Below are 72089 nucleotides of genomic sequence, written 5' to 3' on the forward strand. Positions count from 1 at the left end.
CCTCAAGGTATATGGCTGCTATAGAAACAATATACTCATGACATGTTGCAAAAGTATGGTATAGCTGAATGCAAGCCTATGGAGACATCTATTGATCATAATGTCAAGCTGCAGATTGATATTGGGAATGACATAGAGAATATGACCATGTATCGACAGATGGTGGGCAACTTGATATACTTGACTATTATTCATCCTGACTTATGTTATACAGTGGGGCTGATTAGTCAGTTCATACAGAAGCCTCACAAACCACATTTAGATGCAGTCAGGAGGATCATGAGATATGTAAAGGGTACTACAGATTACGGGTTGTTTTATGCATATGAAAAAACTCTTGACTTGATAGGCTTTACTGATGCTGATTGGGTTGGTTGGGCCTATGACTGGAGGTCAAAAAATGGTTATGCATTTGGATTGGACAGCAGTATGATCAGTTGGCAGAGTAAGAAACAGCCTACTGTTGCATTGTCCAATATAGAAGTTGAGTACAGAGGAGCTGCCTTAGCGGCTTGCGAAGCAGTTTGGTTGATGAAACTACTGAAAGACTTGGGAATATAGTTGGAAAACAGAGTGAGATTGCATTGTGATAACCTCAACAGTGTTATGTTGGCTAGCAATCTTGTCTACCGTGCTAGGTCCAAACATATTGAGGTTCACTACCATTTCATCAGAGAAATGGTTCTTACAGGGCAGATTGACTTGATTCATGTGACGACTGAAGACCAAGTAGCATATATATTTACCAAGTCTCTTGGTAAAGAAAAGTTCAAATATCAGACAGCTACTTGGATTTTATCAGATGGTTTGAGGAGGAGTGTTAGAATATCAAGATCCTGCTACTCTTCAATCAATCTATCTTTATTTATGTATGTGACCGACATTAGCTGGATACAGCTGTACATGTGTGTGACATTCAATAAGTCGGTGTAGTCAGTGACTTAACGACAGTTAGTCTTGGTTAGTCATACCTATGTGTGTAAGTCTCTTTCAGTTTGTATAATGGAAGAAGAACAACAATAAGCTGAGGCTTATCTTTCGCTCCACTCTATCTCTCTCCCTCTCTTTCAACAGCTACGTATACGCTCGTTTGTGAAAAAGTGTGAAGAAAGGCATAGTGTGACAAACATGTCAAACAATGAGACTTTGAAAAGGGCAACCTTGTTCTATTGCACACCATTGAGGGCACAAGAAAAAAATGAAATTTAGAGGTACAGGTTCATTCTGCATACATGCCATTAATAGAACCATCAATGTTGAACTCGAGATGCTTGATGGTGAGGGCTTATGTTTTTTCAATGGTTGGAAAATTTAAAAAATTATCCCTCGACACAACCTCTACACAAAGCCCTAATGGCACTACCACCCATTGCTATACGACAGTTTTGAAGGCTTGGTGATTACAAAAGTGATCCATAGAGAAGGATCCGTCTATAGAAGTTTTGGAAGGGTTTTGGAAAATTGCAAACAACACATCCTCTCCACTAAGACAAGGTATCTGCTAGGCAAACAAAGAGCATGAAAGTATAAGATATCCAACTGTTGAGGATCAATAGTCACATTCACATTCATGCACAGCTTTGGTATCGACTTTTGATCATTATGTAAATGCCTATGCATATACGCCAGATACCAAGCTAAGTAAGAGGTCAATCTCACTAAGGATTTGGAGACTGTGAATGCTACTGAGCAAAATAAAGATAATTATGGAAAGCTTGACTAGTAGTCATCCATTCTCTCGGAATTAATGGCCAATTGATTTCCAGTCCGGTAAATGAATCTCCTGCACTCCATCCTCGTCCTCTAGGAATCTTCTGATCAAAACCTGTATACCCACTAACCTACTGAGGGGGATGAGGGATAGAAGTTGTAGGAGAACAAAGAGGAACCAAGGAAAGAGGATGAAGAGATGGAAAAGCAAAATCATAAAAGGAAGAATGTGCTAAAGAGGGATTAGCTGAGAACTTAGGAGAAACCGTAAGAAAGGATGTTAATAAATAGGCTGGAAAAGTTAAAGAAATATTTATAGATGGGGAATGACAAGATAGAGAGGGGGAAAATACTCAATCCTCAATAAAAGAACACTAAGTGAAAATAGGAATTTGAGGAGCACATTGAGATTGAAAAAGAAGAGGTAAGATAACTGGTGAGTTAGATTTATAAAGGAAAAGATAAACGTCATATCTATGGGCCATCTGCTAATAATAAGATAAGCTAGGAACTGATGGACCTAAAACAGATTGACAATGATAAGCATCAAAGAAAGACGATTTGAAAGGAGATTGTTTTGAAAGGTGGGCTAAGAGGTCCACCCTCAGTTGGTTAGTGTTCTGCACATAAATAGAGGCTTTGTTTTGTCTTTGATTCAAGATCATAAAGTCAATCATTGTATGCCATTAGATTTCATGGCAATCAGCCACTTTAGAAGAATAGGCCTGGAATATCTAATGAATTTGCAACTCCAAATATCTAACATATAAGGTAGCTTGTAGTACCACATTCCCTACATACCAAGCTAAATCTTCATCATATGAAATTAATAAATCACCTCTCAAGTACATATAAGACATCGACATAGTGTTTGTAGTCATAGAGTCTTCAAAAACTATGTTGTATCATCAACAAACATCTTTTTCATATTTGGTATATCTACAACAAGGAAAAGAACACCAAGAACAAGAAATCTTCACGCAGCTTCATAAAAACAATTCTTCCATGACTTTAACTTGAACAAAATTAATTATGCTCTTCATATTCTTCATAGAATTCATCAAGATATCACAAAGACACAAGAGAATACACCACTTTGAATGAAAATCATCACATAATATTCTTCTTTAAAGCTTCCATAGCTTTCTTTCACAATCTCTCACTCATACATACTCTCTCTCAATTTTACAATGAGATAATTAAGAATAATCATTCATAACCCCTATTGGGTTGTGGATACCCCTTCCAAGAGGTATGCCTGATATGAAAGGTCACTAGAGCCATTACAATGTCTCTTCATAGCTCATTAGTGTCACTACCACTTCAGTCTTTACTTCAAGTCTTTAGCAGCTACTTCTTCGAGCTAATTTGAACTTATACTCATCTCTTCCCAAGATTGGAAAACTTTCCCAAGCTACATATTCATCCATCATCACACTTACAAAGGTCATAAAAAAGCCTTGAGCTTACTTAAATCACTCCAAACCATCAAGAAACAATCAATAAGCTTCCAAACATTCTAAAACTTTATCAATCATTATTCCAACCCCTCATATAGAAGAAAAGTAGAGCAAGATAGAAGGTCAACATACTCAAACAAAACTAATCAAACATTAATAGGACATCAACAGAACATGTCTGAATATCATATTTCCACCATTAAACATCATGAGCTTCTAAAACCTAATCAACCTTATCCGAAAGACTCTCAAACACTCCAAAACAACTAAACATCATACAAAATCCATCAAAAATCAACCAAAAAATCAAGTCATTTCAATCCTCAACACTATGTTATGGCCTATATGAACTTTTTGATTGAGGGGGAATTGCAAGATAAGGTGTCTAGGCATTGGGTAAGTGGTTGAAAAACCCTTATTATTTAATTATAGCACATTTGTTGACGTGTTAATTTGATTGGTGGTCTTTTTATTGTGTAGCTTTCAAAATCTTGCTTTACTCATTCGGTCGTAGAAGATCTAAAGAGAGGATTATAGGATTGGTGCACTAGTGTGCTGCAGATGGAGTAGTGTAGCAAATACTAGTTATGGTTGCTAGAAGAGTCCAATATCTATAGTGGATTTTCATCCCATTTTGTACGATTGTGCTAATGCTCATGTGCCTTTAAGGACCCCTTTCTATTTTCTCATGTTCATGCTACATACCTTGTACATATGGGCTATTTTGGCTAGTATTAAAATGACAATATCTCTTTTGACTTTGTGTGGGCTAGTTTGATCTAATGTTAGCACACAAGCTGTTTTTGCTAGTATTTAAATGACAATATTTCTTTTGCAATTGCATGGGCTATTTTGATCTAGTTTTAGCATACATGATATTCAATATTAAATTCTTTTGTACTTTAAAGCACTTTTTGTTGTGTGTAGAGTTTGTATAGGTCTTGCAGGTACATTTTGTTCCACGACATTCGGTTAATCTAAATTGAGGGTTGCAACATCTCAAAGAGTTGAGGGTGTTTGCACATTGTTGTTATTATATCCACTAATTGTGGTTGCGTTCATTTTGAAGCTTGACTAGCATTCATATTGTTCATGCATGCTAAATTCCGATTATGGATACTACTGTTTGCAGGTGATTGTGTTGCTTGAATAGGGGCAGGGTATGTCAACAATGCTAGGGGACACGAATGCTCTCATGGGGATTGTTTTCCGATGCTCAACAGGGATATGTTTGCTCTTATGTTTGACAGGGACATGTTTGCTCTTTAGTGATTCAAGAAAGACTCCACCTTTCAAAAGGTATTGATGAAGAGCAACTTTTTGGTGATCACTCTAAATGATACTAAGATAGTCCACTTGGAGAGAGTTGGTCTAGGCCAAAATGTGTGATGTTCTTAGGATTGATGCAACCTCTTCTGCATCTCTTGATGGCAGGAATGAGTGGGTGAAGTCCATGAACATCAGTTATTATGAGAGCAGGATGAATCTCAACTGGCATCCCATCTTGAAGACAATCTTGGATTATGCAAAGAAATTCTTTAAGGATGGTGGTTGGGAATTGTAAAAATTCTAAGGAATTAGATGAAGGATATCAGGCTTCAGCCCTTTGATGTGGAAGAGGCTTCTAAATCTAAATATGAAGATTCAGATATGATAAGTCAATTGTGGAATCGGAGGACAATGCAGAGGGGAAAGGGCGGAAGTTGTCTAGATTATTAGAGGCACACGTAAAATGGGTTTAGATATGCCATTATGAAACCAGATGAGAAGGTTGATATTATGTACAGGAATATCATGCATACCTTCTTTCAGCAGGCTGAAAAGAGAGATGATTACCATCATCCATTTCCACTTGTGTAACTTTATTGTGATTGGAAACAAGAAGACTACTGATCTACAATTATTTGTTGAGGTCAGTTGTTATTGTTCCAATTGTTAACTGCCTGGTTGAACTTATAGAGTAGTCCTTTTTGGTGATCACTCTAGCTGATATTGAGATAGTCCACTTAGAGAGAGTTGGTTTGAGCCAAAAGGCTTGAGGGGAGGAACTTTAGGCAAAAGCAAGAAAGGACGACAAGGAGAAAGGGGATGAATTTGACAGTGAGGAAGACAGGAGAAGATGTTAGGGCAAAAGCTACTCAGGCCCTTGATATCAGAGATTCTAGATAGCCTTTGATCTTTACATTGGCAGCACTCTCGTGGATATATACAACAAATGTGGTCTACTTGCAAAAGCATAGCAGGTGTACTTGAAAGCTTGTGGCACCTTGGGTAATGGACTGCTCTAATTGCAGGATACATGGAATGCAATTCTTAGCAGAAGCACAACAGGTGTACTTGAAAGCTTGTGGCTCCTTGGGTAATGGACTGCTCTAATTGTAGGATACATGGAACACAATTCTTGGTTGAAGCATAGTAGGTGTACTTGAAAGCTTGTGGCACCTTGGGTAATGGACTGCTCTAATTGCAGGATACATGGAATGCAATGCTTTGACACTTTACCGATTTCAAATGGGGTCACATGGAATGCAATGCTTGCTGGGTATGTCAAACATGGGCCTCGTGAGGAAGCGTTGAGATGTTACAAAATGATGCAACTGCAAAGCATACTACAAATGATGTTACCTTTGCCATATACTTGAAAGCTAGTGGCACCTTGGGGCATGTACTGCAAACTTGTATTTGTATGTGGCTTAGCAGACTTGTGGACATATACTGCAAATGTTGATGTCTTGTAGAAGCACAGATGGTATTTGACAGTTTACTGATTTGAAATGTAGTCACATGGAATGCAATGCTTGCTGGGTATGTCGAAATGTGGACCTTGTGAGGAAGCATTGAGATGTTACAAAATGATGTAGCTCAAAGCATACTGCAAATGTTGTTACCTTTGCCATGTACTTGAAAGTTTGTGGCACCTTGGGGGCATTAAGAGTAGACCAAGAAATACATACTAAGATCAGGAACTTGGGCTTAGGAAATGATCCTACAATAGGAAATGTGTTGGTAGACATGGATGGAACAACATGTTGACACAGGATTTTATATCATGGACTACTCTGCTAAAGGCATATTGCGAGAATCATGAGGATGGCAAGGCTTTGCAATGTTTTGAGGAGATGCAAGAGCAAGGTATATTTGTGGATGATTTAACTTTTGTGAATTGTATTTGCACTTTTTGATCAAATGGGACATGAAGAAGTATAGGATATGTTGAACACGGGAGCACATACATTGTATTTGTACTTTTTGATCAAATCGGACAGGAAGAGGCATGCCCAAACAAGGTCGTTTTCTTATGCATGCAGATTTATACGTGTAGGCTGACAAAAGATTCTACAATTAGTAATCCCCTCATAGACGTGTGTCAAATGTGGGAGCATGGAAGAGGCACTCCATGTTTTTGATAAACTAGAATGTCCAGATGATGTTTCATGCTTGTAGAGCTGCAAGAGCCTTGAAAATTGACAAAGAAATACATAGTGATGTCATGTTTTACATTTATGGGCCGAATAGGTACTTCATATTGAGAATACATGTATGATAGGTTTGCTAGCATGGGCTGCTAAAAATGGAGACATCATACTTGGCACATGCTGAAAATGCAAACAATAGATATCATACAAGAAATGGAGACTCCATAGTGAAATGGCAATGATTACACAAATGCAGATTTGTTGTGTGTGTGGCATACCAAGTTTTGAATCCCTGGGCATTATAGTAGTAGACAACATTTATGTATCTTAAAAATGGTGATCTAACAACAATTTGAACAACTAAAAATTACAACGCTGAGATGATTTGCATCAAACCATGAATCATTAATAACATGTTGCATATAGGTTTTGATCATCAAACTCAGAAGAAACGGCCTAGACATTAGGAACATGAATAGATTAAGCACATCAAATCGGTACAAATTTTGTCTTTTTGGTAAGACAATAGTTAGGGATGTACATTAGCTATTAATAGCAGTTGGTAATTGACATCAAATTTTGCCTCTGTAGAAGCACGCATCAAACTCGTCATTGAGCTATATATAACATCTCTCATGCCTTCTGGAACCTATACAAGCATGCCATAATAAATATATCATTGCTTCATTATGAAATAGATAAATTCCATACAGAAAACAAAACTTGCATGATATTAAAATCACAAAGTCATACCCGTGGAAGTAAGTCCTCCACCCATGCTTTTTTGACATGAAACCAACATAAGAGAGCATGGCAAGAAGTTTGCACTTGAGATCCTTATTGATCTTTCTCAAAGCAATGTGGATCTTCACTAAAACGACCTTTGCGATAGCTTCAAGCTTTTGTGAACATTTGTCGATAACAATGGCTTTAGGATGAACACCATTCATTTTAGAGAATACCATCTTTAGTGTTAGTTCCAAAGCCAGTCTCTCTTAACTTGTGCCAAGGTCATTTGTACATAACATAAGCCAAATAGGAATCCCATTACCATGTTGGTTTGGTAAAATTGTGGCATATAATGGAAGGCCAAATACATTAGTTTTGAAAGTGCTACCAAGCACCCATGCATTATGTGGGGAGAAGCGAACTGCCATTTCTAACATCCATTTATCTTGAATGATGAGAATGAATGGCCTATCCCTTTCATTTGATGCATTTGGAGTATAAGGTTGTACATACAACACGTGCACAAATGCATATGCAAGTATCTTATAGCTAGCACATTGAATATTTGTGATAACAATCTTTCTTGCATACAAAGCGTTCATGATAATCCTAAATTGTATACATAAACCTTGTATTGTGCCCTCAAATTTAGAGCCTTTGCATACGTTGCTGTCCAATTATCACTTGAGAGCATTCCTATTCACAAAAAAAGGTTGTGACCATTAATATATTCACATACATAGAAACATTTGTAGACAAATGTGCTATTTGCAATTCACATTGGTTGTGCATTTCATGTGACATCTAAACTTCCTTCTAGCTGATTTATCCATGTCGTTCCAATGAGAAGAAGATGGTCTTGTGCAGCTGAAAATAATATCATTGCTTTCAAAACAATTAGCATTTTGTTTCATTTGCAGAGAGATCATGAAAAATAGAAAGGTTACTTGATCCAGCAGTGTAGAGTTTTTGTATATGAAAATTTTAATTGGAAATCGACATCTTTGCAACATGACGACATGTGCCCACATCAAAGAAGTCGTCTATGCAACATTGAAGGACTCTCACATGCACATGTAAATGCTATAGGTCCACACGTGTGCCAGGAATATGCCTGTCATGAGTTGCCCATAATAGAATGGTCACTTCATCCACACCATCAATGTACTCTACATGTACCTTGAATGGACAGCCACACTTTTTTTATTTCCTCAATCTTCGAATATTATCTCCCTTTCATTTAGTCCTTCCACCTAGATGTTCAGTCCTTCCACCTTGATGGCATACATACTCAACAACTATCTTGAGCATGGCATTGTTGTTTGAGTTGTGGAGCAAAACCAATTTGACTTTATAATTGATGATTATATCAATCAAGCTCTCTTCCACACGGGTTCTATCTATCAAAATTGTTTTGCACGGTTGTTTTTTGTTATCCTTCTTAGCATGATACAAAAGATGAGAGGTGCCACAGGAGATTTTCTTGTCATCATTTTTACAACCACATGCATTCACTATCTCACGCACATAAGGAATAGGAATACCATACTTTCTCATGTCAGTGCACCTTTCTAGCTTGATTGCATCGATTGTGGCAGTAACACCTTGATGATATCCATCTAGGCCATGGCAATGAATCATTTAAACAATATCTTTCCAATCTTTGATGCAAGCAATCTTTGTAAAAGGTGATGATTTCAAGCATAGTTAATTGCTACCATCCTTATTTTGCACCAAGCACATGTCATCCCTCATTCGTCTCCACCTTTTCAAATCAAGCAAGCTTCTTGTATCATGTCCTTTCAAGGTCTCTAGTGTTATCGGCATGATACCTTGAATATCAAGCTCCATGAGCTTGTAGTTTTCCCTATTAAATGTGAAATATTTAGGTGGCACATAGAGAAATGGGCTCAATGAACCATGGGTTGCTACATTGGGCCTTTGACCATTGTGTTGTAAAATCTCTGCAGCATCCTGATCATCGCTCGATAGATTGTTATTATCATGTTCGGAGTATTCTTCTAATTCAAAGTCACTAACAATTCCTCCATTATGGTCCATCATCTAGTAAAGTAGATATGAAACAAGTGCATTGCAATGAGCAAGTATCCCCCATCAATCCAAACTAGTAGCAAAAGCACAAAATACCATGTTGTAAGAAATATAACTTCATCTTTTTTCAATAATAAGCACATAAATTATAATTCATTTAAGCTCCCAACCCATCCAAATTTGCAGAAACTCAAATGAAACCGTTCTGTGAGCCCTTTTGCCTGAAACTATCCCATAGACATCCATCCTAGTTTACCATTTTGTCCTAGTTTACTAAAAGAGTAAACTAGGACCCTGAATTTTTTAGGGGCTAAAAGTGTAGCACCTATAAAACCAATGGAATTAGTTACGCCACGTGTTCCCTCTTCAAAATCTGACTAGTAGACTAAATAAAGCCAATGTTAACCCTCAAATGAACGAAGGTGGAAAATCTGGAAAAGCTAAAGCAGAAGACAAAGGCCAAGGCAAAGTGAAATGGAAGACAAAGACGCACAAGGAGAAAAGTCCTAAATAAGGGAGAAAGGCGCGCAAGGAAAAGCGCAAGTCAATACTTTTGTAAAAGAGCGCAAGTGCATCATGGTTTAATTCAAGGAGCGTCGGGCTCTCACCTGTGCAGTTTGTAAATGTAGACAGGCGGTGGAAAGGAAGCTAGGAAGATAGAAGGACAATGGGAAAAAGGGCCTAGGCCGGCCATGTAAAAAAGGGGATAAGGGGATAACCGCCCAAAAGGGATTTAGGATTTTGTATATAAAGTTGAAAAGTGAATGAGAAGCTCATTCTTGTGTGTGGCCAAAAGTAGCTCTCCTCCTCTTCTTCTTCTTCTTGTTCTTGCTTGCTTGAGCTTGTGCTTGAGAGAGGGAGTGTGAGAGTGTGAGAGAGTGAGTGTGTGAGGGTGAGGGACTGGGAAGGAGAAGCTCTCCGTCTTCTCCTCTCTTCTTCTATTCTCTTCTCTTCTCTTCTCTTGCTCGCGGCAATGGAGCTTGGAGCATGGAGCTTGAGGATGGAGCTTGCTTGAAGCTTGCACTTGGATCATGGAGCTATCGGAGTGTGCGAGAGAGGAGGTAACTCGATCGGCATGGAGGTAAGCTCACTACACCCGTAGATATGGATGGTGCGTCGGCTATGTGAGAGGTAGCCATTAGTGCTCGGCTTGGAACGCTTGAAACAATAAGCGGTCCGAGGGTCTTGGTGGTTGAGCGAAAGCTCCCACATTTTGGTTCCATTTGCCAGGATGAACGGATTCAAGCCTTGAGCGCTTGCGCGCTTCGAATCGAGCATTGAAGTAGGGTTTTCCCCGAACCAGTACTTGAAGTAGATAGGTAGGAAGCGAGGGAGTTTGAAGAGGTATTCGATCTCCTTAGCAAGTAGATTTTTGGTTTTTTGGATTTGGAAAAGCATGTTGGAGTAGTGTAGGTGATTGCTTTGTGATTTGTATGCATTTAGGATAGGAAAAAACAAAGAAAAAGAAGCAAACAATAGGGTTTGACATCCTGCCCTCTGAGAAGAGAGTGAGCTTGAGAGCCAGGGAGAGAGAGAGAGAGAGAGAGAGAGAGCTACGGGGAGATCGTCGACGTACTGATTGATTCGAGCGCCACACTGTTTTCAGGTATGCCAGGCGTTTCCCTTTGTTGCTTTGCATCTAATTAGACGGCATGACACGATTCAATGAAGTAGACGTCAGCTTAGAGGCATCGTGTGCAACTTGCGGGCCGTCGGCCGTGTAGTCGGACCGGTTTGTCCGAGTCCCAGAATAGAATTGCCCTATCTCTAAAGTCCGTCTGACTCCGAAAATTGAACCTCTCCGATCCAATTTGTCCAAGTCCCAGAATAGGATTGCCCTATCTCTGGAGTCGGACCGTCCAACTCCGAAAATCGGACCACCTCTCCGATCCGATTCCCAGAATCGGACCAGTCCTAGAATCAGACCATCCTTGCCTATTTGATCGAACACTCAATCGTCTGATTTTGAAAATCGGACACTCGGACCCTGAAAATCAGACACATGGAATCGGACCACTCACAATCGGACGCATGTTAAAATCGGACGTGACCAAAATCGGACCATTGGGCCGATCGGACCAACCCAAAATTGGACGTCCGATTCTGATAATCGGACTCCTGAAAATTGGACATCTGAGAATCAGATAGAAAACTGTCAAAATCGAACAGGTATATAGAACACAAATTTTGACGCATCTAAACCCCGAAATTGACCCCAAGGGCTACATAGAGCTAAAGGCACATCACAGATCTATCACTGGGCTGGAACTTAGAGCAAGTAGTTCAAAATTTGGCTATAAACGGTCCTCCAAATTGGCATGGTGTTTACCGTAACGGCCCTGCGGGCCGGGGGGGACTGCCCCCCGGATCCCACAGAGGGGGCCCCCTCCGCACTTCCCCCAAGTAGGTTGGAGAGAAAATACGTGCCGTGATAGGTTCTCTAAATTGGACCGTAGTGTCGTTATGGCTCTACACGAGTATGGATTCTCACTCGCAAAAGAGCAACCAAAAGCCCATACCCGAACAGAGAGAAACAGAGACCCTAGAACATCAATGGGCCAATCTAGCCAACAAGGGCAAAAAGGCCACACTGCAAAAACACATACGAGGAGTAGATTTTAATATCTTGACCTATGAATCATGGACCCCACTAGGCCAATCAGGGCTCACACCGACTAATGCAACCCTTAGCCCTTATGGGGACACCAACAAGCACTCATAGGGAAGTGTAAAATCCTTGCGACGATTGAAACTGAAAGCTTGCCTATCCTATTTCATGTTCCTCCAAATAGTACTAATTACGGGAAGGAAACCCTCCTAGGAAGACCCTTCAAAAGGGCGACCAAGTGTGAGGCCGACTATATAGCACAGAGGATACACCTGACACTACCGAGTGTGAGGATAGTCACAACCTTTAGCAAGGGTGACCTCATCGAACCTCGAGGGAAAGGCAAAGAGGGTGCTAACATAACAGTCAAGCCTGCTAACGAGGGCAAGGACTTGTTAGAAAAATTGATACAAGCACAAGTCGAACAACGAGAACCAGTGAGTGAAGCCATGCCTGAAACAAGAAGGTCAAGAGACAAGGCCAAGGACGGGATTTGGACTTACATATATAGTAGAAGACCCCAAAAGAAGCCCAAGCCTTATAAATGTAGGCATCGATGGAGGGTCAGCACAATGCCGCGATGGATATCCAAAGCGTTGCTACGTGCTCAAGGGTATTACGTAGGTAACCGATGGATTTAGGTACCAAAATCCCCTACTAAGCCACCTCTATCAACTGAAGGCCAGAGTGCATCAAAAGCAACGAAGCACAGGAAGAAATCTAAGGAAAAATTTAGGTCTCGAGGCAAGAAACTAGACATAAGTATTCGAAAGAAAGAGCCTCAGCCTACCATGCTTAATAAGCAAATGTCATATGTAGCCATTGAGCGTGCACAAAAGCCATTAGTGCCCAAAGAGCCTTTGATTTGCCAAGAGGATAACATGCATCATAGGCACAACCTTGCTCATGGCAAGGCTGATCGCTCAACAAAGAAAATGACACAATTGTCTAATAGCCTCGAGCAAATCATTCAGCTAGTGCCTAGTCCACCTAAGAGTCCTAGATCTCCTACACCCTCTTTTTCCAAATGGACACACGAAGCACAACAGCGGTCGTCAAGGGCGGCTGCTCACTCCGAATCTCTATCTCCATCTAAGCTTCCAAATGTCCAAAAGGTGGAACATGATACTAGCCGTAGCTCTCGGCCCAAGGATATGCCTGTGCAACCTAATGTGACTAGATCAACTCATGCTGGATCTACACAGATGAATGCTCAAAGGGCAACAAAAGACACGACCACTTCCGATTGCCCTAGGGACCTCACACCGCAATCCACTAAGAGTAGCCAGCCCACTGGACTAGCCGCTACTACTTCCAATCAGGGATCACAGCAGTCACAGCCCTTGGCCGTGACAATGCCCCTTACAGAACGTGTCCTTAGTAGTCTACCTGTGGAGGAGGCATCGCAACCAACTTCCTTGACAACTCCAGCACTTCCAAAGTGCCTAAAGCCTAGGTTGGAGGAGTTAAACACAAGGGAATTGGCTAAAGATCTAGACTCTCCAAAAAGGAAGCCAGTTGTACCCTCACAACCTAGCGAGGCTATGTAGCAGGCCGCGGCTATGTCCCGTGAGGACACACTAGAGAGAGAGAATGCTGAGGCCCAACCAAGCACATCAACGGTTGACCTAGTCTAGGGTCCTGAGCCATTGAGAGATGCACCTTCACTGACCAAGAAAAAGAGGAGAAAACATAAAAAACAACAGCAGTTACAGGTGGTTGTGGACCCCAAGAACATGGATACCAAGAGCGTTGGAGAGCTGAGAAATAAAGCATCGAGTCCATCCACCAATGACCCCATTGATGCCTCTCCTAATAGCGGTGAAACCTCAGACACATCTGTGTGCTCTGGAAAATCAAAGCAATCGTTGCCATCAACGACCACTTGTAACACTCAATCCACCGATAACAAAACTCACATTGACCAATTAAGAGTGGATACAACGCTATCACAACAGGGTGACAAATCTATACCAGTCACATCCAAGAAGAACCATGACGCAATGACAAAGCCTCAGGAGAAACATGAAAACCCCAAGAGCATAAGAAATCCTAGAGTTGGCTAACCTTGCTCGTCTAGGCATGAGCCCCCAGCTATGCTAAAGCCCATGCAAACTCCTAGAACCTTGCATGAGATAGCAACCAAGCAAGCCCTTGTTGAACATAGAAGTGTCATAGAATGCTTAATTAAGTTGGATGCTAAGCTCAAAGTGTTCGCATGTGTCTATGTCCTGGCAGACATGGGCACATTCCCTAAAGAGCAGCTCGAAGAATACTTGCCATTTTCCTTATCCTAGAAAGAGCAAGAACATCTTGACGAGCACTATAACAGGCTCCTATATGAACGCATGCGACTCATCTCTGACGAGGAAGCCGACGAACTGCGCTTAACTGTCACATTCAATTATGTGCTCTGCCAACCAAATCTCTTAGAGATAGAGCAACTAAAGCGACTATTAGAGGGTCGAAGTCAATTTGAACAACGTTGGTGTGAAAACCGTGTTGCAATGGCCGAAGTAGGAGCCTAGATCATGACAGTCTTAAAGGAGCGATTGGCCAAATGGCAGTCTCAACGAGACCCAATCTATGTGGCACCAACTTCCCTTCGAGTGCTGACTGCCATTTGGGGTACGGACTTAGCTGAAACTAGCCAAGAGAACTCTCTGTCTGATAAGGTTCTCACTGAGGAGGAGTTACATGTTGCTAGTAGACTCGGACAAGGTTCCATGCGACTCAATGTTGCAAAATATTTATCGGTATTGAGTAAGCTGCCGCGATTACTAGATACATGTGCCACGCTCCAGTACAATCCGGAGTTTTATAATTGGCTTTTATCCTCGTGAAGTGACATGGATTCATGAATATATATATAAATAAACAATGACTTTTGTGACCCTGTATAGACACTATCAACACACACAAGCAATAATAGTCAAGCGCAGGGAGAAGAGTTGGGTTCAACAGGCTAAGCTCCTCAGGTCCTCCTCTCACCACACATTTAGAAGTTGTGTGACTATTCCCACCTCCAGGTGGAGGGCATGCAACCCTCATTACCACCATAGGAAGCCCTGATCAACATCTCTAATGGTGTAGACAGGGTACCATCCCTTTCTATACACGTTTCCCCTTTCTGGTCTATCCTTCCAAGGATGAGCCCTGCCCCACTCCATGACAACCAGTCCATGTAACTTAGCATGATCCATGATCTGCTAATGGCTGGAGGCCAAATGAACATCATCATAGGGACCATCCCTCTACAACAAACACTGCATGCCTCACCCCTCCCCTTCGCGTCATATGCGCTTGATAACCCACACTATAATTCCTTTCATGTGAATGGTTTCATCTTATATCAAGGCCTAATCCTTGGTTCGCATTTTGTAGGTCCCCCTACGTGGAAGACATGGAGCACCCAGGCAATTGGCTTGCAAAGACAATCTCCCCTGTCGAAGGGAACATGCAACACAAGCTCCTCCACCAGTGCGCTACGTGCCTACCCTCAAAAGGTATGCAAAGAAACGAGGTCCCAAGCGATACCGCCCCGGACGTAGACCGAAGAATCCCAGGCCAGGGGAGTAGAAGCTCAAAGAAGTACACAAGGTGTGGCAACACCAGTTGTGCAAGCCCTCAACAGACGCTCGGGCACCAAATGCTCAAAGGCAGAACGGGCAACTCGAGACAAGGAAGAATTCGATGCATTGTTCAAAAGCATTTTGAAAACGGTTGCGGGCCAGAGACTACACCATTCAGGTCTTGGTTGACATCTTTCCTGCCCAACCTCACAGGAGCCCCTCATCAGTAGAGCCTCAGTCGCCTAACCACTCGGACTCACCTCGCCTCGTGCAAATCGAGTAGCCTCTATGATATACAAGCAACTTAGAAAAGGCCATCCTGCCATAACTTTTTGTCTTTTGATGGTTAAGGGGGCATACTCCCCACTTGTACACACTCTCCTCACCTATTGCTAATATATGTCAAGTCTTTAACAAGCACTGGAATAGGCATTGCAATCAGCATCATAGGATTTTGAAAAAGCAATATCTTGACATGATTACATTTATTCGTTGTACTTGACGCATGCGACTTGCATATACTTTCATGAAGTGACAAGTGGATACAGGATGACACAGGTCTTCGTGCGAACATGTTCAATGTCCAAGTCACCGCAAGACCACCAACCTCACAAAGAACCGTGACAAAACCACACTGCCGTACGCGAAGGATCACCCTTACGAGTGCCCACATCGCATGACCCAAAGCATAGTCATAGGCTACGCTCTCTTTCTGGGTCAAGCTCTACAGTTGGCTCATGACAGCTGTTACCTCAATTATACCAACATCGCATGTCACAAAGAGGTTTGCAAGATCTCAAGTGTATCTCCCCATCTCAACAACTGCTTCTCTAACAACGAGGCTAGGGCACAATCATCACTGTAATATCCATTTCTTGAGCCTTCGAAGCTTGACATTTTCCAACCTATTGAAAGGCTGATAGCCTCAACATATTGTAATGGTTGTACTCAGGCAAGTAAAAAAAAAAAGCAAGCATAAGAAAAAGAAATAAAAAAAGAAAACAGAAAATGAAAAAAGAAAAGAAAAGAAAGAAAGAAATAAAGAAAGAAAAAAAAGAGAACGAAAAGATAACAAGCACCCACGATCACAGCACAGCATCTAGGGGTCCTCAAATTAGGTGGGTCCAGTAACCTTGGTCGGCTGACTTCGTCCCTAGTCCCCTAGCCCCTTAGCATCACCCACAATTGTTCAGGGCACACCAAGGGCAGGACATACCTAGGGAGCTTATCTCGCCTATGTTTAGACTTGTCACCCTGACCCATTCACACGATTCCCTCTTGCACTCTGCCTTAATACCATTGCAATCAATTGTGGTAAGCACCGCATGAATGGCCATGAGAAGTACACTGTCCTCATCACACCGGTCCAATAGCTACCAGCTACCGATCATACAGTGTCCCTGTGTTCTATTATCTTACGTCGTGCAGTCACATTGTAAAGGATATCGCATACACCTTCACATGTACTTCTTCTCAACATGGACAACTTTGCTTTATCCACACATCGTTATGAGAAACCAGTCCACAGTCTTCTACCTATGTAATATCTAAGTATGCACGAGCACTTACATAATATCTGCACCAAAGTATATACACAGTTTGGGTCCTCAAGTGCAAGACAATACTCTCAGCTTGCTTAGAGTTTGACCTGTCTCCTAAACTAATTAAACTATGTCTTGTGCACGATAGAGAAGACTAGCACTACCCCTTGGGAGAGACCACCTATGAGAGGTTTTCAATTGCAGGTATTGAAGACTCCAATGAAGGTGTCGTTCGCTCTTCATCGACACTCAACTCTCAATTTCTATCTTTATCATCCTGCAAGCCCGCCAAAAATCGTCATGTGCAGAATCCCCAACAAACCGCCACTTGTCCTCCATCAGTGCAATTCCCACAAAGAACAATCCTACCACCAACTCCAATAGCCCTACCACTAGCCACCTAAACCCCCAACGTGCCCCCAACGACCTTCCTCCCCACCACCACAAACACTCCTCCATGGCAACCACAGACATCCTTGCCACCCACGTCTTCGGTGCATGCCAAAGCCTGCTACCTATGACGGTGAGTGCCATGGGACTGGCACTCGTCTAGGAGGGGGGTAATGTTAGCCCTCAAACGAACGAAGGTGGAAAATCCGAAAAAGCTAAAGCAGAAGACAAAGGCCAAGGCAAAGTGAAACGGAAGACAAAGACACACAAGGAGAAAAGTCCTAAATAAGGGAGAAAGGCCCGCAAGGAAAAGCGCAAGTCAATACTTTTGTAAAAGAGCGTAAGCGCATCATGGTTTAATTTAAGGAGCGCGGTCTCTCACCTGTGCAATTTGTAAATGTAGACGGGCGGTAAAAAGGAAGCTAGGAAGATAGAAGAACAATGGGAAAAATGACCCAGGCCACGGCCGGCCATGTAAAAAAGGGGATAAGGGGATGACCGCTCAAAAGGGATTTAGGGTTTTGTATATAAAGTTGAAAAGTGAATGAGAAGTTCATTCTTGTGTGTGGCCAAAAGTAGCTCTCCTCCTCTTCTTCTTCTTCTTCTTCTTCTTCTTGTTCTTGCTTGCTTGAGCTTGTGCTTGAGAGAGGGAGTGTGAGGGAGTGAGTGTGTGAGGGCGAGGGACCGGGAAGGAGAAGCTCTCCGTCTTCTCCTCTCTTCTTCTCTTCTCTTCTCTTCTCTTGTCTTGCTCGCGACAATGGAGCTTGGAGCGTGGAGCTTGAGGATGGAGCTTGCTTGAAGCTTGTACTTGGATCGTGGAGCTACCAGAGTGCGCGAGAGAGGAGGTAACTCGATCGGCATGGAGGTAATCTCACTATACCCGTAGATATGGATGGCGCGTCGGCTATGTGAGAGGTAACCATTAGTACTCGGCTTGGAACGCTTGAAATAATAAGCAGTCCGAGGGTCTTGGAGGTTAAGCGAAAGCTTCCACATCCAAATTGCATCAATAGCCCTTAATATAATTCTTGTAATACCACGATCCATCTCAAAAAATAGAAAGGAACAATTGACTTTTTGGTCTAATTTACTTGAATTGTGTCGATAAAGCGCACAAATATCCATTTCAACGTCCCAGATCTCTTCAAGATGCATGATGCCTTTTCAACCGTTGATCCGAACTCTCCCCCTTCATTCAATACCTCTGTGATGTACATTATAGTCTTGAGGTGAGCCGAGCACGCCGACCTACGTTGGGGACAGTCAAGTCCGTCCGGACTAGCTAGTCTGAATCACTCACGGCAAAGGTGAAATCGCAGATACCACAGCTCTCAAACGGACCGCCGAGGGTTTAGTGTAGTCTCTCCAGGCAATGACAATGGAACTACATGACATGGGAGGAGTTGGGCATGCAAAGGCCATCATCGTCTCTCACGAGGCGCACTTGCAAAGCAGCGTTAGAGCCTACCACCGCATGGTCCCTGCAATCTCCACAGCAAGCAAATCAATCAGACGGGCTCCTCGTTTCACGCAGCGGTCGTTCACGACCAATCGAACTACATCTCTAGCAGCAGGCTTCAGCAGTCCGCTCCGCTCGATCGCTGTGTTGGCATCCGATTCCCGACAACCTCATTATGAGTCGGACCACGACGACTCTCCTGGCACCATTCTCTTCGAGATTTTCAAAAACATCTACCTGTACGTGTTGTTTGGTTCGCATCATCACTTGCATTTCTTAATTGCTCCAACGTTCAACACCTACTGGAGCATCTACTATTATCCAGCTGGGAGACATCACAATACGTTAAATTGAAGATAGGGGATGAATGGACGTATGGTCTTTGTCGTACGGCACATTGTAGCTTAAGCCCTTGTAGAGGCGGAATTTCAAATCAATAATCTTCACTAGAATTGTTTACTGTAGTGTATTAATGCATGTAGACAGGTTTTGGTGGCCAAGATTATCATAAAGTCACACAGTCATCCCAGGTCTGGATCAGTATTTTAGATATGTCAACTTTTCACATTGTATAAAGCATCGGTGTTTTAAACTTTTCGTATCATATAGAGTACGAACGTCACTTTAGTAGTTGTTAGTAGTTCAATAAATTGTTTTGATGCACTAGTGCATTTTCCTGCTTGTGACCAAAAAAGCACCTCACCCAAAAGTGAAAGACTTGGACAAGCGATTGGGAGAATGCACAGGTTTGCAAAATAATGCAATTGTATGAACAACCATGTAATTACCAAATGGACTCAGAAATGAAAGGAGAGTGAATAGAATGAGACTGAATGAACAAACTGAGTATATGGAGTTATTTTATACAAGGAATGCTCGAGTGGAGAGCTATGCATAGCCATTGTTACTCAAGGAAGCAGGCTTGAGGGTTGCTGAACAAGTGTGTTGTACTTTGACAGATCTTGAATGTGGCAAACTGCCAAACTTGATACTAAATTATGAATGAGGTGATCCAGGCAGGGGCAGTGAAAGACAGCCAAATGTGACAGTCCCATGAGCAGGGAGTGTTGCGAAAGCTGCTGTCCTCCCACCATGTAACTCCATCTACATGGAATCTACAGCATTCCAGTGAAACATTGTATTAAGAAAAGTTGTATTGATAATCAAAACTTTATATAAATAAGTTATGCTGAGCTGTGGATCAAGCATATGAGCAGCACAATGAAGTGCGAAGTAGTCTTGGTTCCATTGCAAGCTCCTCAATTTCTTATTTCTGGGATGGAGGAAGGTCAAGAGCATGGATGTTCTCAATGAGATGATCCATTGCGTCATACACCTTACCAATGTATGGCACATTGCTATCCACTTTCCACAGAAGATTAACTATAGGCAAGCATAGAAGAAGCAATTGCTTTGCTTCTTCCCAATATGCATATTGGGTCATAGTTGTGTAGCGCAACTGACCAATGTTGTTCTTGAAGTAGGCCAACTTGCCCAAGATGGAGCGGCAACCATTTGCTTCAGAGCTGCCCTCATATTGTATAGGCAATGAAGCATAAGAAAATTGTAAGTAGACCTAGTCTCCGAGTACTTTAACAACTCCTTTTGCTCTTGATCCATGCTAGTGCTCTGATGTCTTAATTCAATATATTATTAAGACAATGGGCCATACATGGACTCCATGTTATGTGGGGATTTTGTTGCTCCAATAAAGCACTTGCAGCCCTACTTGTTGCCTCCCCATCCGAGACAAACTTAATTACATTTTTTGGCCCCACATATTCAATTGCCTCTACCCACATCTTGCATAAGACGAAAGCTGTGCCCTGTGGAGCACACACAGAGAGAGAGAGAGAGAGAGAGAGAGAGAGAGAGAGAGAGAGAGAGAGAATGCAGTGTATGTGTGAAGGGAAATGTTAGAATGTTTGTGGCCTAAGGTGAATTGAAATATGCTTGAGCCTGAAGTTGATTTGGAAGTGTGCTTAAGGCTGAAGTTGAGGGTGACTAAGCGTGCTTGAGGCTTCAGCTTGAAATGCAAGATGTGGAGCAGTATACTTGAGGCTTAAGCTGACTGCTGAATTGGAGTGGCTTGAAATTGGAATTGAAAAGCTTGAGGCTTGAGGTGAGTTGGACAGATGCTTCACGCACATAAATTTAGGATTTAAGGTAAATGTCTGATTTTGTATTTTCCGTTTCAAAATATTCTGTTTTACCAATATATGAGAGAGAGAGAGAGAGAGAGAGAGAGAGAGAGAGAGAGAGAGCATTAAGGTAATCTAATCTAGCTTGTGAAAAGCTGAATAATTTGTGAGAGAAAGTAATTTGGAGTACTCAGTAATATGATGAGTCATTGTCATTGCGAATATTGAGAGAGAGAATAATTGTTAATGTGAGAGAGAGAATAAGACTTGTCATATGCATAACGACTCATCGTTCATAATTAATTTGACGTGTTCACACACACACACACACACACACACACACACACACACACACACAAACACACAGATGTTCTTTGATTTTAAAATTGTCATTATTTGTGAAACAGATTATATAGCAGAGCCATTTTTTTTTTGGCAAGTAAAATGTGGTTGATTATATTACTAAAAAAAAACTGATTACAATGGAGTGCTCATGCTCGACAAACTAGCTGGAGCTCATGAAAGTCACTCATGTATACAAGCCTCTCAAGGCGGTTTTTACAATGTCTTAGACAACTCCTTCTTGAGATCCTACTATGTCTTATCAGGCTTGTTCATCATTGGAGGCCTTGAGGAGGCATTATAGACTTGGTGAGGAAGACAACACTTCACCTTTGCCTTCACTTTGTTCTCCTTTTTCAAGCTTCATGATAGATGAGGAGTTTGAAGAGTTCATTCACATCAAGTATGGTCCCCATTACATCCCTCCTACGAGCTTTTCTACTACATTTGGATTGGTTGGTGACGTTGGTCACCTCTCTGATCACGGAGGACATATGGCATTTGGGATGATTGGAGAACCACTTTCTTCCTCTCAGCCAAGCTGAGTGTCTGGTTTTATAATCCCTTCAAGTCATATGAATCAGAACCCTCCTCCGTTTCCCCTTTCGTATGTAGGATCTTGATAATTTTTAGTATGTCAATTTAATTGAGGAGGTTGTAGACATGGATATCCATCTACAAGTATATCTGGACTATATCTTTTGTTGCTTCTGAGCATGGAGTTAGTACTTTTCTTTCACACTTCCCTCCTGTTTCACCCTCATTTCTAGAATCTCTTTCTCTTACATTCAATAATTTAGGATTGCACTTCCCTTCTGCATTCAATACACTAGGAGTTGGGTCTTTTATCTTAGCTTCTAGTTCCTTCTATTTCTCTACAACCCATGTCACCTATTCTCATGTGAGTGCCACTTTACACCCTGGTACATCGTTAGGGAATGCCACCCTTTAACATTGTGTCTTCGTCATACCCACAAGTAAGCACATTCTTTTACCATGGGATGGTTGTGATAGGTATCCTTCTTACTACCCCCAGACACTCACTTCCATCGACCTCTTTGATGTTGGGATTTCCATCCTTTGGTTATGGTGCATCGTCACACACCCCATGGGTCACTCCCACCTAGGGATTTCTATCCTTTGCCACACGTGTTCCTATCCCGCCTCCAAAGTCTGTGAGCTACTCATGTGGTCAACATGCCCATGTCTAGTCAGTCCATTCCCACTTTTGGATCCACTATGCACACTCCACGCATGCATGGTGGGTAGTCTAGGATTAATTTCTAAGTGTACTCCACTCCCCCACCCTACCCACCCTACCCACCTTACCCACCCTACCCACCTAACCATTCTATAGCCCTACCACTCTTGTTACTATGGCCAAGAATGTCTTCACGTATAAGACTTGTCTTTATGGGTCAAATTTCACCTCTTGGTCAAACTTTATGCAATAAGTGTTTGAATCTCAGGGTCTTTGGGACCTAGTTGTTGGTCTAGACCCAATGCCGGACCCTCGACTAGGTCACCCTAATCGCATCTGTCAATGGAGAGCTCACAATGCCATAGCCAATGTTGAGCTAATGTAGGAGTTGCTTTCTAAGTTCCACTCTCAGTTATAACATTTTTCCCTTACATTTGAGCGTTGGAGTCATCTCATTGATCGCTATGCAGCACGAGATCACATTGGACGTATCAGTCTCGACTTTGAGGTTCAGGAGTTTTCCATTAAGGAAGGGGATGATTTGAAAGTCAAGTTGGCTGAATATAGGCAGTTACTCGCCTAGCTTACCACTATTGGCTCACCGAAGCTAGATGAAGATTAGGTTATATTATTTTTAAACAAGCTTTTTAAAAAGTATTTCCACTTCATTATGCGACCCTGATTGCCAATCTTCTATGAGTTCAAATGTTAGTGTTTGTGCTATGCGAGATTACATGATCATCAAGTCCACAAGAAGTCCTCTCCACATCTTATGTAGAGAGGGCTTTGGTTGCTTCTTCTTTGCAAGGAAAAACTAGAGGTGGTAAACGCTCTCAAGATGTGAAGGCAAATCAAAACATGGATGACATCCCTTCCTCAGACGGAACCAAAGAAACCAAACCCAATTGGTAGTAACTCCCTAAAAAGAATAGGTTTTGCATACATTGCCAAAGATTGGGCCATGTGGACGAGGAGTGCCATACCAAGGCCTAGGTTCTCCCACCTAAGAAGCCACATTAGATCATTGCGATTGCCTTCACTCCTACTCTATAGTCCACCAGGGCTATGCCTCGTGCTGTTGCTATATCTACTCCTTTTGGCACTGTTGTTGCTGGACATGTGGTACACGGACAATCCGAATAGTCTATATCTTTCACTACCCTTGAAGGATCAGCTGATTGGTCTATTGGCTCCTCTCCCATAGCACTCTTGACATCTATTCCAAGGTCTCCCCCTACACCTCCATCTAGGACAACTTCCCCATCTCATTAAGAGTTTCATCGGCAAAGACCTGTTGATGGAAGAATGCGATGTGGATCATATCCCTATGCTAGCATCCTTTAGACCTCTTCGTTCTTAGGCTTATGTGTCGGGCCCATAGGTTCCTTGGGATGAAGTGTCATCTTTGTGTAGAAATTTCCAAGAGATTTCTAATATTTTTATATGTGATATTCAATTAGAGGCGATGGTTATTTTACCATGGGAGTCCAAGTAGTCACCCCATAGAGGACAGGGCATCAAACAAAGGGTGCTCGTCAACTACCCAGGGGCCTACCAAGTTCTACAAAGGCAGATGGAACCACAATGAATTTTTTTTTTCTTCTTGTTTTTTTGTTTAAAATAAAAGAAAGTAATTTGAGAGATGGTTTGTAGTGGATTAAGTAACGTTGGGCAACATTGGGTCGGCCTTCTTTTCTAGCCCTGTTTTGGGCCTAGGAGGGGGTGATTACCTCTTAAACAGCCCCAAAATATGCTTATTTAATGAAAAACCCTAAAACAAGGTGCAGTTTGAGAGAGTTTTTGTGAAACCCTAATTTGGGAGGATCTATCCACATCTATAAATCAATAAGCTGCTCCCATTTAGTCATCATATTCAGCTCTCTCACTTCGATACTCCGACTGGTGGTCACAATACTTGAAATTTATCTCCAGTGGACGTCACTCTTCGACACTCTTCCATTCATTGACAATATTCAGTGACTTCAGAGTTCTCTTTCTCTCTCCTTCTGTTTGTGTTTTATTTTTGTGTTTGAGTGTTCACCTTTGCTTTTAGGCTTTGAGTTTTGCATGTTGGTATCTATATCGTTGTTTTTTTTATCGTTGTTATACACTCTGTATTTCCTTAGTGTAAACCTTAGCAACTACTCCACATTTTTCTTCATGATTGACCCATCGAATATGCTTCTTAGAAATCTTTGGTTGGTTGAGAAAATGTCTCAAACTATCATGGTCCGTCTTGATAAGAAATTCTCCACCTAAAAGATAGTGTGTCTAATATTTTAAAGCTTGAATGATAGCCATTGACTCCTTTTTATAAGTAGTAGCATTCTTTTCTGTATTTTGCAACCTTCTGCTTCCATAAGCAATTGCATGCCCTTCCTGGTTTAAGACTGCACTCACATTCCACAAAGAAAGGATTTGACAAATTAGATATAATGAAAATAGGTTCTTTGTTGATAGAGAACTTTAGAGCTTCAAAAGCTTCCTTCTCTAGTTTGGTCCACCAAAATACTATTGGTTTCTTAGTCAGATCATACAATGGTCCAACAACCACTGCAAACCATGTCATGGATCTCCTATAATGAGAGCATAATCCTAAGAAACTTCAAACTTCATGGACATTGGTCAATTATTCTAGCCATTCTATAATATCCTTGATCTCTTTTGGATCCATCTGAATCCTATCTTTGGATATAATATAGCCCAAGTAGTCAATCTCTTCTACAAAAAATTCACTCTCTTGCTTTTCACATAAAGTTTGTGTTTACGGAGTTCTTGAAATACTATTTTCAAGTGTTCCTTATGCTCTTCTTCATATTTCGAATGAACCAAAATATCATCAAAGAAAGTACTTGTAAACTTCTAGTGTGCTTTAAAGATTGTTTTCATAATTTTATTAAAGGTTGCAAGAGTTTTGGTGAGACAAAATGGTAGCACAAGAAACTCATACAAACCAAAAATTGTCATGAATGCTATTTTATGAATATCTTGAGAAGTTATTCTTATATGATGGTGGTCGCTCTTCAAGTTGATCCGGCTGAATATTTTGGATTATCCAATCTATCCAAGATATCATCAATTCTTGGAACGGGAAATCTATTCCAAATCGTAATTTTGTTGAGGGCCATCTAGTCCACACACATGCGCCAAGATCTATATTTCTTTTGCACTAAGAGAACTGGAGAGCAAAAAGGTGAGGAACTGGATCTTATTAGACCCTTCTTCAAGAGCTCATTCACTTGCTTCATAATTTTCTCTTGTTGTGTTGGACTCACCTCTCGCATGATAGGGTAGCTTATTTGGAGGTGAGCTTCCATGAATGAGATCAATGTGATGATCTTCCAGCCTCTTTGGTGGTAACTTATAAGAAAAAGTGTTTGTAAAACAATCTTCATACTGTAAGAAACTCATTTGCTCCTTGTTCATATCTGAGATGGACTCTTTTGGTATTCCAAATCTCTCCTTTGGTAGATGTAGAGCTTCAACAATCATAGGATGAATATAATGATATGTAGCCCCTATATCAAAAATGAATGAGAATAGGTTGATTAGCAATCTTACCCCAAGCCATAAAAAGCTTCCTTTTCTCTAATGGAGTTTCATCCCATTGCAAGGATTCCTTAGGTACAACATTCGCTTGAGGTGTCTGTAACCAACTTTCCTTTGGTGGATGGGTGGTAAATCCCTGATTACAACTTAATTATAGTAGCAAACAATTTATGCAAATCTGAAAATACAAATTTACCTACTAATCTTGGACAATGCACACCCGATTGGCCCCAAAATTGGCGTCCCTTTCGGTATTTCTTTAGCTTTATTGAAGAAGAAGTTGACTTAGAATGGGATTCTCTCGATCCCCTTCGCAATCAAAACTCCCCTTGCTGTCCAAAGTGACTAGCAAGTCTTCAATCTATTTTGCCCCTTGATTCGGGCACCTAATTGGCCTTCACCCACTTCATAGACGATGGAAATGCCCCATATTCAATGTTTGGCTAGTCCTTGTTGGGAATAAAGGCCTCGTGTCTTTTAAATGTGCTCGGGTGTGAACACACCCTTAGCACTTGTACTTACATGTTATATCTATCTAAAAATTTAAAGGAACTGACTCGTCATTGTACCTACAAACGTGCTCACTCTCTACTCTGCTCTCTCTCACTCTCTTTGTCTCTCACTGCACGTAACAACAGTCTGTCTTGATCTCCGTGCCTAACCAGTCCCTATAAACTGGTATCAGAGCGCACAGTGCATGCTCCCCAAGGTCAAAGGCAGCTCACGTACAGCAGCTCACATACAGCAGTTGAGTGTGTGTCCGTCGCCAGACAGGAGAGAGGAAACAGTTGCAGGTGACCAGTGACACGGGCAGGACCAGGCGACTGGTCCAGCGTGACCAGAGGGCAGCAGCAGGTGTTACGGGCAGTAGTTGCAGACAACTGGACTCGTGTCCAGCGCTACAGCCTGGTGACAGCAACTTTATTGCTGCGCAGACTACCAGCGGGCGACATGCAGGGCTGGACAACTTCTGCTGATGGCGACTGCAATGGGCCGTCAGTCACGCGATGCCTGGCGGGTCAACGGACCTGTCGGAATTTTCTGAAAAATTCAATCTTTTTTTGAAATTTCTTTTACCCACTGACAGGGTTTCGTGCACGCAAGCATAAAATCTCAGATCTATGCGAAATTGGCCCAGAAATTTGGGGCTTTTCCCGAATTTGGGGATCTCAACACAAAATTGGACAATCTGACTCAGAAATTGCAAAGTCGGTGCACATTTGCCCAGGAATTTTGGGGCTCTTCACATTTTAGTGAAATTCTTTCAATTTCACTGAAATTGGTGCACGCAGGACTTGGAAAATTTGGGGATTTGTCTAGATTTGGTGTGAGCAAGATGCAACGGTGATATCTGTCTCAGAAATTGCAAGAATTTGTGACATTTTGTCCCCGAGATTTGGGGCTTTTAATGTACATGCGCAAATTGGGCTGTAATTTACTCAATTTCTCGACATTGATGCACATTGGACCCCGTGCGATTTGGGGCTTTTGTAGTTTGGGCAAAATTTGTGCAGCATTTGGTCAACGGACCCGTCATCCAACATTTTTCTCCCTTCAAAAATTTTTAAATTCCTCTTCCCGTTACCGGGTGTTCACACCTGCAAGCACAGAAGGCAAATCTGTGTCTTGAAATTTGGGGGTTTTTCCAAATTTGTGCCCGATAATACACATTGCAATGTTCTCTGGACTAGAAATTGCAAACATAGGACTTAGAAAAATTTTTGGGGATTCTCAAATGCAAGTGAGATTTTTCTTGGACGAGTCAATTTCACTGAAATCTGTGCAATCTTGGCAAGAAAATTTGGGGCTTTTCCCAGATTGGGGAATGTGATGCAGGACAAGCAAATTTGTCTCAGAAATTGCAGGAATTTGTGAAATCTTGCCTCCAACATTTGGGGCTTTTTGTGTAAATGCACAAATTGGGTTAAAATTTACCCAATTTCTCAACATGGATGCACATTGGACCCTATGCAATTTGGGGCTTTTGCAGTTTGGGCAAAATTTGTGCAGCATTTGGTAATTTTATGTATATGCACTTTGAACTCCACGCAATTTGGACATCAACACTTGGTAAAATTTGGGGGTTTTGCTGAAATTGCTCTATTTTGGCAAAATTGGCCTGTTCTATGCATGATAGAGAAAATGCAGATGTGTGGTTGATGCTTTGAGCACAAAAATTTTGGGGCTTTTGACCGTTCGAGTCAAATTTTATGCCTGTGGGTACATACATGTACAACAGAAATTGTAGCTAAAATTTGGGATTTCTCATGTAATGTGATGCATATGCCCTTGGATCAGCTGTAATCCGTTGTGGAATTCTGTAGCACATGGTTTGGTGCTTCTGAAAATTTAATTACAGATCTGAAATCTGTTCTTCTACGTGGTTATTTATTGCTGGTTGGTACTGGTTTGTACTTTGGTCACTTGGGTGACAGTTTGGACCTGCATTTGCTGTTTTTTGGTCACATTTGGGCTGAGAATCATGGTTGGGAGCAATGACAGCCGTAATCTAATGCACATAAAGAAGCTCGAAGGAGCACATAACTTTGCAGTTTGGCAAAAACAGTGCAACAATATCCTGTTGCAAAAGAAGCAGACAAAGCCGATCAAAACCAAAGGGGCAAAGCCCACGGTCATGGAACTAGACGATTCGGATGAGTTAAATGAGCTTGCATGCTCAACCATCGCGCTATCGATTTTTGATGCCTTGCTGTTTAACATTGAAGGTTTGGATTCTGCATATGCTATATGGACTCGATTGTAAGAACTGTATGCACAGAAAAGTGTTGCAAGCAAAGTGTATTGGCTGAAAAAGCTTATGGATTTGTGTATGAAAGAGGGTACAACAATGTCTACTCACCTAAGTGAGTTTAACTCTATTTTCAGCCAGCTGGTTGTCTTGAAGTTCTTGGTTGATGAAGAATTTAAGGCTACGTTCCTGCTTTGCACTCTCCCAGAGAGTTGGGATACATTTAGGACTGCTATGTGCAATTCGAATGCGATTTTTTTGTATTCTGATGTAGAGAGTGCTCTACTCATGGAAGAAATGAATCGGTAGAATAATGCATCCAGTAAGTCTTCTAGTGCTTTGTATACTAGGGGCAAATCACAACAGAAAGGCAAATTTGATAGCAAGGGACGTAATAAATCACGTGGCAAAGATGTTGAATGCCATCATTGTGGCAAGAAGGGTCACTTTAAACGTGACTGCTACAAATGGAAGAAAGAGAAAGGAAAGCACAAGAAGACAAACGATAGCAAGGAAGAGAAAAAGGACAGTCAGCCTAAGAAGAGCAGTGTAAAAATTGAGGAGGTGAATGTAGTCACTCATGATAGTGATAGTGGGAGTGACGTACTCTTTGTCTCTTTACACTTTGGTGCACATGCTTTACTTGCAGATACAGATGATGACATGCATACCCGGATTCTCGATTCAGGTGCTTCCTTTCATGTCACCCCTCATCGTGAGCGGTTCTCTGACTATACAGGGGGTCGACATGGTGTTGTTCATCTTGGGGACAACTATGCATGTGAGATTGCAGGTATTGGCAGTGTGCAGTTATAGTTTCAGTATGGCTCTCTGTCTTTACACTTTAGTATGTACGGCATGTACCTCAGCTCAAGAAGAGCATGATTAGCACAGGGTAGCTAGATGATGATGGTTTTCATACCACCTTTGGTGATGGAAAATTGAAGATCTGTAAGGGATTTAGGGTTATTACCAGAGGTTGCAAGAGTGATACTTTGTATCCACTTTATGTATCTAGTGTGCATGACCATGTTGTTCCCGTGACCGAGCAGCCAAGTGTTTCTTTATGGCATGGCGGGTTGGGACACATGAGTCAAATATGAATGAAAGTGCTTTCTCGTTTGGGTTACTTGCCTTGTCTTCGTTATGCTGATTTTGAGCATTGTGATCATTGTATTTATGGCAAACATGCATAAACGTCTCATAAAAAGTTACTTTCTTTGAAATCTTCTCTAGAGTTAGTACATTCGGATGTATGTCAAATGTCAGGATTATCTTTAGGGGAAAGAAATGTTTTGTCACCTTTGTTGATGATGCTACACAGAAGGTATGGGTTTACTCCATTCGTAGCAAGGATGAAGTGCTTGATAAGTTTTAAAAATTCTTGACATTGGCTGAAAATCAGACAGATAAGACACTTAAGTGACTTCGCTTTGATAATGTTGGGGAATGTGTGTCCAAGTCCTGTCAGGCATTTTGTGACAACAAAGGGATAAAGAGGGAGCTCACTGCCTCTCATAATCTGCCCCGAAATGGAGTTGCAGAGCGTATGAATCGGACCATACAAGATAAGGTTTGTACGATGCTGTCTCATGCTGCATTACCCCATGGTTTTTAGGCAGAGGCTGTTATGTAGCTGTTCACTTGATTAATCGGTCACCAAACAGGTGTTTGGGGGGGAGGAGGGAAAGTTCCCCAAGAAGCGTGGTCAGGCAAGCCACCTTCATATGCTCATTCGAAAGTGTTTGGCTGTGAGACTTTTGTGCACATTCGTTAAGAAAAACACAATAAACTTGAGCCAAAGTCCTGTAAATGCATTTTCCTAGGATATGGTGATGAGGGTGAAATGGGGTATAGATTGTGGGATCCCGAGAAAAGAAAAGTAGTACACAACAATGACGTTATCTTCCGGGAAGATCGCATGCACAAATAGCCCGAAAAGATTGAGAAGGTCCGTAGGGCTGTATTTCGGGAAGAAATATCTTTTGGACAACAAAATGTGCCTGCTATACAACAACAAATACTTGCTATAATGAACCCGTAAATGTAGGAAATGATCAGCCAGCTATTGCCCATGAAAATGAGCCATTACACGTGCTGGAACATCCAGGACAACAAGTTGTTAATGTTGATTTGCAGGCTGAAATGCCAGGATAGAATGTTGAAAATGGAAATTTGCAAGAACAGCCAACAAACAATGACCATCGGGTTAGGAGTTCGTCCAGGGCTACTAGACAACTTGACAGGTGTTCCTGGTGCAATTAATGTGGCTGATTAGGTCATGTTGACAGACTGCGGTGAACTGACTTGCTTCAAGGAAGCAATGGACAGATAGGACAGCAAGAAATGGTATAAAGCCATGCTGTCAGAGATGTAATCTCTTGAAAAAAATGGCACTTGGGACTTGGTGCAATTGCCTTAAGGGTAGAAAACCCTTCCATGCAAATGGATTTACAAGATGAAGGCCACTTCTGGTTGCTCCCCAAAGTACAAAGCAAGATTGGTTGCAAAGGGGTATAAGCAGGAGCATGGAATTGACTTTGATGAGATTTTCTCTCCTGTAGTCAAGATGACTACATTGAGAACCAATTTGGGCTTGGTTGCAGTTGAGGATATGGAACTCATACAGATGGATGTAAAGATTGCGTTTTTATATGGTGATCTGCATGAAGACATCTATATGCAACAGCTTGAAGGGTTTGTTGAACAAGGGAAAGAAAAAATAGCATGTAAACTCAAAAGGAGTTTGTATGGGTTGAAACAAGCACCAAGAGAATGGTATCATAAGTTTGATACATTCATGCAATCCCAAGGCTTTCATAGAAGTTAAGTGGATCACTGCTTGTACACCAAAAAGGCAGTAGATGGCAGCTTGATTATCTTGGTTTTGTATGTTGATGACATGCTAATTGCTGGCAGGGATACTCATGCCGTGGATTCATTGAAGCAAAGTCTTCCTAGCAGCTTTGACATGAAGGATCTTGGTGATGCAAATCACATTCTTGGCATGCGAATACTCAGAGATAGGTCGACAGACCTACTCTATCTATCTCAGTAGGAGTATATCTCCAAAGTTTTGCAGTGTTTCAATATGGAGGGGGGGAAAACAGTTGGGGTTCCATTGCCTCCATATGTGAAACTTAGTGTAGAGGACAATCCTACATCTAATGATGAGAAGGCTGAAATGGCCAAGATACCATATGCTTTAGCTGTTGGTAGTTTGATGTATGCTATGGTTGCTACACGTCTTGACATTGCCTTTGCAGTGGGAGTGGTTAGCAGATACATGGCAACCCCTGGCAAGAAGCATTGGGATGCAGTGAAAGGTATTATGAGATACCTCAAAGGCACAAAGGAGTTTTGCATTTGCTTTGGAAAGCAGAAGGCATCTGTTGTTAGTTTTACGGGTTCAGACTATGCTAGTCATGCGGACTGCAGAAAGTCCACTTCTCGGTATGTGTTTACTTTTACAGGAGGAGCAGTGTCTTGGATCTCCAGGCTACAAAAGTGTGTTACATTGTCTACTACAGAGGCAGAGTATGTGGCTGCCACTAAGGCATGCAAGGCGGCTTTATGGCTTTCACATCTGGTGGGAGAGCTTGGCATCTCAAAGTTACCTGTTTTCCATTGTGATAGTCAGAGTGCTATCATGCTAGCACAGAATCCTGTCTTTCATGCAAAGACAAAGCACATACAGGGGAAGTATCACTTTATTAGAGATGTACTTGACAACAAGAGCATTGAGCTTGTCAAAGTACATAGAGATGATAACCCTGTAGACCTTCTCACGAAGGGTCTTTCAGCAGAGCGGTTTACTCATTGCCGACAGATGATGGGAGTTGGATAGATATATGTATTTCAGCTTTGTACATACCTAGACTTAGCTGATTCTTTTCTCCTCTTAAGGCACATTGCCTTTAGGTGGGAGGTTATTGGGAATACAGGCCTCGTGCCTCTTAAATGTGCTCGGGTGTGAACACACCCTTAGTACTTGTACTTACACATATATATCTATCTAAAATCCTAAAGGTTCTGACTCGTCATTGTTCCTACAAACGTACTCACTCTCAACTCTGCTCTCTCTCACTCTCTCTGTCTCTCACTGTGTGTAATGACAATCTGTCTCGATCTCCGTGTCTAACTGGTCCCTGCAGTCCTCCACTTAAATTTAGTTGAAATTTACCTTCAGCCTTGAAAAATCCAAGTCTTGGAGCTTTCAATTTTTGGCACGCTTCCTGAGGCTGTTGCTAAATCCTAATTTCTGCTGCAAATTAGGATTTACAGTAGAGAAATTTGCAATTTCTCAACCTCCAAGGGTCCAAATACTGAGATCTTCGGAGTAAGACTGTGAAATGGCTAGGAGATGAGAGAGAGAAAGTTGTAGAGAGAGAAAATTGAGAGTTTTGTTGCGAAGAATGATTGAAAATCAGCCAAATGCAATTGTTGCCCTACCATAATAGCTTGTAGATGCAAAGAATTGAAGAAAATCAGTCATTTACTGCTTCTGCTCTGTCTTAACAGCTTGTAGATGCTGTCACCTACTGTTGATTGATCTTCTCCAGCCCCTGGCTGCCTCAGAAGATCCTCCAATGGTTGCAAATCAGACCAGCAGCATCTCCTCTTTCTCTCTTGCAAGCTAAATACACTAAAAATGCCTCCCTCCAACCTCTAAAGACGTTTTTCAGTCTTGCATGGGCATTTTTGACAAGTGGCAACCTTCTCAAATGGTTTTTCCAGGGTGCTCATCTAGAGAGGGGGCCATTCTACTTGGCTACTTGATTGGCATTCATATGTTCCGACCCTCCATTGGATTTTTGGCTTCACCCAAGATTTGAGAGGGAGTCATTCTACTTGGCTACTTCATTGGCATTCGCATGTTCCGACCCTCCATTGGATTTTTTGTTCCTCTCACCTTGGGCTTCACCCAAGATTTGAGAGGGGGTGTTAGTAGACATGTTGTTCCATGTCTAATACTATGTACATCTCCTACTCGTGAGCCTTGGTTTGAGTGAGCAAGGACATTGTCATTGACAGTCTGCCAGATTATCTTGTGTTAGATTAGTCCATTACATGCACATCAGGTGGAGATAAGGGTTTCTGGACCTTGATCATTGTATGCATTGCTTCTCTCAGCCTGTTCAGAAATGCTCACAGATACAATTCACTTTATGGAGTGCATTGCACATTTTAGGCATGTGGCAGCTTGGGCAGCATCTCTTCCACATGGGTGGCCAGTTTTGAGTAGCTGCTAGCTATTGGTAGCATCAGGGCAGCTTGTTTAATGCCAACACACCTATATATAGGCAGCCACTCAAATGCCTCCATTGTGCACATTCAACCTTCCATTGTTCTCTCTTATCTTCGTCAGTCAGATTCTCCTTTTGGCTGATCATCAGTCCAGCACCCTCTTTAAGGTGGCATCCACACGTGTAGGGGCTGATTGTGTATAGTCTTTTATCAGTGTTCAGATCAACATTTTCCTTCTGATCCTGTTTTGTTTCATCTGCTTTTCTCCTCTCCAAACTCCTTTCCTTTTCTTGCGCACTCTCACAAGCACACCCTCTGAAGAGGAATCAGCAACCACCTGTTTACCCACAAGAGTTGTAAATTCCATGTCCATGTCCTTGCAAACATCATAACCCACGTGAGCAAGCTGATTACCACCCAAGGTATGCAACTTGCAATCTTTGTGAAAGAAGAGCTACGCTTCAACACCTCCAGTCACATGCCATCTGCACCTTGCTGTTCTCCCACTCTTGTGGATTCTTGTGGAAAGACATACTTGGACCAAAGCTCCACAATACTTCTTTTGGACTGTGGCAACTTTCGATTGTGGTCTGAATCATAGCGATGCCACTACTGTGGATTTCAAACTGTGTTCCATTGTTTTGGTCACTACTAGAATCCAATGCTGAGTCATTGTCACTTCCGTGCAGCATGAACTGACCCATTTGTCAAACTTGTGCTTGATTGCGTCTGCTAAGGACACTCCTGACACTGACCCAATTTTTCTTGCACTTGAAGCACCATTTATCTTTCTGCAACTAGAGTGTCACCTCCTGTAATGAAGCATTCAACCAAGAAAAGAAATCTAACTAAAAACTGGAACGGACATGAAATAACAAGAGAACTATTGCACCAAGCTATATACCGCATGCATTATGAGAATGAAGAGGTTGATATAAGCTCCACTCATTCTCCTGTCAATCAACCAACGAAAGGAGTTGAGATGTCTCATGCTTCCATGAACTCTAAGAGTCTACAACAACTCTCAAATGATATTAAATACATGAAATCAAGCCTTGATGGTATGAGGATGGGTATTGACAAGTTAGTGGCTATCTTTAGTGAAAAGATGTTGCCTATAGCTGGTCTTAATGTTCCAAACCCTCCTTTGGCTGAAGAGCAACCCAAACCCTCTACTCCAAAGGTGGTAGGACGATTTGAGATTGGGGAATCGTCAAAGGCTAAATATTTTATTCAGCCAACTTCATGTCAGTCTCAGCCCCATCAATCAAAGGCCTATTCTTAGCCACATGGGCAAGATCCACATGATAGGGTTCAAGCAAGCTGTAGACATAAAGAGGACATCCACAGTTGCAATCCATTTTATAAACAATTCTATCCTCAACCAAATATTGGTGGGGATGAACAAGGGCATGTGAATTCAGCCCCAAACTCCTATGGACAGCAACAACACAATTTTTATACTTAAGTTCAGCCTAATAGACCAAGCCCCTTATCCAATCATGGTTGGCCTTAACAAAACAGCGGGCAGCAACCATCATTTAATACTCCTATGCATGGACAACATCAAGGGTATCATGGACAACCTTCCAATATGGGCAACACTCATTTTCAGCCTCAAGGACATTATTTCCAGCCACAAGGTTATGGTATGCAGTATGGACAGCAAACCCCATATGCATAAGGAACTTGCAATAATGAATTTTCTAGGAAAGGCTCATTTGGTAGCTCTTTTGGACAGCAACACCATAATGGACAGCAGCACCACAATGGGCAGCCACCTCAATATGAGAGAGAGTATAAAGAGAAAATTGTCATCTCAAATTTCAAAGGAGAGAATCCTTCATCCACGGAGTTGGAGGAGTGGTTTGACAAATTAGAGATGTACTTTTTCCTTTATCCAAGGTCCAAAAATGCCAAAGTGAAGTTTGCAGCCTTTCATTTAGAAGACTATGCACATACTTGGTGGAGATATATGACAAGAATTGGGTATGACTTCTTATCTTGGGAAGCACTAAAGAATGCTATGATTGAAGTCTTCGTCTCTCCCATTGAAAAAGAGCGCTTGGAAAAGAAATGGTACGCCCTTGAGCAACGTGGTCTCTTGGTTAGAGAGTATTCAAATCAGTTTTTAAACCTCTCGATGTATGTTCATAGAGTCTCCGATAGTGCCAAATTGAACAAGTATATATTTGGTGTGGAGTCTACCTTATCATTTGAAGTAGGAGCCATGAAGCCTACATCTTTGCAAGTTGCCATTCAATTGGCTGAGCGCTATGGGCAGAAATACAAGAGTTTCCAGCAAAAAACAGGGCATTTATTTCAGCTTACATAGTCCCCAAAGACATTAGGCCATTATGGGCATGTAAGGACTGATTTTCAACATGGCGGGAAGTCAATAAATGTTCACAGCAATACCTACAGCAAGATACCAAATTTTCCCAGTGTTTATGGACCAAAGCAGGGCATCAATTTCAAATCTAATGTTGAAAATAAGTTTGATGGAAAAAAGACTGATATTAATGTCAAAATTTTAGCCCCTATCCAAGGCAAGCATGTGTCTAATGACAAGCTCAAAGAAATGTATGCCAAAGGACTATGCTTCAAGTGTGGGGAGAAATGGTCACCCGACTATAAGTCCAAGTGCAAGGCTAAGAATTTGAAGATTAGCATGATTTATGAAGATGATTCTGATGTTGAACCTATTGAGGAGGGTCTTGCACAGCTTGAAGGCTCTACTACTTAAGAAAAGATGCATGAAAATGAAGAGAGTATCCGTGATGAGTTTTATGACCCAATGGATGGCTTTCCTTTTGATCCGGCGGTCATTATATGGATGATTCTTGGACTGATTTACATCCATTGCTATGTTCCATATCAAATGATGCATGGAGTGGTTCAAGAGGGGACAATACCCTATGCCTCAAAGGCCAAATCAATGGAAGGACCGCTCACATACTCATTGATACGGGTAGCACACATAGCTTCATTAATTCCAAATCACTCAATGGGCTGAAATTGAGTACACATGATATGCCTTCTTCTCTCAAAATCCAAGTAGCAAATGGAGACTTTGAAAATAGCAATCAATGCTGCCCAAATGTTCCTATTACTCTATCTCCATTGTGCACTACATCAGTGAGTTTGATCGCATTAGAAATGGGTCTCATTGACATTATACTTGGCTGCAATTGGCTGAAATCTTTGGGCGGATTTACGATGGATCTTATCAAGCTGGAAATGGAATTTCAATGGTGTGGACATCAAGTAACTCTACATGGTGTTGAGAAGAAGAAAATGGAGGTGATCAGTCCCAAGAAGATAAAAAAAGAGATAAATGCAAAGGCATGCATGTTCACTATTCTTGTTTCGAAGATTGATGAGGATCAGCCCTCTCCTCCTACCAATGGATATGTCTTTGTAAGTTGCTGAAGGATTATGATGATATTTTTCAGCCACCTACTTTCCTTCCTTTCAAAAGAGAAGTGGACCATCCTATAGACTTGCTGTCCAACACCAAGCCTATTAACAAACCACCATATTGCCTCTCCAAAGTGGAAAGGGAAGAGGTAGAGCGCCAAGCGAAAGAGCTATTAGAAATGGGTCTCATCAAGGCAAGCCATCGCCTTTTGCCTCTCCGGTCTTTCTTGTAAAGAAGAAAGATAGCTCTTTTCGCATGTGTATCAATTACCGCGATCTTAACAAGGTCACAATCAAGAATAGGTATCCAATACCTAGAATAGATGACCTCCTAGATGAATTGAAGGATATTAAGGTGTTCTCCAAGATTGACTTGAGATCGGGGTATCATCAAATACACATGAAGGAAGGGGATGAGTTTAAAACAGTCTTTAGGACGGAAAGAGGCCTCTATCAATTCATTGTTATGCCTTTTGGTTTATCCAATGCTCCAACCACATTCCAATCTCTTAAAAATAAGATATTTCAGCCTTTGCTATTTGGGACAGTTTTGGTGTTCTTTGATGACATTTTGATCTATAGCAAGAACAAAGAGGACCATTTACAGCATGTAAAAGAGGTCTTCGATATATTGAGGAAGCACAAATTATTTGCTAAGGTAACAAAGTGTTCATTCATGACAAAGGAAGTTGAATACTTGGGTCATATAGTGGGAGAAGATGGAATCAAAGTGGATCCTAAGAAGGTGCAATGCGTCAAAGAATGGCCTACTCCAACTAATGTCACTTCTTTAAGAGGCTTTCTTGGGTTATCATCCTTTTACCGTAGGTTTATAAAGAATTGTGCTCATGTTGCAGCTCCTCTTACCGATCGGTTGAAAAAAGAGGCATTCCTTTCGGATGAAATCGCCGACAAGAGCTTTAATGAGCTGAAGCAATTACTTGTTTCAGCACCAATATTAGTTTGCTCTGATTTTTCCAAGACTTTTACTATCTACGCGGATGCTAGTGCTAGAGGTTTAGGGGCTGTTTTGGTTCAGGAGCATGGTGTCATTGCATTTGAGAGCAGAAAATTCGATGATAAAGAGAGGGAGATGCATGTGTACGAGCAAGAGATGCTTGCTATTCTACATGCGATCAAGAAATGGCATCATTATCTCTATGAAACACATTTTAAAGTCAAAAGCGATCATAGGGTGTTGAGGTATTTTCTCTCACAACCCAACCTTTCTCCCAAGCAAAAGAGATGGCTAGCTACCTTGCAGTCATATGATTTTGAAATAGCATACATGGCTGGAAAGGATAATATTGTAGCTGATGTGTTATTTAGAATGTGGGCATGCAGTTTATCTACAGTGTCTACAATTTATAAGGATTGGATAAACGACATCCAAGAAGAATATGTGCTGCATAAGCATGCTGTCCGGATTTTATAGAAATTACAGCAAGGACATGATGAAGAATTTTCAAATTTCAAAGTGCATAATGGACTCTTATGGTTTAAGGGTAAAGTGTACTTGGTTCCTAACAGTAAATTCAAGCTGAAAGTGCTCCATGAGATGTAATCATTACCAATGGCTGGTCATTTGGGTCTTTTCAAGACCTTTGACAAGGTCCTTAAATGTTTTTATTGGAAGGGTTTATGGAAGGATGTCAGGAGCATGTATCTAAGTGTTTAGAGTGCCAACAAAATAAGAATTCTTCCTTATTACCAGCCGGACTTCTTCAGCCTTTACCTATTCCTACGAGCAAATGAACGGACATTTCCATGGACTTTATAATGGGATTACCTACTACTAGTCATGGATGTAATAGTATCTATGTGGTTGTTGATAGATTGACTAAATCAGCCCACTTTATTCCAACCAAAATACAATATTCAGCAAGGCAAGTAGCTAAGCAATTTATGGAAGGTGTTTTCAAGCTGCATGGTATGCCAATGAGAATAGTATCGGATAGAGATACAAAATTCATGGGCAACTTTTGGAGAAGTCTATTCTTTTCTATGGGTACTTTTCTCACTCCTAGTACAGCCTATCACCCCCAAACCAATGGGCAAACGGAGAGAGTCAATCACTTCGTGGAAGTGTATCTTAGGCATTATTGTCATGACACACAAGCTTCTTGGGATCGTTGGATCATCCTATAGACTTGTTGCCCAACACCAAGCCTATTAACAAACCACCATATCGCCTCTCCAAAGTGGAAAGGGAAGAAACCCTTGTTCTTGAAAAGTAATTACAGTTTAAGCTCCACTAAGTCATATAACCCTCATTCTCTTCAAACTTGCCCCAATTTTGGTCCAAATCTTGGCCACAATTTACCAAATTGATTGGAGCCCGTCATTTCCCACAGGGTAGTGTCAAAAACCTCCATCTTTATCTCTGTTTGTAGCAGATTTTCAAATATAACTACGGTTATGAAGAAACCAAGTCTTGCCACTCAAATCTAACTGCGGTTTGCACTCCCTAGTCTATGTAACTGGATCAAGTACATGAAAAAGACTGCTGACAAAGGATCTAACTAGTCTAACTGCGGTTTGCACTCCCTAGTCTATGTAACTGGATCAAGTACATGAAAAAGACTGCTGACAAAGGATCTAACTAGTGCTCTAATACCAATGTAATAAAGTATTTAACCAAGAAAAAAAATCTACTAAAAACTGGAACAGACATGAAATAACAAGAGAACTATTGCACCAAGACATCTTGCCATGTACTAATGAGAGTTTCAAAAATACATGACAGCCAAGGCTGATGCTTCATCTAGCAAGAAGGAAGCTAACATCAAGAAAATGAACAATAAAACTTAGTGAATGAGCAAAAAGATGTCTTATCCTAGCCTCTTGCTTTCTTTACCCTAACCCCTCATTTCCGAAGTTAAGGGCACATTTACATAGGCAAGGGCTGGTAATTACTAGGTATGGAATTAGCATGATTCCAAAGTACAAAAATATCAAAGTATTTTTCCTTCATGACACCTCCAAGTGGTTTTCTCAATGGAAGAGTCTCCTACTTTTGGACTTGCCCTTCGCTTGCCTACTTGACAGACACACAAGGTGGTCGACGATTGTACCCAGTTATTGGTTTCTTATGCTCCTTTAGTGGAAAGACTTGCAGTTTGTTACCATAGTAGGATGGTCATCTATTTTACAGTATGGTTGGGCACTGAATCTGCTGCTGCCTCCTCTGTGTTTCTTCCTGTTCTTGTGTGGTTTTCTGGTTCATACACTGAACCATGTTTAAGTGCTAAATTTGGCTGATTATAGTATGTTGAAACTTGACACAGTAGCTGTTGTTAATGATATAGTCCTAGGCAGCACCTTTGAATGTATGAATTTCAGATGCAGGGTGTAATTTTAGCACTGAAAATTGAAATCTGAAATATACATATACTAATGCGTAAGAAAACATATTGCTTGGTGCAGTGACTTGCGATATTGTGTAATATTTTTACTGGAGCAACCTGGGGAGTTGAAGTATATCGAAATTCCTTCCCTTAAGAGTGCGGTAAAAGGATTAACTTTTTTCTGCATTTGACTTTTGTTGCCAAAGAGAAAACGTTGCCTTCTCATTACCATTTCAAAAGGATGTGTCAGGAAAGTACATGGATGTTTGGATTGCTACTAAGCACCGAACACAGCTGTGCACTTTGACTGTGTGCTAGCTGGTGAAGAAACTTTGAGAGTCTTTCCAAAGACCTTCTCAAGGCAAAGAATAGTCACTATCTTTATGGGTTAGCACTATTCATCCGTCAATGTCTATACAGCTCCTATGTTATGTCAACTGTTGAGTTTGGCAGTGCTGGTCGAAAATTATTAAGCCCTCTCTCTAGGTTTGTGCTGATGAGGTCCACAGATGGACAGACTTGATGTGTATTGGCAGGGATGCTCCGTAATAACCTATTAACCAAAATCTTAAACAATGGTGGAAACAGTGACTGAAATATTGAAGATGACAAACAGTATTTGGATTCCGAATTACTATACAGGTCAATGGTTGTGTTTGATGCTGAGGCTATGAAATGGACCTCATTTTCCTGGGTGAAATTTTGAGCAGTGAGCATCCCCTCTTTGTTTTATTTCCACCAGTAGCAGCATGAAAGAGGAACTTTTGAGGTAGTTTCACGTGAATTTTTAAGAAATACTTTCCAAGAATACTGGGAAAAGAGTCATTATATTTGCTCTTCTCTCAGCACCCCACATTTTGAACTCTTCTGACCGAGCACTGGTGGTGGATCTCTCTTTTTGGAATTTTGAGGCTCCTGAGCTGGAAGTGGCTAATATGAAATAAGAGCTTGGTTCAGTACTTCAACAACCTGCGAGTGTGAAATGCTACAGGGAAACATGGCCTTGCTTGTTGAGTTTTCATTATATAGAAGCATATTAGCTCCTTGTGTCACGATCCATCAGGAGGTGAGAACACTGGTTGCATGTGAGACGATTGGAAGCAAGAGCTTTTAGCCAACCCTTTGTAAACATTCTGTATACTGTCCATATCAACAAAATTCACCTTCATTCACGCTCAGTCCAGAGAATTTTAGTGCTTGCTCCCAAGCTTCATCATGCACTCTTGACAAAATGAGTTTGATGTGCTTGCAGGCACGAATGGCATTGTTCACCATTGCTGTCGTCATGATGTTGATAGTGCTTTTGGCAACAATTGATTCTGGTTTCACATACATCATTGCTGCAATCTTTCGTCGTACATAGTTCTTGGAGCTTTTTCACGTTTGGTAAGTAGAAGGCTGTATTGCTTGTCAGTTTGGGAAATTGCTTTAGTAATTCATTTCTTCACTAATGTGCTTTGGTTATTTATAGGTGTATGCATGTGATTGGGTTCTCAGGTATTTATATATGAACTCTCAAGCCATTCTTGTTGAGCCTAAAAATATGGCTACATTGAAGGTTCCATCATTGTTTAAAGCAAAGAACCAATGTACGTATCGGGGCTTTTTGATATGTCCTTCTACATAGATCGTTCAAACTTAGGGAGTTGTTGCTCAAAAAGTATAATGAGGAATCCCTCTAATGTATTTGTCTCTTAGTCTAAATGCTGAAAATTGTGTTAGTCTTTTAATTCAAGAATTGATCTTCCAAACCTAGCTACTTCTAACAGTTACTAGGGGTCCAAAATGTTTGACAGAATGGTGGTGTAACACATCCATATGAGAAATATGCATTTGAAAAACATAGTGGATAAGATTTAGGACCAACAATGAATATCTTAAGAAGGCGTAGGCTTCAAAAGATCTTAAGTACCTTTTTTTGAATATATAGGGAAGAAATCTACTATGCAATTATCATCAAAGTCTATCCAAATTCTATGAGAGGCAATGTCAAAATAATGTGAACTCTTTGGGGTCTACAAGTATATTAGAAAATGTGGTAGGAGCTTTACTAGTTTGGTTCAACTCAAAAGCTTAACATCTTTAAAGTGCCTTATATGGGTGCATGGATATGCCTCTTTCCAACATTGTGTGCATGTATACACTTGCACAATACAACACATGTATGTACGTGTGTGCACATATGCATATATACATGTGAAATGAAGGATTATGATTAAATCAAGAAATAACTTTAAGGGAGATCAAAAGTGCATCGTCAAAATTTGCTAAAATAGATGAAAATTTGTAGTATATATGATATCACTTTTACCAATGATTTGATTCTATCTTCACTCTAATTTGGTAGCTAGTGAGATATGAGATATAGTGAGAAGTTAGGATGAGATGTAGAGTAGACAGGGACTCAAAACTCGGAGATCAACTTGTAATAGAAAAGTTTTTGAAACACAAGGTTATTGGGAATAAAGGCCTCTTGCCTTTTAAATGTAATCGGGTGTGAACACACCCTTAGTACTTGTACTTACATATATATATCTATCTAAAAACCTAAAGATACTCTCTCATCATTGTACCCAAAAATGTGCTCACTCTCGACTTTGCTCTATTTCACTCTCTGTCTCACTGCGTGTAACGACTATCTATCTCGATCTTCTTGCTTAATCCGTCACTACATAATGGTATCAGAGCTGTGGTTGAGGCCTTCGTGTCTCTTGGAGTTCGAGCAAGACGTGAGCTGCAGAAGGTCCAGTATGGACCACGACGACAGTAGGTGTGTGACAGGCTATGCGAGTAGGCAACGGTTTGATACGAGCGATAATCAGTCGAGTAGGGAGAAAGCCGGCAGTATCGTAGTGAACAGGACTGACAAATAGTGTGACGAGCAGCAGCTGACATGCGACCAGCTAATGTGCAGCGAATGGGCGGCAAGCGGCGTGAGGGACTGGGCGAGTGGGCGACAATCGCGAGCAGGCGGGCAAGCGTCGTCAGTGTCACGCGACACTTGGTGGGTCAACGGACCCATCATAATTTTTTGACGAAATTAATTTCTTTTTTGAAATTCCGTTTGTCCACTGACTAGCGTTCATGAGTGGATGCATAACTTCCAATTTTTGTGCAATCTTGGCCCAAAAATTTGGGGCTCATCTCAGATTTGGAAAATTTGATGTATGACAAGCAAATGTATCTCAAAAATTGCAAGAATTTGTGACATTGTCCCTGCCATTTAGGGCTTTTCATGTATATATACAAATTGGGTTGAAATTTATCCAATTTCTTGACATTGATGTATATTGGACCTTGTGCAATTTGAAGCTTTTGTAGTTTGAGCAAAATTTGTATAGCACTTGGTCAGTTTTTGTACATGCAGGTTGAATTCCATGCAATTTGGACATCAACACTTCGTACAATTTGGAAATTTTTTTGAAACTTATCTATTTTGGCAAAATTGGTATGTTCTATGCATGATAGAGAAAATGCAGATGTGTCTTTGATGCTTTGAGTACAAAATTTTGGGGCTTTTGATCGTTTGTATCAAATTTTATGCCTGTGGATACATGTACAATAGAAATTGTAGTTGAAATTTTGGGATTTCTCATGAAATATGATGCATATGTCCTTGGAATGGCTGTAATCAGTTGTGGAATGCTGTAGCACATGGTTTGGTGCTTTTGAAAATTTATTTACAGATTTGAAATTTGTGCTTTTGCATAGTCATTTATTGCTGATCGGTACTTGTTGTACCTTGGTCACTTCGGTGACAGTTTTGGGCTTGTATTTGTTGTTTTTTTTTTATCACATTTAGACTGAAAATCATGGCTAGTACCAATGACAACAGTAATCTGATGCACATCAAGAAGCTTGAAGGCGCACATAACTTTGCAGTTTGGTAAAAACAGTGCTATAATATCATGTTGCAAAAGAAGTAGGCAAAGCCGATCAAAACCAAAGGTGCAAAGCTCGTGGACATGGAATGGGACGATTGGGATGAGTTAAATGAGCTTGCATGCTCAACCATAGAGCTATCGATTTCTGATGCGTTGTTGTTCAACATTGAAGGTTTGGATTTTGCATATGCTATGTGGACTAGACTGGAAGAATTGTATGCACAAAAGAGTGCTACAAGCAAAGTATATTGGCTAAAAAAGCTTATGGATTTGCATATGAAAGAGGGTACAAGAATGTCTACTCACCCGAGTGAGTTTAACTCCATTTTCAGCTAGGTGGTTGCCTTGAAGTTCATGATCGATGAGGATTTTAAGGCCACTTTCTTGCTTTGCACTCTTCCAAAGAGTTGGGATACATTCAGGATTGCTATGAGTAATTCTAATGTAATCCTTTTGTATGTTGATATAGAGAGTGCTCTACTTATGGAAGAGATGAACTGGCAGAACAATGCATCCAATAAGTCTTCTAGTGCTTTGCATACTAGTGGCAGATTACAACAAAGGGCAAATATGATAGCAAGGGACGCAGTAAATCATGTCGTAAAGATGCTGAATGCCATCATTATGGTAAGAAGGGTCACTTGAAACGTGGCTTCTACAAATGGAAGAAAGAGAAAGGAAAGTGCAAGAAGGCAAATGATAGCAAGGAAGAGAAAAAGGGCGGTCAGCCTAAGAAGAGCGGCGTAAAAATTGAAGAGGTGAATATAGTCACTCATGGCAGTGATAGTGGGAGTGACGTACTCTTTGTCTCTTCACACTTTGGTAGATATGCTTTACTTGCAGATACAAATGATGACATGCATACCTCGATTCTCGATTCAGGTGCTTCCTTTGATGTCACCCCTCATCATGAGCGATTCTCTGACTATACAGGGGATCGACATGGTGTTGTCCATCTTGGGGACAACTATGCATGTGAGATTGCAGGTATTGGCAGTGTGCAGTTACAGTTTCAGCATGGCTCTCTGTCTTTACACTTCAGCATGTACGACATGTATCTCAACTCAAGAAGAGCTTGATTAGCACAAGGCAGCTAGATGATGATGGTTTTCATACCACCTTTGGTGATGGAAAATGGAAGATCTGTAAGGGATCTAGGATTATTGCTAGAGGTTGCAAGAGTGATACTTTGTATCCACTTTATGTATCTAGTGTGCGTAACATGTTGCCGTGACCGAGCAGCCAAGTGTTTCTTTGTGGCATGGCCGGTTGGGACACATGAGTCAAACAGGAATGAAAGTGTTTTCTCGTTTGGGTTATTTGCCTTGTCTTCGTTATGCTGATTTTGAGCATTGTGATCATTGTATTTATGGCAAACATGCACATGCGTCTCATAAAAAGTCGCTTTCTTTGAAATCTTCTCCTCTAGAGTTGGTATATTCAGATGTATGTCAAATGCCAGGATTATCTTTAGGGAGAAAGAAATATTTTGTCACCTTTGTTGATGATGCTACACGGAAAGTATGGGTTTAGCCTATTTGTAGCAAGGATGAAGTGCTTGACAAGTTTAAAAAATTCTTGGTATTGGTTGAAAATCAAACAGATAAGACACTTAAGTGTTTTCGCTCAGATAATGGTGGGGAATATGTGTTCAAGGCCTTTCAGGCATTTTCTGATAGCAAAGGGATAAAGAGGAAGCTCATTGCTCCTCATGATCCACCCCAAAATGGAGTTGCAGAGCGTATGAATTGGACCATTCATGATAAAGTTCGCATGATGCTGTCTCATGCTGCATTATCCCATGGTTATGAGTAGAGGTTGTTATGAGAGCCGTTCAATTAATTAATCGGTCACCAAATAGGTCTTTAGGGAGGCGGAGGGGGGGGGGGGGGAGAGTTACCTAAGAAGCGTGGTCGGGCAAGCCACCTTCATATACTCATCTGAAAGTGTTTGGCTGGGAGGCTTTTGTGCATATTTGTAAAGAAAAATGCACTAAACTTGAGCCAAAAACCTGTAAATGCATTTTCTTAGGATATGGTGACGAGGGTGAAATGGGATATAGATTATGGGATCACGAGAAAAGGAAAGTAGTACGTAGCATTGACGTTATCTTCCGGGAAGATCGCATGCACAAACAGCCCAAAAAGATTGAGGAGGTCCATAGGGTTGTATTTCGAGAAGAAATACATTTTGGACAGCAAAATGTGCCCATTGTACAACAGGAAATACATACTGTAAATGAACCTGTAAATGTAGAAAATGATGTTGGAAATGATCAGCTAGCTATTGCCCATGAAAATGAGCCATTACATGTGCAGGAACAGCCAGGGCAATAAGCTTTTAATGCTGATTTGTAGACTGAAATGCCATGACGGTATGTTGAAAATGGAAATTTGTAGGAATAGCCAGCAAACAATGACCATTGGGTTAGGAGATCCTCTAGGGCTACTAGACAACTTGATAGATTTGTTCTTGGTACAAACAATGTGGTTGATTATGTCGTATTGATAGATTGTGGTAAACTGTCTTTGCTTCAAGGAAGTAATGGAAAGATAGGATAGCAAGAAATGGTATAAAGCCATGTTGTCAGATATGGCTTCTCTTGAAAAAAATGGCACTTGGGAGTTGGTGCAATTGCCTAAAGGGAAGAAAACCCTTCCATGCAAATGGGTTTACAAGATGAAGGTCACTTCTGGTTCCTCACCAAAGTATAAAGCAAGATTGGTTGCAAAGGGATACAAGCAGAATCATGGAATTGACTTTGATGAGATTTCTCTCCTGTAGATAAGATAACTACATTGAGAATCATTTTGGGCTTGGTTGCAGTTGAGGATATGGAGCTCATACTAATGGATGTAAAGACTGTGCTCTTACATGGCGATCTGCATAAAGACATATATGTAGCAGCTTGAAGGGTTTGTTGAACAAGGGAAATAAAAAATGGTATGTAAACTCAAAAGGAGAACCATTTTGGGCTTGGTTGCAATTGAGGATATGGAGCTCATATAGATGGATGTAAAGATTGTGTTATTACATGGCGATTTGCATGAAGACATATATATGTAGGAGCTTGAAGGGTTTGTTGAACAAGGGAAAGAAAAAATGGTATGTAAGCTCAAAAGGAGTTTGTATGGGTTGAAACAAGCACCAAGAGAATGATATCATAAGTTTGATACATTCATGCAGTCCCAAGGCTTTCATAGAAGTCAAGTGGATCACTGCTTGTACACCAAGAAGGCAGTAGATGTTTTGTATGTTGACGACATGCTGATTGCTGGCAGGGATACTCATGCTTTGGATTCATTGAAGGAAAGTCTTCATGGCAGCTTTGACATGAAGCATCTTGGTGATGCAAATCACATTATTGGCATGCGAATACTTAGAGATAGATCGAAAGGCTTACTCTATCTGTTTGAGCAACAATATATCTCCAAAGTTTTGTAGCATTTCAATATGGAGGGGGGGGGGGGAAATTTTGGGGTTCCATTGCCTCCATATATGAAAGTTAGTGCAGAGGACAGTCCTACATCTGATGATTGCAAGGCTGAAATGGCCAAGATACCATATGCTTCAGTTGTTGGTAGTTTGATGTATGCTATGGTTGCTACACGTCTTGACATTGCCTTTGCAGTGGGAGTGGTTAGCAAATACATGGCAACCCCTGGCAAGAAGCATTGGGATGCAGTGAAAGGTATTATGAGATACCTCAAAGGCACAAAGGAGTTGTGCATCTGCTTTGGAAAGTAGAAGGTATTTGTTGTTGGCTTTATGGATGCAGACTATGTTGGTCATGCGGGCTGCAAGAAGTCCACTTCTTCTGGGTATGTGTTTACTTTCACAAGAGGAGCAGTCTCTTGGATCTCTAGGCTACAAAAGTATATTGCATTGTCTACTATAGAGGTAGAGTATGTGGCTGCTACTGAGGCATACAAGGAGGCTTTATGGCTTTCACGTCTGGTGGGAGAGCTTGGCATCTCAAAGTTACCTGTTCTCCGCTGTGATAGTCAAAGTGCTATCATGCTAGCAAGGAAGCATGTCTTTCATGCAAAGACAAAGCACATACAGGTGAAGTACCACTTCATTAGAGATGTACTTGTCAACAAGAGCATTGAGCTTGTCAAAGTGCATACAAATGATAACCTTGCAGACCTTCTCACGAAGGGTCTTCTAGCAGAGCGGTTTGCTCATTGTTGACAGATGATGGGAGTATGATAGATATATGTATTTCAGCTTTGTACATACCTAGACTTAGCTGGTTCTTTTCTCCTCTTAAGGCACATTGCCTTTAGGTGGGAGGTTGTTGGGAATAAAGGCTTGGTGCCTTTTTTTTTGTGCTCGGGTGTGAACACACCCTTAGCACTTGTACTTACACATATATATCTATCTAAAAGCCTAAAGGTACTCTCTTGCCATTGTACCTAAAAATGTGCTCACTTTGGACTCTGCTCTATCTCACTCTCTTTGTGTCTCACTGCGTGTAACGACCGTCTGTCTCAATCTCCGTGCCTAAGCCATCACTACAAAGGTAGTGGTGTTAATTGTCGCACATCATTTTGGTTATCTAGTGCTACTAGTTGGGATAACAAAAAATAGTGAGGAGTCAAGTAGGGGGTTCATGCAAGTTTGATTGTTGTATGAGGGCTTGGTTACTACATTGAATACATTTGCTTTTGAGAACTTCAATGCATGGAGTTGAAAGACAAATTGGTTGAAGAGCCATGACAGAAGCGTTGGTGGAGATTCTATATCTCAACAACAAACACCAATGTGATGAGGATGGAATTTAGAGGTTTGAAGGTCTTTGCTATTTTTGTAGAAATAATAAGCATGTGGTGAAGGATTGTAGAAAGGAGAATGATGAACATAATGTCGTGCAAAGTCTTTTTGGTGTTGAAGGACAAATTGGTTAAAGAGTGATGATAGAACCATCGGTGGAGATTTTATATTTGGCAATGAACACCAAAGCAAAATATGAGAAGGATGGAAACTTAAATGTTTAAAGGGAATTGCTATCTTTGTAGAAATATGGGGCACATGAGGGGTCGTAAAAAGAAAGAGAATGATGAAAAGAATGTCACTACAAAGTCTTTTTTGAAGGCAAAGGCTTTATAAACATTACTAAAACATTCTTGGCAAATGAGAATGTTGTTAACAATCTTAATAATCTCCTTTGAGTATAGGAAAGTCAATGTTGCCAAATTGCTCATGTGAACGCTTATTTGTGCCTTTTCCTATGGTGGTTGCAAAAGTAGTAACCTTATATAAGTTATTATGTTGCAATTTGTTTGTGAGTACATTGCCAAGTCTATAAAAAAATGTATACTTTCATGTCGTCAAATATGACTTTGAAGCCACAATCTCCAATTGAAACCACAAAAAGGAGGTTCTTATTGACACAAGGCACATACAACATAACCAAAAGCTTTCATGGTCTCAATTCACTATAAGAAGTCAATAATATTTGTTGTTTGAGTAGTCATTTTGCATTGTTTTCTATTGCCATAGTAATGAGTTCTCTTAAAGGCCTTGGAGAATTGGATATCTCTTTCTTATCAACTAGGTGTGGGGGGGGGGGGGGGGGGGGGGGCGCTCATTATCTATTATCCAAGAGTTATTCATTCTTAAAGTTTAGTTAAGGTCGTACACTTACCTAGGTTTTGTGAAAAATGACAAACTTGTGAAGCTTGTTTGACGAGTGAGCAACAAGCAAAGTCATTTCCAAAAGAGAGTAGCAATCGGGTGAACATTCCTTTAAAGTTAGTGCATGTTGCTCGTTGTGGTAAGATGACTACTCAAGCTTTGGGAGAATTCTTTGACCTTATGCTCATTGTTGACAACTATAGTAGAAATACGTGGGTGAATTTTCTAAAGGAGTTGCTTTTGGCAAGTTCAAACATTGGTAAAAGCTCATGGAGAATGAGAAAGGTATAAGGTGAACAAATCTTTCAGTGATTAAAAAATGAGAAATCACTCGCAACGAGTTTGTTGAGCACTACAACGTGGATATCATCAAATGCTAACTTATGATAGACTATATTTCTCTAAGTAAAATGGCACTATAGATAAACACAATCACAAGAATTCAAATTTGAAAGTTATAGAGGAGTCATCTTTTGACAAGATTTGATGGTCAAAGTTGATAGAGGAGCAAAGAAGGGATTTTATCAATATCACTTTGATGGTTTAGATAATTCAAGTAAAGGAGCTTGCAATCTTTGATAAAGCTATGAAGGATCCAAATTTGAAAGATGCCATGCAATCGAAGTATGTCAACATCATTAAAAATCATACTCGGTACTTAATTGATTGGCTAAATTGTAGAAAGTCATAAGCATTAAATGGCTTGGAAGTCCAAGTAGAAATTAAATGGGTCAAGAAAAGTATTAAGTCCTAACTTTGATTTTAAGGAAACCTTTACATCTTCAATATGGATGACCACTATTCATATTACATAGTGGCTAGTGTTTTATATGGATGTGATGCTCATATTACATAGTGGCTAGTGTTTTATATGGATGTCAAAATTGAAATCTAGAATGAACACCTAAAGTATATGTTTATGTTAATTGCCAAGTTTTGAAATGCTCGATTAATATAATTAACATGCTTAGGAATGCACTACATGGTTTAAAATATAACAATAGACATTGGTAGAGTTCCTAGTTTAGACACTATTAAGGGGTTACTAGATGGTTATTTGAGATGGCATATGTAGAGATATAGGAAAGAAAAGGTAGTGGAGTAAACACTGGATGCATCATACATTAGGTGGTGATTTATCAAGTGAGCTATAGTATACTATATAGCACCATAGCACACAATAGTAATGTTGGCATTACCTTTATGGCAACCTACAAGGGAGCTATGTTTGTTATGCAGCAACTACATTGTGTTATAAATAATGCAATAACTTATAGTAACCTAAAAGTAAATATGTTTACTATACGGCATAGAGTAGCCCATTATAGATAATATCATAATGTAAAAAAAGTACTAAAGTGTGCTTAAGACTATTTAGCATAATGCCACATTAGGAAGACACTAAAGGCTACCAAAAATGAGCTACAATGGGATATTTAGCATAATGTCACACCATAGGTTGGAGTCTTCCTTATGGTTTGGGAAAACACACTCTAGCACCTTTATCAAGTAGATATACTTTGAACCTATATATTAGAATGTTGCATGTAGAAGTTGAAACATTCAAATGCCATGGCTCTTTTTATTTGTGTTGAACATATGTGCATAGTAAGGCATAATATGTTATGAAAGAGCACAACCCTTTGCTAGTAAGTGTTTTAGTCTTAAAAAATATACATTTTATCTATAATGAAAGGTTTTATGTGTCTTGATGGTTTGGGAGGGAGACAAAAGGAGTGATAAGAATATGATATGACTCTTTGATGGATAGATGATCAATAGTTGGTCATTTAGATTTGGATCCCAATAATTGCCATGAATGAGGAGTTAAAATTGTTTGGATTTGTTGGCATGTCATGTGGTGTTCCATTCTTTGATTTGAGAAATCATATACTATCTTAATGTATTATTATTTTTAATAAAGAGTTTGATGATCTTTGTGAGAGTTCAATGTAATATGGTTGTTCGATGTCTGATACCAATGTCTAATACTCTAATGTACTTTGATACATGGTCTGATAGTATTCTATGTACGATGCTCCAAATATTCAATCTCATTGCCTTTTTCTCTCTTGTCTTATTCTATATTGTTTTGTTCTTTTGGTTCTTGCCTATGTCAAGTAAAATGTTGAGGTCTACAAGCATATCCGATTATACTTGGCAAACCATGATATCGGCTTTGCTTGTGCACGCATGAATGCAAATGCATTCATAGATCCCCGAGTCTCCTTCAATTACCCTTGTGGAAGACAACAAGAGTCCCCTCTAGAACACACTATTGATGATGAGGCCAATAACGTTGTTCCTACATAAAATCAGGAGCTGGTCAAAGCGCCTCTAAAACACTATTGATGTGATGGGGGAGATGATGTTTTCCAACCTGTGGTACCTTTGATCGTAATGGTGATAGCATCAATGGCTTAGGCTCAAGATTCCGAGATTTAATGGCAAAAAATTTCAAGACCTTAGTACTCATGTTCAATTGTTGGATATGGTGTATGACTTCAATTACCCGAGCAAAGTCAATGCGGTGCAAAAGGAGGCCATGTTTGAATCTCTCCACATTGAGACACTAAGACTGAAGCTTGCTGATATTCATTAAGTTAACTATGATGCCAAATTTTTTTCCCTATTTTTGATAGGATAAACTTATCGCCCATATGGTCAAGAGCTTTGAGTTCGTGAAGTAAGGAGATCACATTTTTGTCCCTATTTTTGACAATATAAACTTGTGGCCCATATGGTCAAGAGCCTTGAGTTTGTGAAGTAAGGAGATCATGATTGTGAAGCTATATAGCTTGATTTTGGACCCAACTTTAACAAATTCTACCAAGGGAGCAATATGCTTAGGAGGTTAAAAATCCTTCCTCGTGGGTGTAGTCTTGGTTGACATCTCCACATTGCTAAGGCTACTTTGGATTTGCTTACCCTTTAGCTACAAGTTGTCGTTGATCAAACTATTTTGATGGGTTTCTATTTGAAAGTTTTGGGACAAAGGAAGAGTAACAAACCTTTGAATAAAGGTGACAAGGGCAAAAAGTCAGAATCTATTGATGAAGAGTTAGAAGATAGTGAGGTCGAAGAAGACACTAGGAGCAATGATGAGGACTCAGAGAAAGAGATGATTAGGAAGACTCATAAGGCCAAAAAGGGCAAGGAAAACCATTCCTTGGAGGGTTCTTAGAAATTATTGATACTTATCATTTGGTGCTCCAAGTATGATCATTTTCATCACTTGGAAGTGGATTGTGGATTGGACTCACAATGGTATGGGATTTGATCTATATAATATTTTTGATACAATTTAGGAACTAACATTGTTGAATTAGCAACTCATAAAATATCGAATCCATTGTCTATGAAGTTTCCTATACTTAAGATAGACCACCTAAAGTTTGCTTGTTTTGTAAGGGGGAGAGCTATTTGGATAATGAATGTTAGGAAGAAGCAGAAAGCCTATAATGACTAGGGAATTTAGTCATGAATTGATAAGGAAAAGGGTACAATGCCATCTATGAATTTAGTCATGAATTGATAAGGGAAAGGGTACAATGCCATCTATGAATTTAGTCATGAATTGATAAGGGAAAGGGTACAATGCCATCTATGAATGTTGTGGAATTGGTGAAAATGAGAGTTAGTTAATCAATGTAGTCATGTGCTTCAAGTAGTGGGCTAACCAACAAATTGGCAAGTAGCAAGAGGCCTTGGATTGGTCAATTTAGGAGGAAGTACACCATCAAATTTCTATATGGGTTTTCTCAGAGTCATCAGCAATCTCGCGTCCTAGTTCACATCTTTATTTGAAATTGATCTTAGATTCTATTTCAAATGCGATAGTGAAAGTTCTAATGCCTCAAGCTTGACTTGAGTGAGTAGCTCTCATAGCTCTATCATTGCCCCCTTACTCCATTAGCATTTTTCTTGGCCAACTCGTGGATGTTGTGCCTATCTTTTTAGGATTGTATGTTGTAGATGTTACAACCTATGTCACAACTCCACTTGTGTGCTGGTGTTTGCAGACATGATGACCAATTTGATGAATGTGGTTCATGGAGGCATCTCAAGATAGTCCCATTCTACATGACCTAGTATTGAATCTAAATGCTCATATGATTTCAATTTGATGTAACGAGCAAGTCACTAACCGAGTTTTGCTCTTTATCCTTCAAGAATTCTTTGTTCACTTAAGATAAAGTTCTAGCCCCCCCCTCTGCATGTGGTGTCTATGCTAGTAAAAATTGTGAACATGGTTAAAGGATCAGAAGATGACGAGGAAGCTTTCTTAGTTGCTAATTTAGATTTGATCTCTTTATGTCTAGTGGATATGCTCATATTAAGTAGGGGCTATTGTTTTATATGGATGTCAAAATTGCATTCTTGAATGGACGTCTAAAGTAGATGTTTGTGACTTAACTACCAAGTTTTGAAATGTTGGATTAAATCAATAGGCTTAGGAATGCATTATATGGTTTGATATATGACAATAGACATTGGTAGAGTTCCCAATTTAGATACTATAAGGGGTCACTAGATGGTTATTTGAGATGCCATATGAGGAGGTTAACTAGGAAAGAGAAGGTAGTGGGTAAACACTGGATGCATCTTACTTTGGGTGGTGATTTATAAACAACTCCTATCATGGGTTTTTTGGGCCTTAGCCCAATGATATATGGAATACTTATTGAATTACTTGCATTCATGGAGATGCATGTGCACTTCTTAGAAGTATGAATAAAATTGGGAGCCCTTGAAAGAACATCCACACTATATTTTTTACATGACTTTTGAGAAAATGAACTCACTTTGACAAACCTTCCAATCATTTTTCTCGCTAACAAAGATGTTTGGAAGTGCTCATGTCTAGGGAGGTTCATTCTACGTGATTAGAGGATATTATGAAAGAAGCTATGATTAGCACTATTAGCTAGTTATTGAAGGCCACTTGCCTTCATATTGTCTCATCTTGTTAGGGACTACTAAATTTCCACTACATAGTAGACAATCCTTCCCATATCTACTATCTCACTTGAAATGCATGAAAAACATAACGATACCATGCATATCTCAATGTATTCTTATTTTAGAGAGTTCAATGTATTATGGTGGCTCAATGTCAGATAGTGATGCCTAATACTTTGATGTACTTTGTGATGCATAGTTTGATACTATTCTACATACGATGTTCTAAATATCCAATCTCTTTGTCTTTTTCTCTTTTGTCTTTTTCTATATGTTGAGTGAGGATCTATTATTGTGTTCTTTTTGTTCTTGCCTATGTTGGGTAATGTTGAGGTCTACATGCATATCTAATTACACTTGCTGACTCTCCTTGTAATTGATGAATGCACATGCAATCAGAGAGCCATGAGTCTCCTTCAATTGCTCTAGTCCACATGCAACAGTGTGGTTATTGAAGATATGAAGAGTCCCCTCTAGAACACCCTATTGATGATGAGGCATATGGTGTTGTTCCTACATAAATGAGGGATTTGTCACACCACCTCCTCATTGATGATCACTGACTCTTCCTCTTGCTGGTTCTTCTACGACCAACCCTATCTATGCATTTGCCAGCTTGTTACACTTACTCCTCAATTTTTCTTTGGGATTTGGTCCAATAGTTTTTCCACCTATCCTCCTTTTATACCTCATACTCCCAACCCAATGGTATCTTTTGTTGTAATGGTGATAGTTGTAGTGGCTCCAATTTTGGTTTGGCTCAAGTTTCTGAGATTTGATGGCAAATTTTTTCAAGACCTTAGTACCCATGTTTAATAGTTGGATATGGTGTATGGCTTCAATTACCTGAGCCAAATCGATGTGGTGCAAAAGGAGTCCATGTCTCAAATACTCCACATTGAAATATTGGAGTTTGTTGATAATCATTTTGCTAACCATGATGCAATTAAGGCCACAGTTTTTTCCTTGTTTTTGAAGGAATATACATGTGGCCCATATGGTCAAAAGCATTGGGTTTGTGAAGTAAGGAGATCATGATTGGGAAGCTATGTAGCTTGATTTTGGACTCTGCTTCAATAGATCATGCAAAGAGAATGACCTACTTAGGAGGTTAAAAATCCTTTCTTTATGTGTGTAGTCTTAGTTGATATCTCCACATTGCTATGGCTACTTTGGATTTGCTTGCCCTTTAACTACAAGAAAATCTTTGAAGAAAGTCGATAAGGGCAAAAAGTCAGATTGTAATGATGAAGAGTTAGAAGATAGTGAGATTGAAGAAAACACTAGCACTGATCATTGAGACCCAAAGGAAGAGATGATCGAGAAGACCCATAAGGCCAAAAAAGGGCAAGAAAATCCATTCCTTAGAGGATGCTTAGAAATTCCCGATACTTAACCTTTGATGCTCCAAGTGTGGCACTTGGTAGCGGATTGTGGATTGGACTAGCAATGGTATGGGATTTGCAAGATTTTTATCTATATAACGTTTTTAAATACAATTTAGGAACCTAACAATGTTATTCCAAATCAATTGCCCTAGAAGTTTCCTATAGTTAAGATGGACTCTTCCTCTAATGGTAGTGGTTGTGTTGACCATGGACCTTGCCCACCTAAATTTTGCTTTGTTTTGTATGGGAGAGGGCCATTGACATAAGGAATGCTAGGAAGCAATAACCTATGATACCTAGGGAGTTAATTGCGAATTGATAAGGGGAAGGGTCTAATGTGGTCTATGAATGTTATGGAATTGGTGAAAATGAAAGAGCCAATTATTAATGTGGTTACATGCTCCATGCATTGGGCTATTCAACAATTGTCAAGTAGCATGAGGTCTTGGATTGGTTAGTTCCAAAGGAAGTATGCCATCAATTTTCTATATGGGTTTCCTTAGAGCCATGAGCGATCTCCACTCTTGGTTCACATCCCTATTCGAAGGTGATCTCAAATTCTAATGTGGTTTGTGAATGTTATGGAATTGGTGAAAATGAAAGAGCCAATTATCAATGTGGTTACATGCTCCATGCATTGGGCTATTCAACAATTGTTAAGTAGTATTAGGTCTTGGATTGGTTAGCTCTAGAGGAAGTATGCCATCAATTTTCTATATGGGTTTCCTTAGAGCCATGAGTGATCTCCACTCCTAGTGCACATCCCTATCCAAATGTGATCTCAATTTCTATTTCAAATGCAGTAGTGGAAGTTCTAATACCTCAAGATCAACTTGACTGAGTAGATGCCTCTACTCCATTAACATTCCACTTGGCCAAATCTTGGATCTTGTGCCTATCTTATTAGGATTGTATGTTGTAGATGTTACAACCCACAATCACAACACTTGTTATAGTGATGTTTGTAAACATGACAACTGATTTGATGAATATGGTTCATGGATGCAACTCAAGATAGTCCCATTCAACCTAACCTACTATTGAATCCAAATTCTCATATGATTTCAATTTATTGTAAAGCAAGTCATAACCGAGTTTTGATGGATAATGGTTTGTGATAAATATCGTTACAATTACCACTTGTAACGAATTTGATTTCATGAAATATACCATTTTTGGTCCAAATGGCTAGTTAACAACATATTTGTCCCTCAAAAAATCTTTGGCAACTAGTGATGGAATTGGCTAGTATCCTGTTTATGGTGTCCTTTGTGGTTCTTAATATGGTGACAATAGGAGAAGATAAATGCCTCTACTAGGAAGACGAGATGACTCATAATTGGTATGTGGATTAGTTGATTTTTTACCATGGCCATTACGAGGTTAGATTTTCTTAAGATATAGTCCTAGCTCCCCCTCTAGCTATGGGGCCTATGGTAGCAAAATTGTGGACATGGTCAAAGGATTAAAGATGACGAGCAAGCTTTCTTAGTTGCTAATTCAGACTTAATCTCTTTATGTCTATTGGATATGCTAGCTATTTAACCATCGATATCTTAAAGGTGATTCTTGTGTTTGACCATCTGAATCTCTTTTCTTGCCTTCATCAACCCTGGATAAGAGCCGATACCTAAAATGGATATGGAGGATGTGAATGCTACTATTTGGCATTTTTGGACTTTGTAGATGTGTTGCATCAAGAGTGGAAATTCAAGCCTAGTAGATGCAAAATGTTACCCATATTAAGGAGGATGGATTTGTTAATATTGGGATGAGGCTAACCCGAAGTTGGTTAAGGCTAGTGCTACATTAAATCATCATTTTTTCAATCAATTGATTGCTTTACATCATGTGTTTAAGTATGTGTTTTCCTAGAATTGCTTTGACATGAAGGGTTTAGATCCTCACTTATATCAACAATGTGAAGCAGATGCTATGGCTAAGGAGATGCAACACTATTGGATGAATCCACATATGGCCAAGTTGGTTGACAACTTTTTGTGGGTTGGGTTTATTGCTCTCGTGGATCAAATGGAATGTATTTCCCTAATAGTGATTGTTCCTAAGAAGAATAAGAGCTTTCAACTCTTTGTAGAATGTTAGAAGTTGAATGATGCCACAATTCTTGACTTTTTTCCACTTCAATATCTTGATAGCATTCTACCGAAAGCAGAAGGACATGAGCTATATTCTTCCTTGATGAGACCTTGGATGGGTTTCATCGCGAGTAGAATCAAGTCTAGATGACCCTATAGGATCAATCGAAAACTTCCTTCATAACTGCTTAGGGAGTTTTTTTGTGTACCGTGATGTGCTTGGGATTAAAACACTGTCCTTCTTTCCAAGGAGATATATAAGAGATTTTTGGTCCCTATGGACTCATTTTGTATGATATTTTGGATGAATTTAGTGCTTTTGGAGAAATATATCTTTAGTTGTATCATTTGTGGCTTTGTTTAGTTCAATGCCAAAAAGCTCGGCTCAATGTTAATTTAGTGAAAAGCATTTGCTCGACAAAGAAAAAATACTCTACTATGGAGTGGTAATATTTAGGCATGATCAATTCAATTAAGCAACTTTAAAATTATTTATTCGGGTATTGTTTTATTTTGCATCAATAATTCTTTCCTTGTGTACTTGGTGAAACAATAGACTATTAATGGTTGGTTAGCATGATAGGTTTTACATTTACAAGAATTTGGATATCGGGTTGTACACCAACATGGCATTCAACATAGAATCTCCTACTTGGGTAGTTTAGTATATGTAAACCCTTACTATCATCATGAAGAATCCCCTACTTGGGTAGTTTAGTATCACCTATAGACATGGCCTACTTAAAAAACCCCTCATTTATAAATTTAACATGAATGAAACATACATTTTTTCTATTGAACAACTAAATACACCTATTAAATGGCATCCTTTTGTGTGTCAATCCTCTAAAAAAGGGATACCAAAGTTACCTTTTGCTAAATCCACCCATGATTGCAAAAATAATGAGGAGAGGAAGAAGGAGGAGACTAAAACATACCCCTTTTCTATTCAACTAGTGAATAATCCATCGAGATCCATTTTTCTATTCAATCAGTACAAAAGAAGAGGAGGAGGAGAAGGAGGAGTGGAATAAGTGGCAGTTCCTCTTGCCTATCCTACGATCTATCCACCATGTCACAACTACACCTTGCTTGTGCACCCTCAACTTGTTGATGCCTTACCTTTCAACTAGTATCAGTCCCTTCCTCTTTGTAACCACCTGCTATCTATTTGATGTTTCCCAATAGCTATTAGGTTGTCACCTTGCTACAAATGTTGCATCACATTGTCTTTCTCTATCTACCCATTTGTGGCTACTTGCTCTTCACACTACCTTATTCCAACTAGACGTGTTATCCAACTTGGCAAGTTGTTTGTTGCTTCATCCTCCACACACCTGAATGCATCGATACCATGTTGCCTCTCTTGTTTGCATGTTACATCTCTAGCCATGTTGATCTTTGTCGAGTGGCACTTCATCAGCCGTCATTAACCACACATCAAAAGATAATCTCACAAGTAATGTTTTAATGAAACATTAATTAATCAAGTTCGAACATTGGCTTACAAGGGATAGTTCATATGAGAATTTGAGGCTTGTACTTCTAAGACAATTTCTCCAAATTTCTTCACTTAAATTTGGGGCTTTTCACATTGAAACCTAGCATCATCAAATTGAAGCCTTCCATGACAAATTCACACTCGCCTGTGGGTGGCCCTTCACCTTATCACCATTGGGCATAAAATGATCCACTAGGAGTCTAGTGCTTAATAATGTTGTCATAAGTGATATTGCATTATAAAAGTTAAAAGTAAAAAGGTTTATAAAATGTTATTGAAATTAGATATTGGTTGTGCGTACGCATGTGATAAGACATGTCTATCTAATATATATTGAAGTAATTGTGGGAGATATTTTGACCATAATTTGAATAAGCTTTTAGTTTTTCTTTTGTTTAAGATTCACTATGGAGTTGTATATTTTAGGGAGGATTTATAACAATTCCGATGGCCTTTACATTAAGTTTGAGAGCTATACTTGAGTTTAGGGCTCGTAATCACGTGCAATGTGCCTCTAAGCCAGGATTCAACTGGTGAAACCTACCTTTACACCATGCCCCTCATCGCGCACATAGTGCCTCTAAGTCACGTTGGCTTTCTGAGCTACGTATGCACACACACCTTTAGACCATTGATCATTATGGGTTCGGGAGCTTGTCAATACAACACACCATGTTCTAGCTTGAGTTGCAAATATCTTACGATCTTGTATATCTCCTTTCTAGAATCTTTTGATGAGATGAACTTCACACATTGTCTTTTCTCACGTTTCATGCCACGAGTTTGATCTGAAGGGGGGTTTGTGTTAGTTATCTGCTATCACCATGTGTGAAATAATTTTGTGTGTGTATGTATGTTAGCATGTGAACACATGTTACTTTGTGTAAGTTTAGGGTTCGGGTTTGGGGTGCCCTACCTTCGTACTATCATCATCAAGCAATCAATCATTTTCATTCACCATTAGTTTATTTACTTGCAAAAGTTCTCTCTCTCTCTCTCTCTCTCTCTCTCTCTCTCTCTCTCTCTCTCTCTCTCTCTCTCTCTCTCTCTCTCTCTCTCTCTCTCTCTCTCTCTCATGTTGATCCTTCATTTTAGTGAGCTACACCACCCCAACATTAAGATGGTTTCAAAGTGTGAAATTATTTTTAGTTAATGAAATGCATTAGTGTAATCATTGTAGTTCTAAGTAATTTTGAGACAATCATGAATTATTAGAGTAGATTAATCATTCAATAAGTTAATTCATGATTAATAGATTAGCAGGTTAGTTCATATGTGAGTTAGTAAATTAAAAGATTGATAAGTCAGTTCATTTGTGAGTTAGGAAATTAATTAGGAATTTCTAACGTTAGTGAGCTAATTAATGTATTCAAGATTTGTGGGTTGGTAGGTTGGTAAGTTAGCAAGTTCTTTGATTAGTAGGTTTAGTGTAAATAAATTAGTAGCTTTGTTGTAACGTAGCAAGCTAGTAGGGTACCTAGTAGAGTAGTAAGGTTGTAGGTTCGTAAATTTGCGTATGTTAGTAGATTAAGTATGTGAAAAGGCTAGGTAAGTAGATTACTAGACAAATGAAAATACATTAATAACAATGAGAAGCTTAAAATCAACTAAATTGTAATAAGTCCACATGGAATGCAGAGGAGAAAGGCATCCAACGAGATGCGAATGTCCGGTTGCCTTTCGATCCTCGGTTAGCGAAGCAACCAAGGTTGGGAAAGAAAGAGCCTCTGCACCAGGTGAAAGACAATAATATGGTCTGCCAACCAGCCTTAAACGTACTTGGAGATTCATTCATAGCTAGCACGCACACACACTCGGACTCGGTAGCTTGGAATCTAAGCGGTTGGGGAGAGGAGTTCGAAGGCTTATGCTTAGTACCCTATTTCCTTTGCAAATTAGGTTTAAGCACAAGGTTATTTAGCAGATTACTAACAAAATAATAATATTAATTAGATGATGCAATCATTTTATCCACGATGGAAGTAGATAAGGACCTAGGATTATTATTATTTGTTATCAAATGATAAGTTTTAATCAGACAATATGATATGTTATGATTTGACTAGAATAATTTTGATTAGACTAGACTTCATAGGGCCTCTCTCCAAGGTGTAGACGTGTATGCCTGTTTCCTACTTGATAAGACCTTGGTCTTTAGGTAAGGGCCTTTTTGTAGGAACTCATTTTTAGTTTCAAGCTTTGATGTCCCTTTGAATTTATTCTCGAGTATAAGCACTTGTACCTAGCACACTAGATATATGCACAAAATAAACCAACTTGCAAAATAGTAAATTGTGTGTCACTATAAGGATTGAAAAAAATGATGACCACCCTCGAGCTCATGTCTAATTGAGGATATCATCATGACTAAACAACAAGCATCTTATAATGGGCAACATGGATCATAGATGTGAGGAACACCTATAATCTCCATCCCCCCATAACAAGATGCTATGTATGGACTTTGTATCTAGTCATGCACGTGAATTTCAAACAAAGTTTCATATTAGAATCTTCCACAATGGAAAGTAACAAAATTTTTTGTGCACATGGGTTTCACTTTTTTCTAGTTCGCTCAAAAAATCTCATTTTTTGTTTGGAAAGACTTGGAGAAAAATGGGTACGTCCAAGGAAGCTATAGTTGCCACAAAAAAGAACACAAAGTTTGACTTAAACATAATTAGTTTAGTTACTATCTTACCTTAAGTGTTGGGGGGGGGGGGGGGGGTGTCCTCTAATAGGTGTATCTAGACAATTATGAAAGTACTTCTCATTAAAAGTTGATTGATTTAATAGGGCATGTACATAAAACTATCCTGAGATGGAGACCCTATAATGACTCAAATCACACCATATTAAGTATGATTGTGAAGCTAGTTATTATTAAAAATGTTGTCCTAAGTGGGAGGACTATCATAACATGATGATTGGTCTACTACATCTAGGCCTTAGTGACAAAATCATTTTCTAAATATGAAAGGGGACATCTAATAGATAGATCTAGACAACTACTAATGTCTTGAGAGTTATTTGATGGATTTGAAAGGGCAAGGACCCTACACAACATGGTATATTAGACTACTATCTTAAGAAGGAGGCCATCAATATACCTAGAATACAATCATAAAATTGAGTAATTTCACTTGGTAATCGAAATAATGTCCTATGAGGAAGCCCCAAAATACTACCAATTATTGTCAGAATGCAAACTTGAGTGTGAGGACCAAGAAATCAATTATACTGACAAAATAATAAGAGGAATGCGAGTAATTTGAAGGGGCATGGACACCCTCCAACATTGTATTATGAGAACATTGTTCTAACGAGTCCCTCAATCTACCCAAAATACTAATAGTTATGGTCATAATGTAGTCCTAAGGGTGAGGACTACCATAATTTTTAATGTGAGCATAATACCAAGACTAGTACTATCAAAATACAATCAAAAGTAAGAGGGAGATCCTCTACTCTAATTAAGTTAGACTTGTTCTATAGTACAATAGGCCTAATTAAGTTCTTAATTAGTTTGATTCAATTGAAAATACATAGACCATATACACCTCAATGCATAACTATGTTGCAATAGATTGATGATAAATTTATCATCTTCAAGCATAACTACACATCATGACACATATATTGTGTTACATTAAATTGATGATAAATATATCATTATTTGCACTTAAATCTTAATACATGAAGCATTCCAAACAATATGCCTAGGGCAAAGAGTTTGTTAGTCCTGAAAATACCTAGGGCTAGATCCCACAATGTCTAGCACTAAAGTATACTAGTCATATGACATAGGTAGTATGAATGCAAAATGCATTAATTTCATGCATTTACCTAGTGCTACTATAACCACAATACAGACAAACATTATAAGACCTACGTGAGGCATTTCCTCTAAACCAAATGTATGGTAAGCTAGTACCACTATTCCTCATGAGGCATAGTGATACTACATAAAGTTGATTACATACTACTAAGGCTTTGTATGAGTAGAGGCCAAAGCAATAGACCTTTGACTCTGACATCTTCATCGAGCATACATCAAGCTGGGTATGCTAAGTTATTTGTTTATTTTTAATTCATATAATTTGATATTATTTAGTAAAAAATGAAATGTAAATGTACACTTTATTTGAAAGGTTAGGATTTAATATAGAGATTATACATTAGTTTATAATAAAGAAGATGGAAATTTAATCATGAATTTTTAAAGTTTATAGCAAAAAAGATACAAAGTGAAAATGCAAGTGATAAAAAGTAATAAAAATCTTGTGAAAAAAAAAGATAGATGTAATAAAAAGTGTCTAGGCTTAAGTTTGACTTAGGTTGGCTAGGCTATGATAGGTTTATACATAGAATGGGTATGAGCTAGAATCCATGATAGGAAAGACTAAGTTGGACCTAGCCTCCTAGAAATAACACACAAGTTGGAGCTTTGGCTTAGGATCAAGTGAAAATAAGTATTGACTAGGCTCATGATAGGTGTTAGCAAAAACTATGTCTATGCCTAGAATAGACATACTTTAGAGTTTTTTTCATTCTTTATTCCAGTTTATAAATGCATAAGTTAGAGCTTAGGGTTGGGCTAACAAGCTTAGGTCTTAGGTTAGACTAAGTGTAGCATACACTTACACAAGTACGCCATCGTCTAGTTTAGATGATGCTCAAGCCAACATTTGGGATGAGAGATTATGAAATAGAGAATACCTTTCCTACCAATGCAAGGCCGCATTAGAAGAGAACATTGTACCACCTTATAGCACTTATGAAATTATGTGAGGTTTAATCTCTCCCATATAACATAGATTGACTCGTGCAACAACAAAACTAATCAATGATTATATATGACCCTAATATTTGATCCCTCAAAGGAAGAAGCATACACTACTCTATGAGAGGTCAATAGTATCTAGGTGTAATGCATCTTTGTTGCTAATGAACTTGCAATCCCTTTATGGATGGAATGACACTAGTCTAATAGCCTTATCAAGATACTTACTTCAAGGTTTTCAGCACATGCTACAATGATGGTTTAGGGATATTGTTGATTTGCATATTGCATGTTATTGAAAAATCATATTTTGCCAATAATAAATGTCATGCATGATACTCATGATGAAGCAAAAAAGACCTTATGGAAGCTGGGTGTTCAATGCATTAGGCAAATAAACTAAAACATGATCCATGCATATCCTAATGTGATTGAATTCTCTTTGTAATAAATATATAGAGCTAAATATGTGCCCAAAATTTACTATGAAGCACATGGAGTAGACCTCACACATACTTGGTATGCATATTACATGTAATTGCTCTAAGGGACTTCTCTACTTGTCCTAGAATGAGTATATTCACAAATTACTTGAGCGATTCCATATACATGATGGTAAGTTTATTGGCTATTTGTTACCTTTTCATGTGAAGATTAGTCATTCAGATTGTCCCTAATTAGAGAGAGCGGAGATAACCAAGGTTTCATATGCATCTGCAACAACAAGCAGTTTGATGTATGCCATGATAGCCACTTGCCCTAACATAGCATTTATAGTGGGAGTTGTAGTACATTATAAGGCTATACTTGGTAGGTGACATTGGGGTGCTATGAAGGGTATCATGAGATACCTTAAAGGTACTGCAAATGTGTGCATTTGCTATGGTAGCTAGGATAGAGGAGTCCTATGTTACATTGGCTCAGATTATGTAGGACATGTAGACAATAGGAAGTCCACCTCTGGGTATGTCTTTACCTTTGCTTGGGGATGCTATCTCTTGGATGACTAGGATGCAGAAATGCATGGACTTGTCTATTACTGAGGCGGAATACATTGCAACCCACTAAGGCTTACAAGGAGGCCCTATGGTTATAGATATTGGTATGACTATGACTCGAGTCTACACAACATTCGAATTTGATGAGTGCCATTTAGTTGGCCCATAATCTTGTCTTCCATGTGAAGAAAAAGCACATTGAGGTGTGCTATCACTTCATCATAGACATGGTAGAGGACAAGTCCATTGACCTTATCAATATCATTATGGATATAAATCCTATATATCTTCTCATTAAAAGTCTCCTAGTAGAATGATAATGCCCTCCTTAGGAAGATGATGGGCATAGGATGAGATGAGGTATATTCCTCATCCTCTTGTACTTCTATATACACTCTGTATTTTGTCACCTTTCTCTTGTTTTCTCCACTATCACACATATTTTCCTTTAACTAGGAGGTTTTTGGGGGTTAAAAGTCATCTGTGTCTAGCTACCTACATTTACTTGTATACTATACCTACACACTTATATAGTATAGGTGGTAGGCTCCCATCACTATTACTTTATTCTTTATTCTTTTAGTGGCAATAGAATAAAAGAAGATAGGTCACACAGTGTGACAGTTGGAGTTCCCATGTACTCTCTTCTTACTTGAACCTAAATGGCTCTTGCTCCCTTTTTGCTTCCGCTTGTGCTTCAACTTCTACTCCACTTTCATTAAGGCCTTAAGTGAGAAATAGTTGAGCCAAAGAGATCTAGCAAAATTCCTCTTACTGGCTACTTTGAGCGCTTCAAGTGCTCAAGTATTCCAACTAGTGTAAATGTCTTGAGTGTTGGGCTGTGTGGATAGGAGGTGTTTGGTCTAGTGAGCTTAAGATTGAGTAGATCTTTCTAGTGTTCAAGTTTTAGTCTTGTGATTGAGTGGTTCTTCAATCAATGAGTTAGGGTTTTACTACCAACTCAAGCACTCAAGGGCAAGAGTGTCTCCATCAGGTGAATGATCTAAGGGCAAGATCAAGTGGAGATTGAGTCCCCACTCAACTATGATTCCTTGGGTATAGTGAGGGGTGCTTCAATAGTTGAGCTTAAGCCTAGTCTATCGAGCATAAGGCAAGGGTCAAGAGTGTAGGCTCGAATTCTCCTTAAGGAACTTGAATGATGACAACTTCCTTACTAATTGGAGGTGGGTTGACTTTTCATGCCATGCAATTATCTGCTTATCACACACTAAGATCCTTGGTGTGATGGTAAAGAAAGGGAGCATGGCATGGTTCTGAGAAAAACAAAGGGATACTGGTAGTCAGAGGTGAAACACACAAAGGGGGAGGTATAGTCATACTTGGATCGACTACTCAGTAGTGGCAATGGCAATAATGGTGAGGGTAGGTGTGGAGGTAGTGGCTCATTTGCAAGGTGTCAAGCTTGATGCTCACTCCTTGAGCCTTGTGGCTATGGAATTTTTGGTGATTTGCAAAAACCTTTCCTCTCTTCACTTTCGCTAGCTTATTGTCCTTTATACTCATATAAGAGTGCATTGGTCAAAAAGTGCATCACTTGAGTGCTTGATCAATTGAGTGTAGACTCAAGAGGGAAATGGAGTGAGGTCATGGCCATACCAACAATTAATGTATCTTTCCCGAGCAGGTCATTCATAAATATATGTATGTATCATGTGGGTTCAACATAAGGGATTTTTAAAATACCATTTTTACACATTTTCTACATACAAAAGGATCCCATATAAAGGGGTTACTTACAGATTGAATAGAAAAGGGTTATGTTTTATTAATGAAAATTTTATAGATAAGGATATTTATAAATAGGCCTTGAACACACGTGATATAGAGGGTATACATATAGTGAATTACCCAGGGTATCTTTACGACCTCAATCGATGTGCATGGGTGGTAACCATTATAGTCATTTATGTCTCGCATTACCTCTTCGTGATGTGTCATTGCATCCTTAATTTTCCTTAATTAGTGCGTGAACTTCTTTGACTTTTCACCTTACTCGAGCTCGAGCAATGTTGGAGTAAAGCGTTGCCTGCCTGCGTGCGCGTGTGTGTGTCCTTGTATGGCACTTGAGGGTTTCATCACTCGAGCACGTTCCTATAAGAAAGGCCCCTGTTGGTTAGTGGCATTAAATGCCTCAAGTTATATGTGTGATGGTGTCATTATAATGAGAAGATTGAAACAACTAAGATATAACTAGCCAAAGCTAGTCAAATTAAAAGAGGGATAAGAGAGGGTCAACTAGATATTGTCATACTCAATGATTTTGATGATGTTTCTCAGAAAAAGCTCACAAAATTGCCCATCAATAGGGAAGGGAGCATGAAATCAAACTAATCCCTTGGGAATATGCCATTTGTTCAATTTCATAGAGCATAAGGAACAATTGAGTAATTGATTTTGGCTCAACTCTAGCTAATTTATTTTTTCAAAGAGTATTTCAATTTCATAGAGATCAAGGGACCACTAAGTAGTTGTTTCTTTTATAAATATTATTTCAAAAATGCTCTAGCTTTGCTAGAAGACATAGAGCTTGAGGAATAACTGAGTGGCTAATTGAGCAAGGCTTCCTCTGACCTTGGGGAGTCCCTAGTTAATTTTGGCTCAAATTTGATTGATTTCTTTTTGTAAATAGAGTATATTCATTTTATAGAGCGTGAGAAACAATGAAATAGTTGATTCCTTTTTTAAAGAAATATTTCAAAAATACTATAACTTGGCTAGAAGCTAGAGAGCTTGAGGAACAACTAAGTACTTCATTAAGCAAGGCTTCCTCTGACCTTGGGGAGTCCCTATACTCCACCTAAATTTGGTGGCAATAAGAATTCTAGATAGACTCTATGGAGCAAAAGTATTTTCCAAGATCTATTTGAGGTCAGGGTATTACTAGATCAAATTTAAAGATTAAGATATCCCTAAGACTAACCGGATTAAGTGTCTATGATGTATAGTTTCAATTGAAGGAATATCCACTAATCCTATTGAGGTCAAGGAAATTTTAGATTGGCCATCTCTAAAGTTAATTAAGAAAGTTAGAGCATTCTCATGACTTATAAGATGGTATTAACAATTGTTCTCTCATAGTAGTACCTTTAACCACTCTTCTTAAGAAGCACACACACAAATTGTATTGGTCATTGAGCATCAACAAAGCTTTAGTAAACTAAAAGAATTTGCCACATGGTGACACTTATACTTAAAACTTATCAACTTATCTCAAAATTTTGAAGTGGTCATTGATTAAAGTGAACTTGCAATTAGAGGGGTCTTGGTGGAGGAAAGAAGACCAATTGCCTATACTTCCAAGAAATTGTAGCCCTATAAAGTGAATATGCCAGACATGATCTAGAACTCCTTGTTGTGATCCATGCCATGAAATTGTGGAGACTATTAATAACCTTCTAGGAAGGAAAATCTTGATAATAATGGATTAGAAAGGTTGGAAGGGAATATTTTTGCTAGTCAAAGTTAAACATGAGGCAAAGAAGATTGGATGGAGTACCTATAGGAGTTTGATTTTGAGATCACCAAGGAAGGATAATGCCATAGCCAATGGTTTGAGTAGGAAACACTATTCCAAGAATAACAAGTTCCAAATCAATATTCATGTCTAATAATCATATTTTGAATCTTACTTGAGTTATCTCAATATATTTAGAGTATCAAGTTCATATGGAAGCAGTAACCCAAGTAGAAAGCTCTATCAAGGAGAAACCCAAGATAAAAGAATGCTAAGTCAATGAAGGATGCCTTTATTATTAGAATCAACTATGTATTCCAAATGACAACTTTATTGTTAGAATTATTCACTTCATATTCTAAAATGCCATGAAGTGAACATAAAAATATTATGGGAGACCTATGATAGTTCTATCATAGGACACTTGGATCATCCAAAAACATTTAATGGATTCGGAGGAGCTACGATTGGGTAAGGATAAAGAGTGATATTTTTCCTTATTTTGGCTTAATGGCTATCTTGCCAATAGATCTAACTAGAAAAAGTCAAAATACTAGGAGGACTTCAAAAATTGAAAATTCCATAATTAAAATGAGGATTAATTAGTATGGACTTTGTAGTAAGTCTACCTAATATTGCTAGTGGATATGAGTCCATTATAGTAGTGGCACACAAGTTTAAAGGTAAGTAGGTGCTTATTTGATTCAAGCCAAGACCACTTACAAATCCTTAGGCATTGCAAGGATCTTCATTAAGATATCTTTGAATTACATGGACTACCAAAGAATAGAAATCTAAATTACATGGACTACCAACAAATAGGATCTATGATAAAGGTTCAAATTTCACATCATGTTCAGGAAATGCCTATTTTAGGCCATCAGAACCAAACTCTATTTAAGCACTACCTATCATCTCCAAAAAGATGGGAAAAACAAAATAATGAATCAAGTTGTTGAGAATATTCTATGAGCATACCATGGGTGTAAGCCAAAAAGATGGATCAAACACTATCTTTATGTAATATCTCTCCATTACTTATTGGCTCTCATATACTGTCATGGTAACATCTCTTTCTCCTATGGAAACTAACTTGTAAATAAAATTAACTTTGACCAAGACATAAAATTATCCTCACAATCAACTTGAAACCTTCCCCAAATTGTATTTTATGACTTTCTTGATAATAAATAACAACATTATCTACATAGAAACTCCTAGTTTTAAGTATTGTGCTTGCACCATGGGAATCAAACCAACACTTTTGATTTAATAGTAAGAAAATGACAACTAATTTCAATGATTAGAAACTATACATTTTCATCTCAAGGATCAATTGGCTCCATGATAGTAGTAGAAAATGCCAAAAAACATTACTCTTATCTTGTATGGGAATGCTTCTCTTTGAAGGTGCATGGCTATGAAAACCACCTCTTACGTGCTATTGGAATTGTGAGAAAAGTGAAGATTTATGCTACTTTACAATAAAATGAGGTTGAATTTGCACACAATCTAGCATTTGGATGGAGAAGGTGAGCTAGAAGTTAAAAATGGTGGGAATGCAGAGGGATGGAGAAGGAGAGAGTTAGAAGGGGGTCCTAGGTGGCCCAAAATCCTTACTTGCCCTTGCACTCTCCACTTGGTATCACCATCCTTCTTACTTCATGCCCTCATAAACTATATAAAGAGGTCTCTTCTTCCTCTCATTCAACATTATCTCCTCACAATTTTCTTCTCCATACTAAAATTGAGAGAGAGAGAGAGAGAGAGAGAGAGAGAGAGAGAGAGAGAGAGAGAGTCAAAACGTTACACAACCATCTCTTACTTCCCTAGAGGATCCAAATTAAGATAACCATTATCACCGACATCTCTCCCTACCCTCATCCATATCAAGATCAACTTTTAACTTGACTTGAATCAACTCTCTTTTGGATCTAAGAAAACTAGTCTTACCCATTTACTATCACCTTTTTTACATTCTAATATCACCAACTTTTAGTTCTAGTATTGCATCCTCTTCATCATCACTAGTGGCATCAATTCCAAATTTTCTCTCACTTTTTATGCCATAAATTATTCTTTATCAACAAAAACTAGACATTCGTAAGCTCAAATCATTCCTCTTATGTTTCATAGAGTTAGCTACTCTTGAACCTCCACTAGTTGCAAAATCTTCTTAGTGACTTTTTGCTAGTCTTGATCCTCTTCTTCCCCATAATCAAAGTTGGTTTTTCCAAATCTATTGCATGCCTAAATCAATGTATTCTTAGGTTCAAAAACTAGCAAAAAATTATAAGACTACCCACTGCGGATGCATAGGGAATCTTGGCCATCTCGGCCCTCTGCTCATCTGTCTGCAGACAATCAGCCTGTGATACCTTCACATAAGAAGGCAATGGACAGCCAATAGGCTTTACATCTTGCATGCA

The 72089-nt window shown here is 39.6% G+C and overlaps 1 protein-coding gene across 1 annotated transcript; it reads left to right on the forward strand.

The window, feature by feature from the left end:
• Window positions 1-18653: 18653 nt before the first annotated feature.
• On the forward strand, window positions 18654-44190 carry LOC148013542 (uncharacterized). Its single transcript, XM_087668220.1, has 4 exons — window positions 18654-19176; window positions 41013-41094; window positions 42186-42319; window positions 42405-44190. Exons 1-3 carry the CDS (start codon window positions 18851-18853, stop codon window positions 42294-42296), a joined length of 519 nt encoding a protein of 172 aa, XP_087524346.1. The 5' UTR covers window positions 18654-18850; the 3' UTR covers window positions 42297-42319; window positions 42405-44190.
• Window positions 44191-72089: the final 27899 nt, after the last annotated feature.

Source organism: Lygodium microphyllum, chromosome 26 (genome assembly GCF_053477565.2).
Source record: "Lygodium microphyllum isolate KBCC chromosome 26, Lygodium_microphyllum_v1.1.10, whole genome shotgun sequence".
NCBI lineage: Eukaryota > Viridiplantae > Streptophyta > Polypodiopsida > Schizaeales > Lygodiaceae > Lygodium > Lygodium microphyllum.

Excerpts from the sequence above, each read along its gene's own strand:
- LOC148013542 (XM_087668220.1), top strand. The coding sequence starts at position 18,851 with ATGACAATGGAACTACATGACATGGGAGGAGTTGGGCATGCAAAGGCC. Across the intron at positions 19,177-41,012 it reads ATTTTCAAAAACATCTACCT|TGACTTGCGATATTGTGTAA; the intron begins GTACGTGTTGTT and ends TGCTTGGTGCAG. Across the intron at positions 41,095-42,185 it reads TTCCTTCCCTTAAGAGTGCG|GCACGAATGGCATTGTTCAC; the intron begins GTAAAAGGATTA and ends ATGTGCTTGCAG.